We start from the raw sequence: 72,089 nt of genomic DNA on the forward strand, positions 1-72,089 counted from the left end.
AAATACTACAGATCTCAAAGACAAAAGTAGTCCTTAAAATAATCTTCAAAAAATAATCTTAAGGCTAACAGGAGACAGTGATGATAATTGAGACCTACTAGAAAATTTAGTAATTTTCTTTTTCTGCATGCTATGTTAGAGCTTCTGAAAAAAGTGGTTACTGGTTAATGACTAATTTACATTTCCTGGTTTATAACCCTTAAAAACAGTTATTCTGCAGGGTCAGTGAGTTTGGGAGACTCAGGAAATTGTGGTTCAGCCTCCTGCTCCAGCAGTGGCATCTGTGCTAAAGCTCCAGCTCTCCAGGCCTAGGGAATGCCACTGCAGAACAGGATAGCTGTGCTCTGTCTGGGACGTGCAGATGTGTCCCTGTGTGTACCTCCTCACCTGAAAAGCAGCTCCTCTCCCCTCTGAGGCTGGACTGCCTCAAACCACATCTCTGTGTTGTTTCTCCTTGTGTCAGGGCTCGCCACAGAGCAGGTCAGTGGTGGGTGGAGGTTTCCAGAGGGACACAGAATGCAGCCGGTTGATCGTGCAGCCATTTGTTAGGAGATCCTGGTGCCCACAGCTTGCTTCATGGGTAAAGAGGAGATTTGGCAGCCACTTTTGTCTCCCAAGAGTCAGGCTGGCCCAGAAGACACCAGGCAGCCTAGCAGAGCCCAGGCAGCCCAAGCATAGGCTTCATGGGCAAGGAAAGCAATGAAGAGTCTGGGAATTTGCTCAGCACTGAGGTGTTTCAGGTGTCTGCAATAAACACAATTGAATACAGCACATTGTAAACTGCTGATAAAAATCATCAGTGTAAGTTCAGTGCAGGACTAAACTGCTTTCTTCTGCGTACAGATCATAGACCTTTTCCTGCAAATAGAGGCTGCTTTAAGAGTGTAGACGTGATTAGCATTTATTTCCCCATGCTAGAGTTAAATTTAGCACTAGATCTACTTATTTTTTAAAACTAGAAACTTACTAAAATCTTCAGATTTTTCTTCATAGAACAAACCAGGAATGAATAAAGTGCTCTTCGAAAGTGGCAATATTCTATTCACATTTTACAATTATAATAATTGCAATTCTAATACTATAGACTATTAAATTTCAATATATCTCACATCATGCAGAGTTATTAATATGGAACTAAAACAATTCCTCTGAGTGGGACTTTGAATATAATTTCTTACTGAGATCAGGTATTCTTTAAGTAACTGGACAAAAATATTTACATGTATTTTGGGCTAAGCTGCTTATTCATGAATAATAATCAAATTAATAGAACATATCAATTTTTATTTCAGATCTATAAAATACAAATCTAAAAATATCATTTTACAGACAATATTCACCATTTAGTTTATATTTTAGTATGATCTAAAGCCTATCTTGCCCAGAATAATAATAATGTAACAGAATAACAAAATAGTCTACATTTTAGCCTTAGAGATTTCCTTAACTGGAGTCTACCATTTACATCAAAAATACTTGTGCACAATAAACAATTAAACATCTACATTTCAAGAATAGATTGGCTACATCTCATAACTGAGACACCGATTACAGTACATTTTTTAAAAATCCTTCAAGAATGCACTCAGTAGTAGCAGTAGTTAAAATCAACAGTTCTGTGAAATGATCAAAGCAAATGATAACAGAATTTTAAAATTCAGTTAATCATTTATAGGTAATGTAAAGCCCATGTAACACTACAATGAAGGAAGAAATTACATGGGCACAAGTGCAAAAAAGCAATATTATCAGCCATCTTCTCTCTTTGGTAAAAATCAATTAGCAGGAAGTATACCATAATAATTCAAGTCAAAGACTAATTCAGGCTATATGTCTTTTTCCTTTCCTACCATAGGCAGACTTGATTTGCAGGCAATCTACAGTAGAGAGTTACAATTCTACTTAACACTGCCCATTTTTTCCTCTTTTAAGTTTAAATATTGAAATTAAAGTCAAGGGGGTTTTTTTCTTTCATAAATAGCTTTTCAGTAGTATTGCTTCTTCAGGAACTTAAAAATAAATAGCAAAATATACACAACTTCAAAGATTACATTTAATTCCTTCTAGGTATATCCTGAAAATATATCACCAAGGAATAAATAACTTTGGATTTCTCAGATATTTGGTAACGTGTCAATTACTCTTAGATAAGGAGTTTTCTCTGAGGGATAAGGAAGTACCATTGCTTTTTCTACAAAGCTTTTCCTACACAGGTGGAATTTTAATAACTTTACACTAAGAATATGATCTGTAATATTATATGGATGTTACCCACTAAAAAGTACAGTAAAAAAAATCTGTCAAGTAAACCTTCAGAACTTAATGTTCAAGTCTGAGGAACTTCCCAGTAACTAAGAAGTTCTCCTGGCAGTCAAGATTGGTTGTCTGTGTCAGGAGGTTACAGTAACACTAAGGCAATTTCCTGCAATGGCAGAGCCAAAGCTCTTTTCTACTGACAACATATTAAAAATCCAGAAAGGACAAAATGTTGAGGAAGGGACAAAAGAGAAGGATGTAGATGAAGAACACTCATGTCTAAACCATCCTGAGACACAAATGGATTGTCTACAGAGATTTCACTATAACCATAGATTTTATGTAAATTCTTCTGGTTTTGAAGGACTTGACCCTCATGAACAATTAAGGTCATAGGGGGTTTGTCATTTATCATCTTACTCAACCTCCTCCTTATATTTATCTGAAATTATTGCTAAAGAAAGAAAAAAAATCCAAGCCAAAACAGCAAATGAACTAAAAGAATCCAGCAACTTGAAGTGTCATTAGAAATGGAAAAAAAAAAATCTCATCTGCAGGAAGATCTTCTGGAGGGGCAGAGTAAAGTCCTTGCCTTTTACAAGATCCATTTAAACTGCCAGAAGAGTAAAGGCAATTTTGACTGCTCATTTATTCGAATTCAGAAATAACATGTAGGTTCACTAACCTCCTATTCACACCCATAGCTAATTTACATAAAATATTAAGCAGAATGCTTTTCTACTCCTTGTTTGATTCCAAGCACAAGATGTAAAAACCAGTTAAACTGCACCGTCCAGCCCTTATCTCTGCAAACCTCTATCTGATCAAGAAAATGCTTTTTGGCATCTTCTTCACTTTTCCCTACTGTCAGTGCATCCCTGATATATTCAATATCTTCTTTGCTGGTTAATTGGGGCATCCCAGTCATCAGCATCATGGAGAACAGGATGATCAGCAGGTTTGTGTGGTGTCGGAGAGCTAAATAAGCCTTCACACATACATCCTGCAAGAGAGAACAGTTTTTTGTTAATTGAGGAGATGAATTGAGAGGGATGGTGTAGGAATTTCACAGGACTCTCATTAACCAACACCATTCAATCACTCTAGTGTCAGTGACAGGAGACCCAACAGAGCCATTCAACTGAGTTAAAACTTGACACAAACTTCTGCACCTGCTGCTCAGTGTAATTTCATTCACCACAGCTTGGGACAACAAGACTGTACCACAAACAGCTCTTAATACTACATTAATTACAAAAGCATAAAACCTTAGCCTCACCAGAATTTCAAAAGAATTTCTCTACCATATAACCTCTTTCTGTGGCTGTTAAAAGAGACAAGAATAATTCACTGTCTTCCTCTCCTGTTGGGATGTTCCCATTTAAAGACTGTGGCTGGCAAGTGATACTGAACAAAGCAGCACCTCCAGGGGATTGCTCTTCATTTTCTCTAGATGCCTATTAACTCTGCAGTGGTGACGGATTATTTAACAGGGAAGATTTTCAGCCTTGGTGTTCTAAGGAATTTTGCTGGCTGACAGCTCTAGTCTTCGGGCACTCTGCCTTGCTGGAGGATTTCTATCACTATGCTCTGTCATTCTGGATTCCATAGGCGTTTTTTATAGCCTTCTCATTTCCATGTATAAATAATCTGTGCTTAACAACAGAACTCTTAGAAGAACGACATTTCTGCAGCTTGGAAGAACATGCAATGCTTTAAAAACAATTATTTCCTGCTAAGCGACTAATACACAACCTGAAATTATTCTTCTTATATTAAATTTATAACTCATTTACTAGCAGAAATAAGAACAGTGCAACAAAGACATCAATCATCAATCAACTAGAAATTAGGTCTGCAATGCAGTAATGTAAAAATATGAAAAATATTTCCAAGAAGGTTGTTATTATTTAAACCACAGCTGAAGCAATGCTAATTTTTACCCAATTAAATATTCAATTTAACCTTTCAACAGCTGTATATTAAGCTTTTGAATAATATTTGGGAAATCCAAGTATTTTAATGTAAACTTCCAACAAATCCCAACAGCCCTCTAGAACACAGGGCATTTTTTACAAGATACATGGGGTTTTTTTTCTTCTCTGAAACAGGAAGAAATGCACAAATAATCTTAACATCTATCATTGTTTACATCAGCAACACCAGGACAACCAACTAGACAGGTTAGAAAAATACTAAGGAAGGAAGATGATACATTGAAGATCTGTTTGTACAATTTCTTTTTTTAGTATTACCTGGGAACTTAAATCTTTTACTCTATTCCCAAATAAATTCTGTTCTGAAATAAGATTATACTTATGAACACCAGTGTCAGTTTAGTTCCAGCACAGCAAAAGATTAAATGCAATGGTCAAAGCACAGTTTACAACAGAAAACACTATCACCTTATCACAGGATCTCTTCATTATAGCAGGAGAAAAAATTTTTAAAAGAAATTTTATTTATGTTTTCTCAACTTCAAACAGAGAAATCTTGTCACAAGAGTTAGTCTGTGTTTTGTTACCCTTGAAAGAGATGAAAGGTCTTTATAGTTTTATCAAAGAAGGTTTTACATCTCTGTATGGATGATGCATCTCACTGCTTTGGGTGTCTGAGACAGAAAAACAATTATGCAGTCAACAAAAAACCTGGTATCACTGCATCTTGAAGGCATTCCTTCCAAGAATTCAAAATATTTTAAAAAATCTGCATCTGCCTGTTACAGTTATTTATTCAGACAGGAACTGGATGTGGTTTTGCATTAATATCTTCCAAGAAAAGGGATTTTTGCACTTCTGAAAGTGGCGGTGAGAACCAAAAATAGCCCAGACGACAGGTATGTGTCAAGGGCACCGACATGTTTACTGTGGGATTGAGAAGAAAGCTGCTAACTCATCTAAAGCCATAGGCAAAATGAGAGGAGCTGAGGAGAAACCAAAATCCCACTGCCCAATAGGAAAAAAAAGAATAATCATTTTGAAACCCTGAAACTGTCCTAATTATTATTATCCTAAAATCCAGGCATTTTTATAATATAAAGTGTCCAAGTTCTGTTACACAGGCCATCCCTTCCCTGTCAGCAAATAAGTATTTCTCAGTGACAAATTGGGTACCCTCCTACTTTCTGTCACCTTTGTTTGACAATGAAATACATGAGATTTTGTAATTAAATAAATCCACTCTTCTGCAGTGAACTTTGGTCAAAGTTATTTTTCATTTTAACATTCTCCATTATCTGCAGTATGAGCTCTGGCTAACACATCTGCATGGACTATGTCCAGTGAATAACAAAGAAATAAAATTTTATAAAAGGAGATTATTAAGTTAATAAAAACACTAAAGACTGTAAAAAACAAAGGAGTCATCTGAAGTACAAACTGTTTTAATGTAGTGAAGTACAAAATAATGAGAGATGTTCTTAAAAATTAATGAAGGATAAATGCCGAGACTTTTCCATTAATACATGAATGAGTCAGCAGGCAGACTGAATGAATCCCTCAGTATTAGGAAATATGATGAAACAAGTCAACTGAAAAGTGAAACTACAGTTTTGAGGGTTTTTTAAACTCTGGCCATGTAATTAAAACACATACATTTTTTATAGCTAAATATATGATGCAAATCTTGCTCTGTGTTCCTCTTTCACTTGTATAGAAGTATTATATTTTTTACTGTTCTTTGAGACAGAAAAGACTTTTAATGCACTACTGCAATAGTGGTATATAAACAGTAGCTATTGCAGTGGAACTATACATGAACTGTCATTTTTTGGTCAATTTATTGCTGTCTGTGCTTAACTCATGTCACTCAAAATGCCCAGGTCTCATATCACCATCACAACTCACAACAGTAAAAGCACATTAATCACCTTTTATCTGGCTAAGGACAATAGTGGAAATGACATTGATGCTATAACTGTTCCTAAACTGTGCATTAGTGGGATGGCAGCACTACTTAGAAATTAGTACCAGAGTAACAAAAAGTTTATTCAGTCAAACCCAGGACTCCATGATGGAGGCATGATGTATTGAAGAGAGGCTATGACCAAACTTGTTTCCAATTGATTTTGGTATTTGGGCTGCTGAAGTAAAGGTCAGATTCTCTCTAAAGAGCTGGATGATCCATATTTATGAAAACAACTTTACCTCACTGAGGACAACTTTCAATTCTCCACACTTATAGCACACTTTCATGCTTCTAACTCTTTTCTGCTTCCAGAACAGAGGTCTTTGAAATTACATACCCCAGACTGGTGTTTCAGTCCCATACCTGCACGTGATTTACAGCTGCAGCAACAAGATCATTATTTTACACAGCACTGCTCACAGGCTTCCCTGGGAGCACGGGCTCAGCATTCCCTTCCCATGTAGTTCCCTTCCCACAGTAATTTCAAACCATGGCAAACCCCACCCTAACATCTTTTGATCTACAAGTCCCCTTCAAAACACTTCCACTGTGATAAAGGCAGTCCTGGCAAAAATGAAGATTCAAAGATTGCAGCTGGTTCTTTAACTATTTTCAGAAGTTTGGGCAGTGACTTCAAACAAAGATCTTTGGTTCTTCTTCGCATGGGTCCTCTCCACACATGGCCTCTCCCTTTTGATTGTCTCTGGTGGACAATGTGATTTGTCCTAGCATAAGAATACCATAAAGTGGGAATTGCAAGAAGATCCAAATGGATCCCCATCCCTGGCAGGGAAGCCTGCAGGATGTGTCCAGCCCAAAGATGGGGAACACTCATTTTTGGATGAGTGAGTAAAAGCACTGAGATGCAACCACATATGGAGACAAAATTCTGAAGTAACTGCATATGTGTTCAAAGGGACATAGTCACCATTCACCAGGAAGAACCTTAATTGGGTTCTTGGAAAACCAGACTCTATACTGGGACTACATCACCCACAAGGAATCCAGAACATGAAATTCAGGCTTTGGCTTTGACTCACTCTACAGAAGAATTTTTCTTTTAATATTATAAGGAACCTGCTTTCTAAATCAGACACTTTATTCAAAGTCTATTAAGACCTCAGACATACATGTACTTTTGACCAACCATGCTCCCATTCATTTCATTAAACATAGGAACTGCATACTAAACTCCCCCTTTGGACAGGTTCTACACTAGCTCAAATAATCACAACATGTTTGAAAGCACTAAATTTCAAATAGAAGCAGTAGAACAGATTTTTAATGCCATTTCTTTCACAGTTAAATCTATCCATCACCTTCACAAACCACCATCTGAGATAGCTTAGGGTCACTACAGACTTTTACTCAGATGCAGCAGTCCAAGCCCCAGAACTCGAGGGCAGAATCAGGAGGGAATAACACTGGCCATGCCTGCTGATGAATGCCTCACACCTGCTCATACTCCACAGAGGCTCTGCTTAGAGCCTTGAGTTTCTTCTAATTGCACAAACACTGAAGCCCTCTGCAAAGTATTTTCAATCAGGACAAGAAACAAAGAAAGAACTGCATATCTGGTCTGCTGCTAATGAGCTTTTCAATGTGCCTTTGTGAATGTTTGAATTCTAGTTCCCATAATTGTACAGATCATTTTTTCTCTTAGTTGGGCCTAAAAGATCCCGGAATTGTATTATGATTCAGTACATTTTATTAACATAATACCCAGGAGCCTAGATCTTTGAAAATCAAGGCACTAATGTTCATTTTAGAGGGTAAAAAAAATTGCTTAATAGATTTGCAGCTAGATTCCCATTCTTTTACCTGAAATTTGTGGAAATGGAGACTTGTTTTCTTTCCGGAAGTTCCCATGACATACAGAAAATCTGGAGTCAGCACAAAAGGAACTCTCTCCTTATTAATTCCAAGGAAGCTTTTATAATTCCCAAGAATATGGCCAAAATCAATATGGAAAAGGTTACCTTCATAAAGAGAAGAAGAAGACACGTTCAGACAAATACAATAAACTGCTAAGAACACTTAGGTGTATTCACAGGAGTTCCAACCCCTTTTTTTCGCTATATATGATCACTCTTAAGTTCAGCAGAAAAGACTATTTTCTTTCTTTTTTTGGAAATACATAATTCTGTTCTCTTTGCAAAATTACTTTTTGTTTATCTTTGGCAGTTGTTAAGTCTGGCAGAACTGCTGTACTATCTAAACATACACTAACAGCTTTTCAAAAATCAACCAAGGAAAGCTTGCGCCTCATACCCGTAACAATCAGAGCATCACTACACAGAAAAGGCTTGGGGGTTATGTTTCAAATACCCATGAGATTCCGGCACTACCCATCTCCTTGGCAAATGTCATTGACTAGAACATGCTTTCTCCTCACAGACCTTCATTAGTGATCACTAAACCACTCTGTGTGTTCAAAGTCTGCATTGTCACCCTTTGGATAGCTTTGAGAGAGTAGCAGGGCATCAGTTCCCACAAGAGTAATGAAAAACCCTCCTTTTAAGGGTCACTACACCTACAGGACTGGAGTGTGCTGCTACTCTCCACATTACTTTATTACTTTCACTGGCACTCAGGAAATGGATACAAGAGCACGGTTACTTAAAACCACAGATTTGTAGTAGTGGCATATTTATAAAAAAACCTAAAACTTGAATTATATAAGATGATACTTAATAGTGATCTGTAGGTGGAATATCCTTAAACATTCCAGATTTTAAGGCAGCTTTCAAGTTCTCCCAGCCTACCAAATCTGAGTCTCTGCAGACCTCTCAGACTGGGATCCTTCTGGCTCCTGAGGCTCAGGAGAGATCCCGTTAAAAACTCTGAGGCAAATCTGCTCCTGGCCACAAGAGAACAACTCTTTGTCAGTTTCTGTCTATTGACCTGTGCCTCATGTTCTGCCAGTGGGAACAACACCACATTATATCATATACAATGTTGAAATTAAAGCATTTCTTAGTAATTTTTTCCCCCAAGGGCTTCTGCTGAACTTTTTTACTGTAGTCTTCAATTAGATAATTTCTGCCTTCAGGGTGGTACTTCTCTCCAGCCTTCAACTGATAAAACTTTAATATAATCAATAATAAATATTCAGCCTTCTAACTATTTTCCATCTCCTACCAGAGACCAATTATGAAGCGAGAGGATCATGAAACTAAAAGTGAATTCCTTAGACTAAATAAAACTCCTCCATATGTACTGATTGTTCAGGGGTTCTTTCCATAGGTAAGTAAAATTAAGGATTAAACAATGTGCAGCTACAGAAGTAACTCCCAAAGTTTATAGTACAAAAAAACCTGTGAGTTTCTTCAGGATATAACCATCCCACAGATTTTAGTAGGTAAACAAATGCACTCCATGTACACTTATTTCCTAAAATTTTTTACAACAGTACACAAAGCAATTTCATTCCTCAGAAGTGAAAACAGTCCAGCAACATCTGAATTCTGACAGAAGTCAGTGCCACTGAACACTGAGAATCACAGCCACACATCAGATGGATGAACAGCTGCCTGCTTTATAAAGTTTTTTGGTGTTTAGACCTTAGAAGTAGACAGTAAAAAAAATTGGTTTACATTTCTAACGACTTCGTTTGTATCAAACTGCTCCTTGGAAAATAATGGCATTATTAATGATAGATATCTCCAGACTGTGTGAAGGCCAGCAGGGGTGAAAATACATTTCAATGTTACTTGACCTTGTAAGCACCATTGACAGAACTGGTTTGTGTCTCTTCATTCATTGTTAAATGCACTATTTATTAAAATGAAACATAAATCTAGTGAAGTATAGACAGTCTGCACATCTATGAAATTCTCAAAACCACAACCCACCTGTTTCTGTAATCATGATGTTGTCATTGTGCCTGTCTCCTATTCCAAGTACAAAGGTTGCCACACAGTATCCAGCACAAGAATAAACAAATCTTTCCACAGCTGCCTGAAACTAAAAATAAATCTTAGAGATGTTAAATGCTTCAATGCTAGGCACTAAATGCAACCATTCTCAAAGTTATGTACCTTTTTGTTGAAATGTATTTATCAACAGTTAGGCAAGCTGTCTTTAAAATACACCACTGCACAGCAGAGATCAGGATGACAGCCCTGGACTGCACCCTCTGTGCTGGCTCTATCCCTCAGCACAGAAAAGCAGCATAGAGCAGCTCACACATTCTGAGGAAAAAAATGTGGCAAAAGCTGCAGTAGGGTCAGTGGATGTACACAAGCAAAGGAATTGAGACTACACAAGCCTGCACCTGAATCCTCTAAAACCACATTGCCTTTCAATGCTCTTAGATGTCATCTCAAGCTGCTCCTCATGTATCACTTCTAACTTCCATTGATAAAGGAGTGATTTCAGAAGCATCTTGTCTCTCAGGAGCTTGGCTGCCAGCTGGATGCTAAAGGCTCATTCACACTCACCCGCAGATGAGTGCAGGGAAAATGAATGGATTTTTCAAAATCTCACAAGTAACAAACACAAACATATGGGCTCAATGCTCCTAAATTAGTAGGGTGCAATTAAAAATCCTTCCTAAAATTTCAAAGAACTTACCTTCTCTTCAATCATGCACCTTTCCTTGAGCCACTGGTTTAGTATTTCATCCTTAAATGCACCAGTGTTCCCAACTGTACTCTGTTGAATTTTGGCAATTGTTGTAGCATCTTTCACAATTTCGATCATTCCTTAAGAAAATAAGGAAAAGGTTAGAAGAAGCTATTAGATTTTTATCAAAGCATATTAAAAATATTCAAAATTAAATTTTAAACTGTGTTTAAAAAACAACTGCAGATCTACATAGGTTGTGAGCAGAAATTTATTTGACAAGGAGCAATGGTTCCTGTTCATTCCCAGCTGAAACCAGCCAGAGCTCATAAAGAGCCTGGCATCAAAATTCCTCCTCTTTTAAAATGGATGTATCACATAATGAGTGGGGACTCACTGCATAAGGCTTTTCCCAAGGAGAGGAAATATTCCTGTCCTGATCCCAGTTCACATTTTCCCCAGCTTCTCTCCAGCTTCACAAATACAAGGAGCTGAAGAAAAGCTTTCGTTTTGCTGCAGTCCAGGGATGCAAGAATTGCCAGGGCTGTGACAGAGGAATAGAGCTGGCCCTCCTGCAGTAAATCCAATTTAAGCTTAAGTGAGCATATACACAGAAAGCTGAGAAATACCAGTGTACAGTGAGGTACAGCACTGGGATTGCTGGTGGAAAGCTCTGGTTGTCAGGGCCATGGGGTCTGTCCCTAAACTGAGCAGAGCCTTGTCAAGGCACACTGGCATGTCACAGCAATAATGTGCAGAAACAGGGTCTTATCCTGCTCGTGCCAGCATGGCATGTGACAGAGAGGAAGCTAAAGGGAAATGCAGAAACAGAGGCTGCAACACAACCCTGCACTGTAGCCAAGACTAGCAAATGCAGTCCAGACTGGGTATGCCTATGTGGGGGAAAGTCAGAGTTTAATTGAATTTTTTTGGTAATTGGAAATTTTTTTTTCCTCTGGTTCCAGTTCAACAGTGTATTCTAGCTTCAGCTCCAGTTCAGAGATCAGCAAGCAAACAAAAATACCCATTTCTCTCCAAAGCAATTCAAAGCAGCTTCTGAGTTGGTTTCAATTTAACTCTGTCTGAACCAGATAAATTTCTTTGTATTCATAATCCCACCCTTTTGCAATTACTGAATTATGTGCAAATTTTCCTGTAAGAGAGTAACAACACAGAAATCTCTTCCTGCCCTCTCTTCATGGCTGAATACCCCCTGGAGGTATTTTCTTCTGTCTTAATAGTGGCCTGGATATGTTTGCCATAAAATTTTAGTGGAAATATGACCTCCAAAACCCACCACCAAGATCACCAAATTAAAAAGCTTTGCATTTTGATCTCTGCTTGTCAAGTTGTTATTTTTCTCCTGCGTGTGAGCTCCAGCTCCCATTCCAGCTGTTGCAAAAGCTTTCCCTGCCTGTGCTCACAAATCTCCCTCTACCGGCCAACAGCTCCTTGATGGTGGGGGAGCAGAGCTGGCTCAGGAGGTGCCAGGGATAGCAGTCCTCAGCTGGGCTGCATTCAGCTGGGAGGGAGTGCAGCAAGAAATGCACCATGCATGTGTTTCTGGGGCTCTGTGGTGACTCTTCTAAGAGGTAGCTTGAACTTCTTAATTTCGGCAGTAAGTAGTGGTAATTGCCCCACAGAGCCAGGAACATATGGACATGTCAAAGGGAGACAGAGCAGGGTATGACCTTTTACCAGTGATGCAGAGAAGAGAAAGTCCATCCTACAGAGGTCTGCTTGGCAGCAGCAGTGGAAAGGACAGATGCTTCCAAAATTACAAACTGCACTGGAGGCAATGCCTTTAACAGAATGAGAATGCTCTATGCAGGAGGAGGTGCCAGCCCCAGATGTAAGACATCTGTTTCCCTGTGCTCAGTGTAGAGTGGGGTACTGTCCTTGTGTCAATACACAGAAACTGCCCAAGTTCCATGGGAGTATTAAGAGGGAGGGAAGAAGCAGCCAGGAAGAAGACCACATGTGAATACTGTCACAGAACATTTGCTTGCTACTACTCTTTGGTTCTGCTCCAAACAAGCATAAGCTCTACATCAAAGTGTGCCACATTGGGCATTACTAATTTAGGCTGCAGGTATTCTCAGCAAACCAAGCAGGAGTGTTAATATGATTAACCATGCCCCTACTGCGGTGCTAAAAGGATGCTAAATTCTTATATCTCTCCCATGCCTACAGGAAAATCAAATATTTCCTTGAGACGGAAGAATGGGGAATCAATTAAGAATTAATGAAAGAATAACAGAAATCTGTAACTCAAGTATGAAAATTCTAGAATTGCTGGCAAAATTCCTCCTTCTTCCTTCATTTTTTCAATACATTACATAGTCTTGAGATAATTTTAAACAAAATTAAATCAGATCCTAAAAAGCTCTCTAAAAAAATTATGTTTAACACTTCTCAAGAAGAGACCCCCCTCGACTTTCCTTATATTTATAGTTAGTTAGCATTTTGATGTACAATTTTCTATTTCCTTTATTATTAAAATTCTACCAATAAATATAATTCAATTTAAAAACATTTATATTTGGAGAAAATAAAATCTCTTATGACACGCTACCAGGTATTTTATCATTGAGTTTGAGTTTTCTGCATTACTGAGATATCCTGAAATCAAAAGGATGTTAAAAAATTTTATGTGGCAATGGATTTTAGAGAGGAAGTACATTACGTAAATAAATTAAAGAGTTATAAAGAGTCTTGATTTTATTGGGATTTCTTACTTGATTTCTTTCACCACAAGTTTTGAAAAATTGATCATCTCTGCTGCAGGAACTAATGTCCAGTGAGAAATATTACCTGAGTATACTGTTAAGTAAGTATACTGTTTGTTGCTTCTATGTGGTATAGGGCATGAAGCTTTAAGTCAGGAAAAAGTAAAAATGTTTTGCTCTTTATTTTATTCCTATCAACACATTAAAATTCATCTTGAATAAGTCACTCACTTACACTGATGTTTCATATTAGATATTGTTATTAAAGAGGAGCTTGCAGCACAAGCCAAGCCATTGCACAGGAATCACAGCCAGTAAACAGCTCTGCTGCAGCTCAAGGAAGAGCAGAAACCACTGCCAAGCTGCACCTGAAGGCTGCTCACAGAAAGTGTAATAAAGTGCTGCTTACCTCAGGACTACAGCACATATTAGAATAGCTCTACCAGATCTTCTGTAAATATGGTATTCTGAATTTCTAATCACAGTAAATGTGATCACATACCTATTTTGTTCCCTGTAGAAATGCAACCATATGGCAACAAACAGAGGTCCAAGGATTCTGCTTCCCAAATGGATTCCATAATTCGAAGAATCTAGTAAAAACAAATGGATATGCTAAGTTATTTCAAATTATTTGAACATTACAGATTGCTCATACAAACAACACTTCTAAGACTTCTAAGATGGGGCTAAACTTACTTTGCTATTTGATTAAGAGATAAATACAGAAAGTGTGCAGCCATTCAAGATATTCAGTTATAGAACCAGGGTTTATATTTCTTCATCTGTCCTGCAACCAGGAAATCTTTACTCTTCTATAAAGTATTAAAAAATATATTGTATGATTTCTACATAGGTGAGATTGAATGTGTTAGCAAGCATGCCCACTTTTCCCCATTAATACCTCCAAAAGCCCTAACAAACCAGTTGTCTGAAACTAGAGTGACACTAGCTACGGATTTTTCGTTTGTTAACTTCACCCATTACATAAATAAATGATAAAAACACTTCATCAGAGAAACAGGCCATCTTGAGATTCTGTCTCTAGAACACTAAAATGTGAAATATGTATGGCATATGGCAGGAAAAGCCAGGGTAACTGTATGCACTGTGTCAGGTTGGGATGAAGCTCCTTTTCTTCAGAGCAGCTTGTAGTGTGCTGTGGTTTAGGGGGTGACCAAAGCAGTGCTGGGAACACACTGATGTCCCTGTGTCCCAGCCTAACAGAGTCTGCTGAGTGCCAAGGCTGCCAGTTTCTCACCCCGCCTCACTGTGACTAGATTGGGGTGCACAAGAGATTGAGAGGGGACACAACCAGGCAGATGACCTGAACCAACCAAAAAAATACTCCATGCTGAACAATGTCATGCTCAGCAATAAAACAGGGAGCAAGGGGTTATGTAGGTTATGTAGGTAACCATCTTCTGTGCAGGGACTGGCTGGGAACTGATCCACCCATGGGATGTGGAGTGACTGCCTTAGCACCACTTGTTTTGTTTTCTTCCTTGGTTCTTCCACTTCTCTTTTGCTTATGAAACCACCTTTAGCTCAACTCACAAGTTTTCTTGCTCTTCCTCTTTTTCCATCCCACCAGGGTTAATCCATAACACAGTACGACAAAGATGATGCAGTGCTGATGTCAGCCTTGCCATACAGAGTTTTAAATACAAAAGACAACCTCACATTTCATATGGACAGTGAAGACAAGGTATACACACTTTGGAAAAGCAAAATGACTTAAAAATATTTTAAAATATTCATGTTATTCTTTATAAGGTTTAGCTCTCATACCTGTAAAATTAGCATGTCCTGACGGAGGTCATCTCCATGTTTGAAGATGATGCCTATGGTTTCATTTGACAGAGCTGTTGGATCTGCACATTTAAATTCAAGCCAGAGGGGCTTCTTCTTGGACGCCATTACTTTGCATTTCTCTATCTGTGAAAGACACGTTTACTGCTTCCTGAATCCAACATCAACCCAAGAAACCTTTTTAACAGAATAGCTTGCCAGCTTCCACTCAGCTATACCACAAGAAACACACTGAAAGCACATGTAAAGGATGGAGGTCAGTTGCCACACAAAGCCTCTCTGAACCTCCACATCTTTTAACCACTGTCCATGATAAAGGAAAAAGTGTATTTTAACTCTCCAAAACTGGATTTAGCTTGTTTCAGACAAATTTAAAACAGGAACAGAGATTCTGACAAAACTGGAAAATATGGACCTTCACAACAGTATTTTGACAGGTGCTTTGCAAAACCAGAATGAAATCATTGTCCAATGCAATTTACCACATCATCCACCCTTCTGACTTCTAGCAACTACATTCCAGATTGCTTGATTTTATTCCCTTAGAAATTTCTTCAAATTCATGGGGGAAATGGCATTTTTGAAACTAATAATTGTAATCATTCATAAGATAATAGATTTCCTATTTAGTTTTATTGCATTTTCAATACTGATAAATTCAGAACTAAAACTGCAGTATTTCAAGTGGTTTTTCCAGTTATTATGGCTAAGAAAACTGTAGTATGTCTTATTTTCCATTCTGGAATTCCTGATTCATTGTTGAACATAACTATCTACAATAAAGCCATTTAAAATTTAAAAAAAATAGCTAGTGCATATCAGTGTTTAAGAGTAGACAGAATTCATGATATAGGAGTATTTTAGTATATTCATGTTTCATCTACTAAAATTCTGAACCTGTAGTTTTAAACAAAGTACTTTTTACCATCCTTATTTTCAAAAATGAAAGACTTTTTAAATGTTTGAACTTATTAGAAACTATGACTTTGCTTCTAATATTTGGTTTAGACTTAAAAGATTTTAGGTTTTGAAGATTATGGACAAATAGAACTTGCTAGAATGAACATTGGAAGAAAGCTTAGTTTGTTTTTCCAAACGTTTTTATTCATATATTTTGGAAAAGAAAAGCTAACCCATCAATTTTTGGACACAGCTACCTTCCTTTGTAAATCTATTGTTTCGTTCATCTAGGAAGATCCTGGTAGGACTGAATATTTCCTAAGTGAAGGAAAACTAGAAAATCCAGAGAAATCTTTTTTATTTTAAAACCTACTTTCTGTCAAGCGGTTGATGATTTCTGTACCAAAAAAAAAAAAAAAAAAAAAAAAAAAAAAAAAAAAAAAGAGGACTAAAGAGAATATACAAAATGCTAACAAGAAAATAGTGTTTAAGAAATCACAAATTACTTCTGAATAAGAAATGTCTGAATTGGCTTCTGTGCTGACAGTGCTTCAGCCATGCTCACCTGAGAGGTGTTTCATTATCTCAGATTGAAGACAGACCAGCTTATAGCCTGTCTTCCAAGGCACAGGTTTATTTAACAAAAATGTTCAGGAAATGCCTGAACATTTGGCAATTCCTTAAACTGGATGGTTTGCCTGTCCTTAGCTAGGAGAAAATTAAGGGATTCCTTCCTTGTAGGGTCCTTGCTACACATGAAGTGAGTCCAAGGATCTTGACTGTGCTTCTTTACCCAGACCTCACATTGCATTTTAGATGCATGATCCAATTTCCTCTCACTACACATCTGCTGATCTGTGGATCTTTTTTTAACTCTGAGTCAACATACACAATTGCAATCTCACCACAAAACTGAAGGCAGAATATAGAAAACCCCAAGGGTTTCTTAATGTATTTCTAACAAAATCATAATGTACTTTCTAACAAAACCAACACAGAGATACTGAAAAATCAGAAATAGCCAAGGCAGATGTTTTTGTCAGTATGATGAAGGTCTGGACCCAAACCTTAGTGACAGATATGAATCAGGGTAAGACGGAGAAAGTAACTGGAAGAATGGAAACTGAATATCCCAAAGCCCCTGAATCAGATAAAAGTTTTATACAGTTATTTAATTTTTTTTCAAAAAAAGTCAGCTACCTGGTTAAATCTTGTATTCAACTAATGGAAAAAGAAAAAGCATAATTGCTATTTAATGATTAGGATTTCATGGGTTGCAATTTTTTTAGCACATGGTGGCATGTTATTACATTTAGCAAAATAATATTAGCTCTGGGAACAAAAACCTACTGAGTCCATGCCATGTCATTGCATCCACACAGAAATAAGACCTTTTGACAAATTAGCAAACTTTTTACCAAGTGACACATACTTGCAATTTTTTTTTTTTTTATTATTTGTAGAAAAATCAGGATATACTTACCACTAGTGCTCCTGCTCTTAGCCCAGGATCATATGGAACTCTAAAACTTTCTGGAAGTTTACTGCCCTGTAATTTTTCAAGCTTTTGTCTCAGCTGTGCAATAACTGCAATTACAAGAAAGAAAACACAGTGAAATCAAACATTGCAAGGCATAAAGGTTATAGATAATCAAACTTGTTGAGCATTATAATTTGGCTAAAAAGCTCTGTTTAGCTGCCATTTTAAATTGCTTTCCTCCTGGATCTCCTGATTCAGGGAATGGAGGAAAACTCTTTAACTTGCACTATCAATGGCCAGGGTTGTTTCAGATACCTAAACATAAAGTCTTCAAACACCTCAGAAGTCTTGTGCCTTCTCTGCAGTAATAGAAACACTGAACAGTAAGAGTTTACATTAAAATGTCAGCTTTTGTTTAAAAAACAAAACACAGTACAACACACCAAAAAGTATTTTCCCTCCTAACGGACAAGAAATGCAGACAGACTCGTGGCTTTTGGATTCCTGGAATCAATTACTCTGTAACCATAAGGAGACAAACTACAGAGATGCTGAATTTCCTATCCTTCTAAAACTGGTTTCACAGCACAGCCTTCTTAATCTCACATTCCTGTAAGAAGAAAATTTTCTGTATATTTATATGAACAAGATTTTTAATGTTCATACCTAAACGCAGTCTTTTAATTAATAAAACCTCAAGCTCCTGAATCTTTAACTCAGAATAGTACAGATTATACAATGCATGATGTATTTTTTTCACCTCAGCTAGTGAGTGTCAGCAGCATAAGGAATATACTGGTGATTACCCTGCATTAGGGCAAAGACATGAACACTGTCCTGAAAGAAACTGTAGCTACACAGCAGAGGATGTATATATATGTAATTTTGGAGATAAAAATTAAAGAGCAAAAAAAATCATAATGATAAAGCTAAACATGGACCTGGATACTTAAAATAGAATCATAGAATCATGGATTAGTTTGGGGTGGACAGGACCTTTAAAGGCTATCTAGTCCAACCCCCCTGCAACGAGCAGGGACATCTTCAACTCAACTTGCTCAGAGCCCCATCCAACCTGACCTTGAATATTTCCAGGCATGGGGCATTTCTACCACCCTAGGCAACCCGTTCCAGTGTGCCAACACCCTCATCATAAAAAAAAAAAAAAAAAAATAGCCTTCCTTGTGTGTAGTCAGAACCTGTCCTCCTTTAGATTAAAACCATTAACCCTTGTCCTATCATTACAGGCCCTACCAAAAGGTTTGTCCCCCACCCTTTTTATAAACTCCCTGTAAGCACTGGAAGGCTGATTTTAGGTCTCCTGAGCCTTCTCCAGGCTGAACAATCCCATCACTCTCAGCCTTTCCTCACAGGAGAGGTGCTCAGCTCTGTCATTGTTTTTGTGACTCTCCTCTGGACTCATTCCAGCAGATCCATGTCTTTCCTGTCCTGAGTGGCCCAGGGCTGGATGCAGTATTCCACAGGGAGTGTCACAGGGGCCGTGTAGAGGGGCAGAATCACCTCTCCTGACCTGCTGCCTATGCTATTTTTGATGCAGCCCAAGGCACAGACTTGTTGGGCTCTTAGTGTACATTAGACAAAAACCAGGACTGCTACCAAATTAAGAAAGTCAAGCCAAAAGAATTGGCTGACAACTCCAGAACTCAAACGTTACACCTGTCCTAGAGGGTTTTAGAAAAGAACTACTAGCAGTGCCTGCTAATAACACAGTATCTCTTCTGGTAAAAGGTAAATCTAGCAGCAATATACAGAAGCTAACAAGTGGACTTTAAAATTAGATACTTTTCAAAAAAATACCTCAAGAATCCCAAACCCAAACAAACAATAACACAAAACAAACCAATCAAACAAAAAAAAAAAAAAACCCAAACAACTCTACCCTGCCCCCTCAAAAGCACCCAAGCTGTAGTAGCTTGGATAATGAAACGGCTTTCTACAATGTAACCATAGATTTCCCAGACAAATATTTAGGAAAGTTACTGTTTACAGTTTACAGCAAGAGGTTACTGTCAGCTCAGTAAGTCTCCTCATTGTAATGAAATGTAATGTAACTTGAAAACTGTAAGCAAACCAACCGAAGCTACAAAAGATTAGGAATAGCTGATTTTAAGATAAAAGTAAATGCACTTGCTAAAACCACTTTCAAGTTGATCTGGCTTAATAACAAGGTGCTATGCATTTTAAGCAATGAAACAGCTGCATGGACACATTCTTGGGAAAGAAATCATCGAGTTTAGAGGGTGATGAAAGCAGATAATCCCATGCAAGATGTAATACTATCATCTTATGAATTTATTTATTTATTATTACTTGCTATCTTCAAATATAAGCAAAGAGATTAGAGTGAAAAGTGAAACAGTTTGACAGTGTTTGCTACTGGAATAGTATGGACCTAGCAGGAAGGAATTTTTTCTTTACAGAAAATCCACAAACACTGGAGAAACTGATATACAAGAATAAGATGAGACTGGATGACAGAATGAAAAGAAACAGGATAAAACATTCAGACTAAAAATATGAACAACGATGAACTTAGAAATGTCGGGACAAAAAAGAGGCAATAACCTACAGAATCAATTTTTGGATATACATTTTTAAAAATATAAGAAGTAGAGGGTGCCTGTAGAAAAAATTATGTCCTCAATCATCAGAGAATAAATTACATTAGATATAGAATTATTAGGACACTCCACAGTTTCAGGAAGCCTTATTCAGTGAAAATGTCAATTATATAAGTCATCTTTCAGTGTTCTGCTGTACATTACATCCAAAGATGCTTTAACTTCAAAACCTGGTGGGTGTTAATATGATTGCTTTCTCTTGAAGCTTTTCTTCTTTGCCCACATATCCTTCAAAGATAATGTATTATAGAATCCACAGCTCTTACAGACGTACTTCTGTAAGGTTGTATAGTTTCTTTCTAAAATATGCAATTCTGACTAAATACATTTTGGTTATAGAATATTTTAAGAAAAATTTAGGAAGTTGTTAAGAAAAAGTGTTTTATGTGGGGCTTCAGTAAGTACCTTAATTCACACTATGTGGTAACATAACAGATTTTATACTATATATTGATGAATAAATGCATATTTTCTTCAAATCTCTTTTGAAACACCACCACAGTTACTTCTGCTTAACCAGAGTGGAAAAGCTTTCCCATCCAAGGACTTCCTGGCCTGGAGCATACCAGGATGAACATGCAGAAAAAGGTGGTCTCTACAGCTTTTAGAATTTTTATACTGTCAAATGTCCTCTTGCACTTACTCCCTGTGGTATTCACATGCCCTTCTCTGAAGCTGTGAGACAAGCAGAGAAGAAGGAAAACACAATTCTTATCTTGCTTGCTGTGCCTGTGTTGTGCTAAAGTAGAATGCAACATGGAGATTGTTTACCCAAAGTGAGGATGTTTTGTTCCCTTGGCCTATCAGGGCCAAGAAGTGTGTGTGTGTGTGGGACTGTCATGAGAGAAGGAGAGATGAGTGCTGTTCTGTGCAGTTGTGAGCAAGAGTGAGTGCCTGGCAGATTCAGTTTAGATACAATGCACACAGTATAGTATAATAAAGTAATTCATTAGCCTTCTGATGATGGAGTCAGATGCATCATTCTCTCTCCCCTTCGTCAGAGCGTCTTTGATTTACAATAACTCCCAACACCAAGCAAGTAACAGGAATGAGGATAAACAAACTTTTAAGAAAGCTGCGGGTGGGGGAAAAGACAGGCAAAACCCAGAGGTAAAGAGGCATTGCATAACCCTACTGTGGCTTCCAAAGCAGTGCTTGCAAGAACTGGAAATAACAATACAACATCTGTCTCACAGGACTCCTCAAAGCCATGCCTGTATATTGACGCCTGATCCACCAGCTACTTCCATGGCATAGCAGAGGCTGCACTGGACTCCTCCCTGATCTTCCTGCCAAAAGTCTTCTGGTGAGAGTTTAGAGGAAGGCTGTATTTCTTGGCAAGTGTCACTTTTAATTTCCAGTTAATATTTGTGTCTTTTTTCAGCACTGGCATTCAGTTAATGTACAAGAACTTATCTGTTTTCCACTTGGCATGGCTTGAAGCTCAAGAAGATAAGCCAAAGCTTGGAAAAATACTGGGTGACTAGAACACTGATATTCTTCCCCTTTTGGGGTGAAATGAGCAAACAAATACATTAGTGGTTCAATCATTATTAACTTACACTCACATTTTAAAGGAAGTAAAAATTTTGCCCTTTGACAACAATTTATCCCCAAATTTTCTCAATTAACAATAAAATTTGCTGCCTAGTTTTTCACACCCAAAGAGAAAAAAACAACATTAACAACAAAAAAATGCCTGTTATCAAATACCTTGAGAAGTAACATCATACTTTTCTGCAGAAACTGATTTAATCTCCATTGTGACTTTATGCAGCAACTCAATTACTTGAACCTGCTTCATGAAATCGTGCAGCATTGCTTTTCCACAGCCCCTAAGGTAGGCTTCAAGGATGACTGCAAACCTCTGTTGGTAGTGCATGGACTGGGCAATTTCGCTTCTTAAGAACCAAAACAAGAAGTGACCAATTCTTTTGTTCTGCAGGTAAAGAAAAACACTACAAATTAGCATTCATTGCTTGACAAAGGGTTTTAATAATGCCAGCAACTTTAGTATAATTAGCTATATTTTGAAGTACTTACTCTCAAACCACGTTTCAGCAAAAATCTGGCTAATGCACTGTCATGATACGGCTCAAATTTCACAGCCTGAGTGATACAAACATAAAAGACATGTTGTTAACACATTTAAGATCCCACTGCTTACACTTAACCAGTGACATCTAGAGAACACACCACTGCAGGAGTAGAAAATGTGTAACAAAGCAGTCTTTTTGAAGTTTCTCCCTCTGATTCAAGAAGCACATTTTGCTTGCAACAGGTGTTCTTTTCAGGTTTATTATTAATGTGACAACTCTCTAACCAGAGAGTCCAACCTGAGCATATGCACAAAGCAACATCATTCTTGGCAAAAAACAGCAAGATCAGAAACCAGTTTGCAGTATGACTGATACTGAAAATGCTTGAAATGGTTACTGACAGATGAATAATGTACTTGTAATAGCTCTTATATAAAATGTTTCAACAATAAAATACTGATTTTGGTCAACATCCACTACTTTGAGACTAGGGCACCAGGATTCACTGGTGGGTTCCCCAGAAAAAACAGGATACAGGAGCAGCTTTTCAGAGCACTTACCTGGCCTTTATTCCATAAATGAATGACAGAATAAAAGCTCTGATACACATCCTACAATAATGAAGTACAATTAAGAGGAAGACATCACCAGAGCTTTTTTTATTTACTGACTGTGAAAACAGATGTATTTTTTCTCCTTCAAAAGCTGCTCCCCTCCACCCAAGCCCACAGACATTTCCAAGCTACTGCCAAAAAAGAGGGTGGGAGGAGAAAGTCAACAACTATTTTCAAGTGCCAGTATTGGAATTTTTTTTTTCTTTTTTTTTTTTTTCTTTTTTTTTTTGGTTATTCTCCATCCCAATAACCAAGTGAATTGGTCTACCAGAAAACCATCAATCACACTTCCAGATTCTGGGTAGTACCAGGGAACTTCTCCACTTCAGCTTATTTTTCCAACTGCTTATTTCATGCTGCTTGAGGAATTCAAGCTTACAGAAGGTTTGTATTCAGATTAATGGTGGAAAAAAGTATGCACTTATATCCCACAGCAACAAAAGAGAAATAAGAAGCATACAATCTATGAAGCAGAGTCACAAAATCCCTGTCATGGACTGAGGGGGTTGGTGAATGGCTTCAGGTTCTGGAAATAGAGTGCCAGGAAGCAGCCTGTAGGGAGATTAGGGGAAAACAAAGGGATGAGCAGAGAGCTGGGTGCATGTAGTACGCTCAGCTTTCAGAAGCAACAAAGTATGCAAACCTCTAGCAACAGTTATTCAACAGAATATAATGGCTCTTTCAAGATCACTGCAGTCTGCAGCTTGCAAAGAAGCAACCAAGCCATCAGCAAAGGTCTGCAAAATTCATCAAACAAATCATAATTTTATAAACTCTTACAAATACTGTGGCACATAGTTGCATTTTTGTTATTAAAATATCAACATAATTTCTGAAATGCAAATCATCCTGTGGGTTTAATCAAAAGAAAAAAAAAATTAAGTCAACTTTCCAATGAAGCAACTTATAAAAATGTCACAAAGACACGTTCTTTCTAGCTGCTGGCTAAGAGACAGACAAGAAAGCTGAGCACCAGACAGACAAAATAGCCAAGCACCAGACTTGCCCTTCTCCTGTATCATAATTCTGCAAGAACTGTCTTGACTGTCTGCAGTACTGTTTTATATCCCCAAACAACATCATCTTATTTAGGAAAGACAATGAGAATTTACAAACATAACAATATATCCTTTTACTTTGTGTATGAGATGATGAGGAATGAGGGGTTTTTAATAAAAATTAATTTTCACTGCAGTAAGGTGCCCAAAAGCAATAATTATCACATAAATTCAAATGGATTTTCTTACGGTTCCAAGAAAGCCAATTATAAACCTCACTCTGGTATATACTATGCCTAATGTTCACATAACCTTGAAAAACAAGTTAAGACTGAAAAACAGACAAACAACCGACCATTACTTCAAAACAAAACCTCCTTATTGAACTTGCAAATATATTTTAACATAAAACAATATTAAAAAATGCATTACGACCATCCTTATTGAGCTGATGCTTTAGGTAATTATTTTTAACAGTCCAGCCCTTTTTTCTTCACAAAGTCAAATATCAGCTTCTGCACAGCAACAATGCAATCTGGCCATTAAAAAAGGTCTGCTGGCACTGAGCTGTGTGTACTTTTTCCTTGTCAATTCAGCAGAAGGCTTTTACTCACTGCCATATACGTGCAGTACAGCCATTGGTGTTTATCTTACAAAGAATTTTGTTGCATGTCAAGTATCCTATCCATGGTTTATCAACACAGGAGAACAGACATTATAAGAAGCTCAAAAGGTTGATTTATAGTGTGTCTGCTTCTATTAGAAATAACCTGTGGGGAAATAAAATGCTTGATTTCTAACTCTACAGAGGATAAAATGGGAATATCCTGTGCAGAGTGAAATAAGCCATAGAGCTTTCATAAAGGTGTGCATTTGAAAAGTGAAAACCGTTTGCAGAAGAGATGTGTCCACTGGAGCAGAGGAATGGCGGACACCCATTCTCTGAAAAATGCAGATTTTAAATACACTGTCATACCAAAACCTTGCTGCAGAATGCAGACAGCTTATGTTCCATAGTTAGCTAAGAAATAAAGACAGGAAAGCAGCAGAGAGGTAAAAGTTGGAATCAAGCATGTTTTTCATTTTTAAGGATGGTAAGCTCATTATTTCTTACAACACCTCTTACTAAAAATGACACAGTAAAGTTTAGGCACTATGATTTTATGCTACAAAATTTTATTTAACTGTTATAAAGGTTTATTCTTCTTAAATCTCACCAGATTTGTACTTCCTGAAAACAAACAATTTAAAAAAACAAAAATGGAAACAACGCCAGTATTTCCCCTATTTTCTCAGGCATTTCGATAGCAACCAATCATCCTAAACTCCTCATTTAGATGCAAAAAAAAGTGAATAAAATTGCTGAGCCACATGTAGACAGCAAAAGCTCACAAGCCAAGCATATATATAGCAGCAGCAACGTGGGAGGCCCAATGAGGTAACCCTAGCGACTCCTTTGGTTAATGCAGAAGTGCATAAATTCTGCCTAATCTACAGACAAGCCAAGACAAGGCTAGAAAGGCTTTGTTTAAAGCACTACCAGTGTGCAGCAAAATCCGAAATACTAACTTCATTTTCCTGGGATTCTGAGCTCTCTCTGAACCTGTAGAAATAAAAAGCTGCTTCCCCAGCTGCAGTAGTTCAATTTTTTTTTTTTTTTTAAATTTTGAATGTTGTCCTATGATTCTTTGAAAAAAGCATTTCCTGCTCTGAGGGATACCAGCCTTTCCATGCAAAACAGAGCCCCACCTGGCTCCAGGGGCTGTGCTTACCAGGAAGAACACAAGGTTACACCTTCCATTAGACACCAGAGGAGACTTTGCCACTGCCAACTGATGGCATCGTGTTGAGAGAAAAGCAACCAAACCAAGTTTCTTGTGTAACCGATATAAACCTTCCCAATGTTTGATCTGGCAGACGCACACACAAAGTGCTTCAAATCTATACAGCAGTATTCCCTTCCCATTAGAACCACAATTTAGTACCCAAGTTCCAAGAAGGACTTAATCTTAGTATATAGTCCTATTAACTCTTGAGCTACTTTCAAAATTTGGAGCGGGGGGGAGTTTCTAGATAAATTTGCTCCCCTTAACAGCACAAGACTGCAGTTGCTGCAACATACTGTGTAATTACACTGGCGTTCTTGACTTAAAACCCAACCCTAGACTTTGCTTCAGGCCTTGCCCATGTCAACATCTACATTTACTTTCTTTCCATATACACTCTTTCTAAACTATCAGTAAAGTCAGTCAACAACTCTTCAGTGCTGTGTAATTCAAACCCAATATGAACAGGATTACAGACAGCACATTTAGGATTTACTCCCATCATAGCTGTGCTGGCATTAACAATTTCCAGAAAAACTTACTACTGTAAACACAAGATGCAAATTGCAAGACACAAGGCAATGGTACCACAAAAACATCCACAAAGGCAAAGGACAAAAAGTAGGAAAGTGTATTTTACATTAATCTGGTTACTACCACTGCTTTGATTAAACACTGAAGACTTCAAAACTAAGGAATACTAACAAGACCTACTAAAATGGGAAATGCAAATTATGGGGTAATGCAAATGTATTCCTGGAAGGCAGAGTTCAGGAATGCAAATACACCTTACCTGCACAAGCTGCAAAAGATAATGAAGAACATCATCATCTTCTAAACTTTCCAGTTTTTGAACTGCCATTGCTCGGACATTTTCGTCTGAAAAGTTACAGTCCAGAAGTTGCATTGTGAGTCCAACATCTAAAGTGCTCTGATCCCAAGCCTCTTTTTTAGCTAGCAACTGGTATGTTTTGGCCACTATTTCTTGTTGTCCCCATTTCACAGAGCTAAGCAGCTTAGGATATGCCTTGGGGTGCTTTATGCTCTCATATCTAAAGTGCCACAACAGTTCTTTGTCCTCAGGAGAAAGTGGATTAAGTGGGTCAGTTGCTATGATCTCTTCAAGCTGCTTGCGAAGCTGGTTGGGCATTTCAGCTCGGGTCCTGTCCCCCTGGGGGTCTGACGATATCCTGTGCTTGGGCAAGGCAATTGGGTGACAATATTTGTCCAGCCCGATAGAGATAGCCATTGAGTTTTCTTTATCTGGGTTAGTTGCTGATGTGAGCTTGTCTGCATTTATACTTCCTTGTTCCTCCCCCTTACCTGGAATTTTCCACATGTGGAGCACATACTCCCCACTTCGTAGCAAGAAACGGTGATCTATCAACAAAAGATTTACATAATAGAGAAGCTGGGTTTTGCATTTTGCATCAGAGTTGGAGGATTCGTGTGACTGAAGGTTTGTCTTTGCAGATGGTCCCTGTGCTTTGCCACAGTATATTTGAAGATTCAGGAGTGCTCCTTTAGGCAAATCCTTGATTTTGATATCAAACTCCAACCAAATATTCCACAGAACCTCCTCAGTAAAGGGCTTTGATGAAGTTCTTCTCTGTGAAAGGATCTGCTGCCCATGTTGAATGTTAGCCTCCACAAACACAGTAAGATCAGTATTTCTTGGTAAAACTGGGATATCAATGCCAATTATTTTCACTCTAAATTTCCTATTACAATCCCACAAAGAGATAGTGAAGACTCTCTCATGATCTTTTCCATCTATTGTCAATTGTTCATGATACCCTGTAACTCCTGTACAGTCATCCACCAAGGGCCATTCTTCCTTCTGAACCTCATCTTCATTTGGGTCTGGGGGATTGTCAAGGACAAGGTGGATTTCTTCCCCATTCTTAAGGCACTGTCTTATCCAGTGAAAATCTTTGATTGGTGTCTCTCCAGTAATGTACTCATCTCTGCCACAAATCCTGAGAACAAAATCAAGTTCACTATGATCTTCAGGAATGTCCATCAAAGACTTTTTCTTTGCCATTTTTGTGAAAAAGCTGTGGAGAATCATATCTGGAGTGTCATCTATTGACACTTTAATTTTCTGACTAGTCGTTCCTCTATGTATGATTATGAAAATATTATTATTAGTGATCTTTTTAAATAAATATTCTGGGAGTGGCTTAGATGTAGTCCATGGGTGCATTGCATATAATTTAGGATCTCTACAGGCTACCTCTATCATTCGTGGAGTGACTAATCTGCGTCGGGTAAATTCTAGTTCATCATCGTGTACATTGCTTACATCAGTGACATCATAACCAATCAAATCATTAAGCTGCCGCTGAAATTCCTGAACTTCTTCTGATGGTTTTTGTTTCTGGACAACATAGATCTTGCCTACCTTTTTCTGTAACACCTTCCAGTACAGTATGCAGTCCAATGTCTGTAACACTTGATGTTTATCATAAATTTCATACCATTGCCCTTTCTTCTGATACTGCAGAACAAACTGATCTGGGGTGAATGCATGGTAGAAGTCTGTGGTTTGACTCGTCTCTATTGCACGCATCCAAATCTGTGCCTTCATCTGCTCCACCGTACAGTTGCCAGCTATTTCGAGTAACATAATTTCTGGTGCTTTAGTATGTTTATTGCTTGTAGGTAAAATGAACTCAATGGATATCAGTTCCATTGATGAAAAACTACTCGATGTACAGTGAGGTTTCATTCTTCTTCTCCTTCGTTTGTTTTCGTCTCTCATAACAACGGGCTGTTCATGATCCCCCAACTCCATGCCAGAAGAAATCTAGCAAAACATATAATTACTTCATTACTTTCTCATTTACATTTATATTTACTCTTACTTTTTAACTTTTCATATACATTTTTTTATATTTCCACTTCCCCTTAATTTCTGGTCACAAACACTTGGTTTACATAAACCACTTCAGATGTAAACTATTCAATTCAATACAAAATATAAATTAAAAAAACTCCAACCAACTCTCCAGTGATTAAGTAATTAAAATAGAGGTTTTAAACACCCTGCCCAGATTTTACTGAGGATAAGCAGTTTGGATGTGCAATCTCCATATTGATTAGTTCTTGCTTCTATTTGATCAAGCACTGATTCTTCTGCTGCCTCATCTGTTTTGATGCTGCTGATGTTAACATACGTGGGTCTTCACAGAAATCAAAAGACACACTTCTTTATATGAATAAATGCAGTCCCACTGAGCTCCAGGAATGGCAGAAAGTAACAAAACAAGCAATTTATTTGCAGTATGGACAGACATGAGCTTATTTTCAGTTTTCTCTGCCTCTCTTTTTAGTGACGAGGAATCAGGACTTCAACCTAAAATAAAGCCCTGAGGATGCAAAAGTCTGGGACTATTTCTGAAGATATATTTAAAGTGCATCTAAATTCAAAGCGAGTGTCCTTAGATGTGCTTTTTTTAAATAAATCAATTCACCAGACTGATAATATCCATCAATTTCCAAAGTACACACTGCCCATATGAACTATTAGTTTGTTACAGAAGAAAAATCTCCCAAGCTGATGCTGATTTATTATCCTATACATCAAATCACACCTAAATCACCAGTAAAACAATATTAAACATGAGTAGCCTACCTTATCAGCATTCAGTAAACAAAAAATATTGTTCCTCGGTTAATCTCTATTGACCAATATTGAAGTGGAAATTGTTCAGTGCTGACTGAGTGCACTCACACATGCCAAGTTACAGCAACATACTGAACTTCTTTACCAAGCAACACTTTCTAAACATAAAATCCTTAACTGCTGGAGAATAGTAAAGCCAGTGTAATGATGCCTTAGCAGATAATAAAAGAAGCAGATAAAAATATAAAAGATTAAATTCAAACATAGCATGCTAACTAAAATTCTTCTTCTGAGTTCCAGAAAGCAGCGACTGTGGACACACCACCTCTATAATTGACAAAGTACAAAGAAATATTACCTGCTTATAAAACCAAGGCTGAATTGCTGAAGATTATTCATTTGTTTAATTTTGTAGTTCCTATTTTTTAAAGGAAGATCATTCACACAAAAGATTTCTTTGTTTAAGCTGTTCTGCTTTTCTCGCTCAGTCTCATACCCAGATGCAAAGGAAGTGCTGCACTTACCAGGAAGGAAGTTTTAACCAAGTTGATTATACATATGATTGCTCATTTTAAAAGAAGTCAGAATGCTTTTCCTGTTACAACAGTAAAAACACACCAACAGTACATAAATTTAACACACACGCAGAGAAGACATATTTAGAACCTTTTAAAAATAGCAAAGAAAAATCTGGGCAATAAATTTAATTAATTCAAATAAGATATTTAAATCAAATATATTTTTAAGAAATTAACTCCCAAAATAATTAAATACAAATAGTAGATAAAAGACAACTAAATATGAAATGTTGCATTATTTTTATTTGCATGGTGATAGCCATTTGAGGACTCCCAACTTAAATTCACTAGAGATTTTAAAGCCAGTCTCCTTACAGGCATCTCATAGAGATTGTATATGCCAAGGATCTTGCATGGTAACCTCAGCAGCAGAACTACTGGGCACCCTTACCCCAAATATCTTTAACTCATTCATTTATGATTACAAACACACAGGGAAATCCACTAGAAATGTCGACTTTAGATTCAGGAAGAAATCAAACCAGAGACTTTCAACCCGAATTCTTGTGGTTACTTACAACCTGAGGTGCTGTTCTTTTACTAAAAAAATGATCCCCATGGGAGAAAAACATTATGGAAAACACATACAAAACAGAAAGAAAAGACAGAAAACCCTCTAATTTCATCCTTTTTCCTTTCCCAGTGAAATACTGATCTTTCGAAGGGCAACCAGCAGTACAAATCCTACAGTGGTAGATATCATGCAAAAATGATGAGTCTTGAAAAGGAGGAAAAAAAATTAAACAACTGGAAGGTTGTGTACCAACACTGAAGTGCCTTTTTTTTAACATATCCATGTTTCCTATTTATAAGACACATTTTTATAAAAATGTGAAAAATAACCCCTCCTTCTGTATTGGCAAAAAAACCCTGACAGTATCTTACCTACTTCCAACATGCCAAGGTTGATTAACACTCTGCCAAGATTAAAAAGCAGAAAATATATTCCATCACTGACACAGCTCTTGTCTGTTTGAGCATCACTCTGCTTGTCAGCTAAGATCTTTTATTTTTAAAAGCTGTTTTTCTCAGGAAGTCAGTTTGGGGAAAACACACTCTGTCCCAGATCCCTCTGTCTTTTAAAGCCAGTATTTGAATTTTCTTAGTGGTGAAGTTACCCAGAACGTTTTGTTGCTGACATGAGATCTACCCATCTTGGCCAAGACACCTCCAAAACTCATGCTCCACCCACATTCAGCCTGTCAGCATCCATCAGTCACAGCCTTTGTGGCATCTCAGCACTACACATGGTGCTCCTCTCTCATCTCAATTCTAAAATACAATGTAGTTATATATTTCTCTTCATTTAGACATAAGAAACCAGCATTAAGGTTTTTTTCATGCCAACAGGCAATATAATTTTTTTGTAGAGTCCCTCCTCTAAAAGTCATTGTGCTGCCCCATTAACTAAACCTGGAGTCATTTCAGTTTCATTGGGTTCTGCAGATCTAGGAAAGCCTTGTGGTTTAAAATGTTCTCAGCCTGCTCCTTGAGTCATGCACTTGAGGATTAATTCTTCAAACATACATACAAAGAGCTTTTCCACCACTACTCCATAGATCAAGACCATCAAGACAAGCAAAGACAGCACCTCTCCCTCACACAGCAGAGAACTAACCTGTACATTTCTCGGTGAATGCAATTGTTTTACACTCTCATCCACCCATAAAGGCAGGTAGAGCAACACTTCTGTGGGTTCAGATATGCCCCCACAAATTGCATCAGACACAGCACAAAAACGTGTGGCACTTCTGTAGCTGCCTTGCCCATACAAGGCTGTCTTTTCTCCTGCATTCATTTGGGCTGTGACCTGTCATGTCTAGTCCATTCCAACCCAATATCCATCCCCTGTTCTGCTTTGACCCCTTTTCCTCAGCTTCAGAAGGCAGTTCTTGGAGTGATAGCTGTCTCTCATCTGTCTCTGCAATGACCCATTCTTAAGGTGACACCAAATTGTATCCATTTTTTGCTAATCCATTGGCAAAACCATATTTCCTCATGCACATGAATCATAAAACTTTGATGTTCATAATGAAAAATCATTTCGCATCAAGTTCCTAAAACCTTAGTCATGCCTAAGCTTTACTTACAGTATTGACACTTCAAAAACTCTACTGCAACAACACCCAAAAAAAAAGGGAGAAAAATCACTCTGTTTTATTTCTAATTCTAATGAGCCTCATCAATCCTGAATATCCCTGTATTACAAGAACTGTCCTACACTGGTCTAAAAATCCTGATGAGGTCCAATGGACAAGGAAAAGATGGGCCTGTAAAAGGTAACTAAGACAAGCAATCAGTCTTGCCTTTGTCTCCAGTTGTGCTCCTATCTCATCACTCAGGTCAACAACCTGATCATAACAAAACCAGCAAAAAAATTGGTTAATTTTCAGCTGGATCAGTTCCTTTATCTGACTCAACCCTTGCAGGAGTGGTTGGGCAGTGTTGGAAGAGAAGGAAAGGGAATGGAGCCAGTACAGTTAAGCATAACTGAGACTGAAGCATGATTCACAGCAGGATTAGTGGATACACAAATGAGTAAAGTCATTAAATTATTTGAAAAAACTGGCTGAAAGGTGCTTTAAAAAGACAGTCTGGTATTATGATGTATTACTTATTTGGCCACAAAAAATTTAGGATAGCTGTCAATCTCAACTGCTCTGTTAAGACTATGTTAGAATTCTACCAGTTCCTATCACGCTTATTCTATATCAGCTCTTGCTTCTGTTTTAATCCATCATGTGAAACCTTATTTCAAAATTATTCTTTTCACTTTAGTGTGAACTCCTTCCCAGACAACTTAACTTTCAAGAAAATAAGCACTCTCTACCAGAGTTAGAATTACCTTGTGCGTGCATTATGTAAATACAACACAAAAGCTTACATTCACAGTTTTAGTCAAAGTTCATTTGAAAGATAAATTTAAAAAACCAAAATTATGATGACAAGACTCAACGTTTTCCAAGCAGCCTACTACATCTATTTGCCCACACTACTGTGTGGCAGGAGATGACTTTCCATTTGCAGGACAGGAGTGCATCTTCCCTACACCTTCAGTGATCCAGTGCTGAACTTCACAGGTAAGATACAGCACTAACATTTCAAGAGTGAACACAACAAAATACCACCTGACTCAATTTCTTTGTCAGATCCTATAAAAACTATGCGCTCTCTTGGGAAATAAATCAGTGCAGGTTCCCATTAGCAAGTCAACTTTACAGGTAATGCAGCCACATTTCTCATCAAAAGTATATGAGCCAGCAGATACAGCTTGGTCGAGAGGCTGGGGAGTCAATCAGACTGCAATAACAGCTGTAGCATTTTCAGGATGCCCTTCTTTCAGCACCTTTAGTTTCTGTATGAGTTATCTATTTAGGGCTCCTGGGACAAACAACTTCTATCTGGTTCTGTAAATTTAGGTAAGAATTTCGGCAAAGTTCTAGTTAACTGGCGTTACACAAGTGGTGAAGTAGTAATCCACCTTGGAAGCGACACTTCGCAGAGTTTTAAAACCCCGAGATCGCTGCTATTGTTCCTGCCGAGACACACTCTTTAGACACCGCTTGTCAGCTTGGACTCGGTGCTCCAACCCTGCTTGTTAACTGCGTGATCTAATGTACACCAGCAACTCCTGAATGCCCTCAGCTACTATTTCAAGGGATTGTGGTTGGAAAGGTTTCATGGTCTACATGTATCGGACAGACACAAGAAATTTGCTGGATGGGGAGACAGTCACTTATTGTTTAAAAGCCGTATTGTAGCGTAGCTGACTCACTGATCTCAAGACTCGAGAGAACTGTCTACTGTGATCCTTCACTTCGTATTGTTTCATTCAACGTTCCAACAGCTTCCTCAGCGGGTTTGGCATCAAACTCGTTAACTCCTGTTCGGGCCATGACGTGAGGCGGGACCAAGGCCGCGAGAGACCGGGCAGCACGGGGGGCTCGGCAGTGCCGGCTGCGGCGGGGACCGCGGAGCGACCCCGGCCAGCCGCACACCCTGCGGGAAGGGGCTCTGCGCACGGGAGACGGGAGGCGGCGGGAGCAGCGGGCCGGGGCCGGGGCCGGGGCCGGAGCCGCCTCCCTCCCTCCCTCCTACCCTCCCGCCCCCGGCCCACTGCCCCGGCCCAGAGATGGCGGCCGGCGCCGCCCGCGGGAGGGCGAACCTCGCCGCGCCCGCCCCGCCGGGGCTGCCGGGGCCGCCGGGGCCGGGGGCGCCCTGCGGCGGGCGCGGGGCCGGGGCGGGTCCGTCCGCGGCCGGAGCGGGGAGCGGAGCCGCGCCACCACCTGCGAGCCCGGGCCTCGGGCAGCGCCGGCCCGGGGCGGGATCCGCCGCGACCCCCGCTGCCCCCGGCACGGAGCTACTCACCGCAGCGGCGGCCCCGGCTCCGGACAGGTGTTTCCCTCAGCAGGAAGCGGCGCGGGCCGGGGGCCGGCGGGGAGGCTCCATAGCCGGCGGCAGAGGCAGCTCCGGAGCCGCCGCCAATCACACGCCGGGCAAAAAGGGAACCGGCAGCGGGGCCTCCCCGCCCCGCCCGGCCCCGCCGCGGCCTCGGGCAGTCGGCCCCGGCCCCGGCCCGGCCGCATCGGCCGGAGCGCGCACAGACCCTCTGGTGGGGTGAAAGCACTGCAGCCGCGGTGGGGCTTAGCCGCCAGCACAAGGCACGCAGGACGTGTCCTGGTGTCAGCTCCGGCAGCAAAACCTCCCTGGGCGCAGCCTCCTGAGGTGCGCCTTGCCCAGGGCCCCACGGCCGGCTTGCCCATGGCACTGCTGCAGCGACCCCCGCCTGCCCGGCCAGCCCTGACAGCTCCTCCAGCCCCACACCTCAGGGCAGGGACGAATTAGTTTTCTAAACTGCCCTTGAAAACCCCTGGAGATGGCAACCTACTCCAGCGTGGCGGTCTTCTGCTTAGCAAAGATTTTCATGCTGTCTGATTATAATTCTTCTCCTACAGACTGAGCATCTTGCTTGTCTTATTCCTCTTATTCAGTTATGGCGTTTTCTTCTTCCCTCCCCTCCAGCTACTTTCTTGTTTGAATTTGCTATGTTAACTGTTTTTCTACTATTTTTCCATCTCCAGATGGGCAGTCCTGGATCTCCCTTTTTGGGTCATGTTCCTTAGACCTCCTGTTATTCCTGTAGCTCGCCATCGGATTCTTGCCAATTGGGCCACTTATTTTTTTGGAAAGCGCTGCTCAAAACTGGACATAGTAGTATTCCAGCCAAGGCTTTGCCAAGGCTGCCCACAGCAGGAGGATTAATTCATCAGCCTTACGGTGCCAGACTCCAACTGCAGCTCAGGCATAACCATTCATATTCAATTCAAACAAACAAACAACTCCCCCTCACCACTCTTTCCCCATTCAGGCTGCTGTCTGTTTGGCTCTGAATGGAGCTGAGTGTTTCTGTCTCCACAGCTCTTGTTCAGAGTGAACAGCAAAACTCTTTCCATTATTATGTTGAGACATTTTTTTTTTTGACCCAGATCTTGCAATGAGATTCGCAGGTGAGCTCTGTATGGCACGAAGCACACACACTTGCTCTGAAAGCTGTGCTGGCATAAGGTTACATCTTCAGGGAACACTCTACAAGACCATAAGTTGCCACAAAGACTTTAAAAATTATTGCAACTTTTCTAGGTACACATTCTAAACTTCCATAAAAAGACAATACCAGAAGGAAATAGCTAGTATATTACATGTACAGATGCTATTATAAAAAGTTGGATAATTGTTGTTATAGCATGGATGGATTCTTTTGACTAAAAAAATCATTTGCATGGTGTTAAGAATCATACCAGCCTGAAGCAGAAAAGAGAAACCTCTGTTTCAAAATGAATGTACCTTACAATGAGCCGCGTCTGTAAGGAATCATAATAACTGTACTGGCCTCAAGTTCCCTTTTACATGAAAGCAAAGCAAAAACCTTCAACAACTTTCCTGTGGTGTGTGTGCAGCATAAGGGAAACTCAGTAAAGACTCGCTTCATGCTTGGTTTTGCCTGGTACAATGGGTAATATCTGTCGAAGCAGTTCAGCTTTGCACAGCATTACTGAATGCTTTAAAAGACAGTTAAAAGCCTTATCAAAATAGGAAGTCTTTTTTTTTGCTGTTTTTGGCTGGATCCCCAGATGGATCACTGCGGTAACACAAGTGTAGCCAGTTTGGCGACTAATCCTGTTAAAATCTGTGGACTTTATTTGGGGATGCACAAACATATGGAGATTTGAGCAGCTGAATAAAAAGACTGTCATTTGTCAAAAGACAATTATAGAGGGGATAATTTACAGCCAGAGCAACTGACACGTTTCATGTTGATTTCAGCCAGAATTGTATAATATTTTTTAAATAGCTATATGTCAACGTAGTGTTATTTGCAATGAAAGAATAAATTGTTGCACTTATTATATTTGAGAAAGGTTGGTAAACTGAAAATCTTGCTTTCTTCAGGATTTAGTATGTTAAGAAAATATTACATTTTTGCAGTTAATCTTCAGCTCATCTATATACAGCTTATTTTCTTTATTGCTTTTTCTGGCAAATCGAGTAATACAAACTTTCCTGTAGGAGAGGATGCTCTCCTTATAGGTTGTATATTCTTCAGAAATACACATTTTAACATTATTTTATTCCTGTTCATTTCTAAATGTGGCTTAAAACCTTTCCCATAAATTATCATTTGGTTTGTTGGTTGTTTTTTTTTTTTTTAGTCAAGAACAGCCTGCACAATAAATTGAAAAGCATATTTTACCATATCAAAACCAGAACTTTAAAGCAGTCAGGAATACCATAGCTTAATGAAGAAAGGTGAAGAACGCAATTTGATATTTAAATGAAGCTGATTTAATCAAAATTAGTAATGCAAAGACGCAATCATTTTGCTAATATAATCTTGTGGGGTGCAGTCAAAATGCAATTATTTCCTTTATCTACCAGCTGTAATAAAAATATGACAAGAAATTGCTGTCATGATTTTAAATGGGAGTTTTGAAGGTTGGAAAAATGTAAGATGATATCTTTTGTATCCTCTGCACAGTGAAACATCAGTTTTTATGTCATTTAGTGGAGAAAGAGCGATAAAGAATAACAGCCACGTTAAATGCTCAGCAACAACTTTATATACTGACATATGTTGGATGTAAATGTTATCATTGACAAACTGGGTTCATTGCAATTTAGGAAATAGTATCTAATACTTCAAGTTGGTTTTTATTTTCTATATTGCCAGCAGAGAAAAAAAAAATGAATGCAGAAGCTTTGTAGGTCTTGTAACAACAAAGTCAAAGCCTACTTGCCTAAATATAGCAATAGCTAAGTTCAGTTTTGTAACTGCTTCTCTATGTAAAGAAAATGGAAAAACCCCATTGTGTGATACATTGCCCATCCTGATGGGATGATAGGTAACCTTCTCCTTTCTTGGAGAATTTATAAGCAGGAATTTTCTAATTGTGTTGTAAACTCTTTGTGATGCATTCAGGGGAAGATTTAATATAAATTTACAGAATCCCTTTATTTTACAGCACTGCTGTGAAAACTGAGCATGTAAATATGTGATCACTTGTATTAACATCATTGTCATTGATTTGTCCATCTGCAAGATCACATGGTAACTTTGGTATCAAAAATAAGATTTTCTTCTTGCTATAACTTGCCAACAAGCAGAGGAGGAGTGAGCTGAATTTTAGTTTGGCTTTTGCATCTTGTTCTAGGTATGGTAGCTGCTTGTGAAAGGGATATAACTGACAGATAAGTGTTGCCTGCAGATCTGTCCTCCATTCACAGCTTTATGTCATGGGAAAGGCAGCTCTACTGATGCTGGTTCTGGGTTATTGCTTGGGGAAGCAGGAGAATGCTTTGGGGAGATAGGGGGATCCAGAAGAGCACATTAAGGCTAGGCTCTTTCTGCATCCCTCTGTAGGCAGTTAACTCTCTGAGATGTCTCCTATGTGAGCTTGGTTCCAGCTAGAAGCTTGGTCCAGGGGAATCCTTTAAGATCTGCTGGGCATGAAAGAAGCCTTGTGGCCTGATCCAGAAATCATTGCTGTGAACCTCTGTAGGCAGAGCAGAGCCAAGAAATCTCTAAGGAAAAGACAAAGAGTCTTTCTTATCTCTTTCCCATCTCCTCCAAGAAATATCCACTCTTCCCTTTCCTCCTAGTAGATTGGTGCTCCTGGTGATTGAGATTTTGCACAAAATCCCTCACTTCAAATACCTTAAGCTTGCAAACAGGAAACAGCAGTTGTTCAGAAGCCTTCTGAGATACATCTGCTGAAGACTTGGTCTTCCATTTTACTGATTTAGGATGTTATACTTCAGAATAGGTATTTAAAGCACAGGGGTGGGAGTGCAAGCTGTTTCCTCTGTACCACATGCATACACACTTCAGCTGAGATGTAAAACTCACATAATACCTCTAAATGGCTTGAATGCCTTTTTTTTTGTCTGTTCACACATATATGAGTTTGTCAGAGAGAGATGTGGTCGTTGTGGTAGCAAAATGTGTGTAAACAGATCTTTAGGATCACTGGTTATTCTTAAAGGGTGGAGAAACTCACAAGTTTTTATGGCTGCTGACAGAAGGAGGTCTCAGTATTAGGTGGTGATGCAATATTGCATCATCTTGTGGTGTTGGGACATGACAGAGGAAATGAAAGAGGTCAGAAATAGAAAAATAAAGAAAAGTTTCCAATATCAACAAGGCCTCTAGTCTGATAGCATTATATTAAGTGCTCTTTGGTATAAGGTATGGACAAGAATTCCTCAGTCTCTGAAATTTTCTGACACAGAAAATAATGAGTCTAATTTGCTGATACATTATGAGGTTTCTCTAGACAAGCTCTCTGAACTGTGTTTCTGTGCTATCCTCCTGTCCTGATATTTATTGCTCTTAATCTTTGAAAATTTTCTGTATATATTTGTTGGTGCAACCTTCAGTCTGTGAGGAGGTAAATATATTTGCATTACAAAGGAGTTATGTAAGGCCAGACTTTTATCAGAGGATTTCTGTATTTTTGTTCTCGTAAATGTTTAATGTAAAATTGTTTTTCTTTAAATTACCCCATTGCCTCTCTCTGTATATTAAAGCAACATATCCTTTAGACAGAAATGTGTTCCTTACCAGAGTTTCAGGCACCCCACAGGCTACTTGATCAGCTGTCATAATACTCAGGAATACTAAGAAGATATTTAAAGAGATCTATTTGTTCCACAGAGTTTAGTTGATTACAAAATTGGCTACAAAAAAGCTCCTTTCCAGCCTGGTCTTTTTTGGAAACATACCCTTAATCTTCTCCAGCAGCTTTAAACTTTAACAGGTGGCCTTAGCAGAGTGTCCAGATCACCACATCTGAGGGGATTTTGGGGACTGAATAACAGAATTTCATTCCAGTTCATTACATTGATTTCATTTTCATTCCAAAATCCTAAATCCCTTGTACAGGAAGCCTGTGGGCAGGTCTGTTTCAGTGGGAGGCTGGAGATCCTGTCTGGAAGCTGGGAATCCTGTTGGGATGCTGGGTTCACATCTGTGACAGCACTCCATCCACTGGAGCTGGTACCTCATCATAGTGGTAGCTCTGCTAGATAAACACCTGTCCTCAGATTGGAATATAGAACTTCTGGCTTTACAGACAAATCAAAGCTAGCCAGGCAGCACAACCATGATGAGTAAAAGCCACTTTCAGTCCTGCAACTTTGTATATTTGCTTCCTAGAAAGAAAGCTGAGAAAAGCTGTGAACCAAACTTCCGCATGGGAAGTGTCAACGATTACACGTAAAATGAAGACAGCATTGTGCTGTGGATATTAGTGCTTCCTCATGTGTCAGTCTGGTCTGTATAGATGGCTGTCCTTTTTCTATGTCAGCCAGAGGTGGTTAAAGATAAACATGGAAACATAGCCCAGATAAACCAGCTGATATTGCCAGACATCCCACGTATTTCAGTATTCCCTGAGTTACCATTGCAAATATTGCATCATCTATAAAATCCATATTTTCCTGCTAGCAGTGGAAAGCCACACATCTCCAGCAAAGTTTTGCAAAGCCTCTTCAGTATTTCACAGCTTGAAGCCTGAGCCATTCAGCAGGGGAGGACGTGGTAACTAAGGCCAGTTTGGGTGGGATGTATCCCAGTCATTTATGGAAGGCAGTAACTGTTGCAAAGTGCCACTCAGAGCCTGCTCTTCACACTCTCCACAAAATAAGATGTGCTTTATTCTCCCTTGATCTACACTTTGGGTTGTAGTTCTACGCCCCAAAGCTCAAAGGGAATGTAGCAATGTCAGTCCCTGCACCATGACTCAGAGTCACACTACCTCACATATCAGCTGGATACCTGCTACACTACTTAGGTGTGATAGAAACCTTTAATATCTCCTATTTCTAAAGTTAAAATATGTCAGTTAGCCAGATCATGTTTTCCAGGGCATGTGGAACACCAACCCCAAGTATGCTGGTCAAGTTAGGCCAGCTTGCCTGCAGCACCTGTGTGGCTGAAAACAGACAGGGCATTGAGCTGGATCTCTTTATAATTGTTCATCTGGCTGTCTGTCAGCGATTGAACAGACATAGCCCACAATAATAATTTCATGAACAACATTCAGAATTTCTTTTATGCATTTCAGAAGCTACTGGAATTCTTCTTAAATTCACATAATGAGGCAGACATGCAGGAGCCTTGTGTTTCATCCCAGCAGGGAGTAATTGTTCTTCTCTGGGAAGCTGATGTTCTTTCCCAGTATTTTCCCCTCATGTCTCCAACAACAAAATATTTTAGCTGAGATGGCATGATTTTCCTTCTTGAAGGGAGTAACCTAGTCCTGGATAGAACAGAAGTTGCAGTCTTTCAAAAGTACAACAGTACCCTAAAAGGGTGTGGTAGGGGAGGATCCTAGGATGGTATTTCCTTTCTGATCTCAGATGATTTAAAATACTCCAGATTGACTTCGGACTCTTCCTGGGTTCCATTCAAGAGAAGAAAATAAAATAAATGTGTAGAAGGTCCTGCTATATCCAGAGGAAGAGGACAAGACCACACCATAGAGGAATTATTCATATTAGGGATGTGTAACAAACCCAAATGAATGAGTAACTTTGAAGACTGGATTTTGAAAATCCCTCCAGATGAGTGACTACAAAATGCTACATAGAAGAGCTTGTTTTAAGCACAGAAGTTGCAGGTATTGGGATAGCAGGCACTGCAGGACCTGCCCTGAGGAGTGGCTGCAGATGTGGTGGGAAGCTGGTCCTTAGGAATGAGGATCAATGCTACAGAGCTTCCCTGGGGAAGGGTGAGTTGCTGGCACAGTACTACATGGTCCCTTGGGCTCCAACACCTGTGAATGGGCCTTCTTAGACTTCTGTGAAAAAGTGAAGCCCAGAAGAGTTTAGTTAGTCATCTTGACAGGCTGAGCACTGGAGGTGGCAACCACACTTGGGTTCTTACTTTTCATTGGTTTTGCTTCTGTTTCAAGTAATTGGCATCACAATGATTGTAGATGAGAGGGATATTTGAAAAGATGTTGCTGGGAGTTTAGGAGTTAAGTGTTTGCACCCAGGAGGTTACCAATGACGGGGAACAACCTAGAAGACCATGGCTTGAATGTTCAGTACATGAATTAATTGGGCATGTTAAAAGCTCAGGAAAGAACAGTGTTGGCTGAGTTAAGTCAGTTTCACCTGGATGATATTCAGAGCAGTGTCAATCTGCTAAGAGTGAAGGCACATCAAAAGCTGATTGATCTGAAATCCCAGATTTAACCTGTGAGATGCTCTGGTATCAGTGAGGTGAGTACCATGAACTAACCTCACTGAAACTCATGGTAGATAAAATATATGGAGGCCCAAGACAATACAATGCATTCTTAACAAAAGAATTATTTAGGTGATCTGTGGTCCATTGAGGGGTGCCACGAGAATGAATATATTTTAGGGTTCCGTGCAGTTAAGGGTTGAAAAGTGTGGAGCCAAGAACACTGAAGGTCCAGAAAGGATCTGATTTTGTGTGCAGAGGGTGCACATGCAATGGTAGCAGTGTTTATGTTGGCAGTCATTTCAAAGGAACTTGGCATTACCCTGTTTTCCAGCCTTAATTCCGTGAAAGGAGGAGTACAAAAAGGAAGGATTCTTTTCACTAGTGATTAGGGAAGCAACCAGCTGTTTCACTTTGAGTTAGTCTGGTAATCTCATTTAAATTATGTATGTTGAAACACTGTGGAGTTTGAGATAAGCAAATCCATCACAGGTCGTGCAGCCAGGGAGAAGGGAAGGTCTTACATTTGATGTGCTTGGAGAAGTATATGTGCAATTTTTGGCGGTGAAACTTGTTAGGAAACTGAGCACAAGTCCCGATTCAGCCCATGGAGGAGGATTCAGACCAGCCTTTGGAGGCATATCTGTGAGGAGTACACTGTCCGGCACGAACCCAGACCTTTCAGCTGACACCAACCCTCTGTGGCATCCCTGAGAGCTTTTTATCGAACCTCTCTGACCCGCCATCCCACCCAGGGACACGCGCCTTGCCCCAGTTTTGTGCCGAGGCAATGAGCGGGTGACCTTTCCTGGGCATGTGCCCTGTGCCCGACCCTCGCCGGCCCCCCCTGCCCCGCTGCGGTGCCGCAAACCACGGCAGCAGTGGCCGGGCCAAAGGGCACAAAGCCAAGTGGCTCCTACAGACTCTGGCTCTCCGGAGCCACCCGCAGCATTTCCCGCTCACCATGGCTGCGTCACAGGCAGAGGGTGTGACGTCATCGGCCGCGGGTGTGACGTCACCGCCCGTCCGGCCAGCGCCGGCATTGCGTCACGCGCAGGGACAGAGGGACCCTGGTGCTGTGGTGACACCTGCTGGGCTGGCAGGAACATCACCGGGGCTTTGTCCCGGCCGTGAGACAGCGGGGAGGGAAGGGCTCTGGGCTTCTGCCTCCACCTGTCCCTGCCTCACCTGTGGAGAATGATGTTACTCACCAGAGTTACCCAAATGTCAGCCAGCAGGGTTACCCACGTTGGTTGACCTAACCCACTGTTAGTTCTGGTTTCAGTCATTAATATCTAAGTAATTAAAGATCCTTAGGGTATGGAAATACAATGTATTTGTGTGTTTCTGGAAGAGCTGGTCACAATGACTTTGAGTTATCTGCGCTTCAACTATGTGTGTTTCATCCAAAACAAGCGTTAGGAGAGCTTTCACATCCCAACAACTCACCATGTAAGTTGTGTCATGTAAGCATCTAAATCCAGTTCTGGACATCCAAATCTTGGCAGAGGGGAGTAAGACAGGAAAGGGAGGACAGGTTCCATGGGAGAGCTCAAGGTGCTGTGCCAGAGCTGCCTCTCAGCTACCTACCAGGTTTTGAGCTGAGACTTTGCCAGAGATGAGCAGGCAGCTTGGATTTAGGAGCTCACATGGGAGCAGGGGTCTCCAAACACTTTTCAAACTTATCCTTGCTGGGGGTTACAGCTAGGAGTGCCCAGAAAAACTCACCTATGCAGGGGTGCCACATGGACCAGTGAAGCTTTTGGCATCTTCAGGACACTAACACCTACACACAAGGGTGGCCTGAAATTGTCCCTGAGAAACATGCATTGCTTGAGAGAGTGGCTGCTGATGCTGGGCCTGACTTCTGTAATCTTCCAGCAATGTGAATCTTGATGACTCCCTTGTAATTTCAATTTTTTTCATCTTGCTGACTTAATTTTCTGCAAAATATTTCCCTTCCTTGTACCCAGAACTGCCCATGCTTTTGTCAAACCTTTTGGTAAGCCCTGCAATATCCCTTGTCTCAGCTCAAATGGCTACATTTGAGGAATTTAACAACTTTATTTCTCCTGCTGTGTGAAGCAGATAACCATCACAGGCACAAAGCTCTGCATGAGTGATACCAGGAATACTGAGCCAGCCATGTGTGTTGCTGGGCATCACATGGAAGCCTAGCTTTTTTCTTCTCACCACCTGCTTTTGTGCAGCCACCTTTGGTTCACAGCTTCTCAGGTAAAAGTCTTTGAAAACTCTTAAATGAAATCTACTGTCACTTCAGTTATTAGACACAATGGGATATCTATGACAGAATATTATCTGCCAGAATATCACCATGTAGCATGGTAAAAGTCAGCAGCCTCAGAGCACCAGCAGATTGCTGGTGGGATGGCTTCTATTCAAGCTCATAAGATAATAATTATCCTTGGATTTATTGTCACAGGCAAGCACAGTCCAGGACAAATTATTAAATTCAGATGTAAAGATCTTAGTCAAGATATTAGCAAAAGGGATACAGCAAATATTATCAAGTTCAGTAAAAGAAGTCAAATGGTTATGAAACCATTATAAATACTTTTCCAGTAACATAAGAAAATGATCAAGTTATACTGTATTCAAAGAAAAGAATGAAAAGCATCCCAGTAGAACTGCAAGCTGACTTATGGGAAATGATATTTTTAAAAGGAAAAGCCACAGTTTCTGATGAACAGTATGAAGTTAAACTGTATGCAGTCACCCAATACTAGTTACTTTCAATACTAGGCTTTTCTGGAGCAAATTGAGTTTTTTAAGAAATACCTATCTCTAAGTTGAAAGATAAAATTTTAAAATGTTTGACCTCTATTAATAAGTTTAAAATATATTTAGAAGAATACCAACCCCCCAAAAAGACACCTTGGATTAAAAGACTTTCAGAAGTTCTGTGTGGATAGGTAGAAGGATGAGCTGTTAGCTTTTGAAGCTGGTGGTGGCACAGCCCTCCCTGCCTCCCATCCTCAGTCACTGGCCATGAGAGATGGACTGTGTTTGCCAAGTTGCAGATGCTTTTGGCCCTTCACTTGTTAGGAAGAAACCCCAAATAACACTGGGGGCACAATAACTTATTTCTGTCAGGGAGAGCTGGAACTCACTGGGAACCTCAGCACAAGGAACTGCTGGGGAATGTGTTTCTTCAGGACTCAATTGGTGGAGTAATGATGGAGAAAAGCTTGCTGTAAAGTTTGTTTTCTCTTAGAGAAAAGAAAGAGAGGACAATAGAAGGGCTGGTTGTTTGCCTTTAGAAAGAGAAAACATCTGCCATTTGGTTGGAGTGGGTGTAGCTTGCTGACATGTTCAGCCAAAGACTTTCCTCAAGGGCATTCTCCTGCCTTCAGTCTGTTCCTGCTAGACACAGGGACAGCACGGGCACGTGAGCTGTCCCATGTGGGGAACGGGTCTTACAGTGTTCAGCCACTCTGCAGTGATGGGAGACCACAGAGCTGGGCCAAAGTCAGGACAGTTCTGCCTGCTACACTAGTGAAGCCAATGACTTCTCTGTTGCTGCTGCTGGCAGTGACCTCCAAAGTATCTATCAGGAGAAGGAGGAAATCTATGCACAGAGCTGGGATTAAGGCATCAGTGATGTAGAACAGGCATTTAGGAAGAAAATGACTCATAGGAACTAGGCAGGGTTGTAACAGACAGGGAATATCTTGTGCTCGCAGCCTTGCTGTGACAAACGATAAGAATTCAGATGAGAAACTTTTAGACTATGGTGAAGGAATATAGCACTGTGCAATGAAGAAGGTATATTCCCATTCCTTTTCAGTCAGTTATGTTGTGTTATTACTGTTTGTCTGATGTTTGTTTTATGACAGGTAGCTTTTTTATGGTTTGTATTCAATGTGTTGGCTTTCTTGCATGTGCTCTTACAGCCACCTGTCACATAACCAACTCCTTACATTAATTTATTCAGTGTTAATAAAATAAGCTAGACATTATTGGAGTCTTTGCAGGCAGACAGCTAGCCAGCTGCTAGCAGCTATCTACAAATATGTACACTTCAGCTGTTTGGCATTAACTGAAGCACGGTTTCCCTAAGGGTGGCCTTATTTTCAGAGCAACACTCATTGTAGGGAGGTTTACTGTGCACATATGAATGGTCTGAAATACATCTGCCTGTCCTGGCACACAGGATACCTGATTCAAGGATCTTCTTGTGTTTCCCACAGGTAACCAGAGTGAATATCTGTACAGCCCATGGCTGGCCCACATTCTGTCAAAAAATCTTTCGGGAAGTGACAGACATCTATCTCTTCAGAATGGTAGGTCTCTTGTTCTCCCTTTGCTTTATATTGATAGTGATGTCCATTTGTCTTGAGTGAAATGTGATGAATCTCTCATTACTGGCCCTTAATATTTTTTCTGCTTGTAGTGGATAGAGAAGAATTCCTTTGTGTCACCTCAGTACACCTAATGCTTAGAAAATGGAGGAAGAGCACGTGTGTGTCAGCGCCTGTAGAAATCCAAGAATGCAATGCAGGACCATGCACACTATCAGCTTTAGTGTATTTTAAACACAAATTCAGAGCATCTGAAACCAGAATGCCCCTTTTCTCTTTAACTGAAAATTCATGAATTTTCTATAGGCGTTTCAGATCTCACTTAGATAGTGTGTGATTACATCCTTCACTCGCTGCAATAGGACAGGACAAGTTGGATATTTTTCTCAGCCTTATAGAGTTCTATTTTCTCATGGTAAACTACTTTGTTCAGCAGCTACCACCTTATATTAACATATTCCCAGTTGAAACTGGTTATGGTAAGATTCTAACTTTCTTCTTTTTTCCCCTTTTCTAATTACAGTCTTTGAGGCCTGCTTATGGGTTACATAAGTGATGACAGGTGTCTTTTTCCAGTATTTATTCCTTTTAAAATTAATAAGTGCAAAATTTGTAAACAAAAATCACAAGTTCCTTTATAGGATTGAGTTTTCACATGCCAGAGGGGAACTCTGGGCCTCTGTCTCCACCATGCTTCCCACCCTCAAACTAGGCCACCTTGTTGCAGTATCCTTCAGAACTATAATTTTATCTAGCCTTGTAATGTTAATTATTATTTTCATCATTCCAAATACAGCAACTGCCACTTATGTGCCTGGAGAGGACTAGCATCTTGAGGCTATCCTCTGGGCTTAATCCTGGGGAGGCAACCAAGCTTCTCACTAGCACATCCAGGCCAAGGCCTGATCCTATGGTAGGATTTCTTTTAACAGTACTTGTTAGATTATTTTTAACCATAAATTTGTCTAATTATTCTTTGGATCATGTAAGCTTTTGAAACCCATGGCATCTTGTAATTACTTCCAGAGCTCAATTATGCACCGCATAGAAGAGTGCCTCTTGTTTGCCACCTGAGAATTTGATTTTTCACCTTCTAGATCTTGTATTACAAGAAACAGCAGAAAACCATTCCCCGATTTTTCTTCCTGTAAGCGTGTTTTTCACAGGCTAGAAGTCTAAGCACTCAATCCTTGTACAAAATTGTTTCTTTACCATGTTAAATAGTTTCTTTAGCATGCTAAATTGTTTCTTTACCATGTTAAATTTCATACTCTCAACTTTTCTAGGTCGAGGTAGAAAGAAATGGCATGGTTTGGTGGCAGATGAAAGAAAAATAAAAAGGGGACAAAGAAGAAAATGAAAATGGATTGAAAGCAGAAGGAACTGCATGCAAGAGGAACATTATAGGGAGAGGAAATGAAAGATGAGTGGTGGTTGTCTGGGTTAAAAAATGAGGCATTAGCTTGACAGAGAGAAGTAGTAGTTGAAAAGGGTAGTGATGCACATAATGAAATAAGGATGACCCCAACAACCCTTGGGAATAGTGGGATCAATTTCTTCAGGTGATGATTTGTGGGGGTAGCTGTACTAAGGTGCTGGGTGCAGCAGTAGTTACAGTCCGTGTCTCTTCCCAAAAATAATGAAGTGAAACTTTAGAAATTGGTGATGTCAATTCTCACACTGTTGGTGGGGAGAGGGATGGAATCTGAGTGCTGCAGCCCTAGTGGTGCTGGTTCTTCTTTTTCTGCCTCTCTTTACCTGGGTGTTAGAGGAGAAGAGCATATAGAAGGCAGCTAGGAGCGCAACTTATTCATTCAGAGTACCTGGCCTACAGGGCAAAACCAAGAGCGTGATGCCAATTCTACAGCTAGCCACTATCACAGATGGACCTTCAGTCTATTCAGACTATTTATTCAGTGCTTCTCCCAGCTTAAAAAAAATTGGCTGTTTGAGTCCAGCTCAGCTTCTTTGCTGGTAAGAGCTGTTGCAAAGGAAAGGAAGATGGTGGGCCTGCCTCTCCTTCCCTTGGAGCTGCTCTTAAATCTCTTCTGTCTGCAGCTGAGTCTGCACTTCCTCTCAAACCTTCTTCTTCTGACCTGGACCATGCCACCCTGGTTTGACTTGATTTCCTGGCTTGGCCTCAGCCCTGATTCATCATGACAGACCTCCTGGCTGATCAGTGGCCTGAGGCTGACCCTAATCACTGCCTCCAGACCTGCTCCTGATCTGGACTCACCAACACAACTTCCTGACACCCGTGGGTGAGGCAGTACTCCTGCCTGTGTTGTAACCCTCAGCTCCTGTGGTCTGTGCCTTCCCTGGTGGAGCAGCCTGACTGTACTGCTCCCAATATTGTTCCTGTCACCTTACAGAGCTCTGCATTTCAAATGCAAAAACTGTTGGGCTTGGTGAAGTGTATCTCCGTGTCAGCTAAGCCCGGACAGGAAAGAGGGGTTTTGTCCTGAAGATATTTTCAAAACTCCAGAACACTTTATCCTGCCATAGATGTCAGAATTTTCAGAATAGTTATTTTGGTGAAAAATTTAAAGCAAGCAAAAGCTCAGAACTTACAACACTTTTGGGAGACTATGGCTCATGTTTTTCTACCTTCTGCAGAGCTTGATTAGTCAGCTCTACAGAAGTCAGTTGTGCTAATAAATTATACTAAAGGAATCCTTCACAGCATTAGCCATAGTTTGAGACAACTGGGTTGAGTGATATTGAGAGAGTTGAAGTCAAGCATGGATGTGCCAGATAACCAGTAGCTCTATGTCCAAATGGTTTCACAGTGAAAACTCTTTCACCTAGTTTCACTAGCTTTGTTCATCTTTAATATCAGCACATGAAGTACTGCTATAAATAATAGCTTTTTATCAGCAGTAACTAAATGGTGTATCTTTGGATCAGAATCTGGAGATGCTGTTGAAGTGGAAGTAACTAGGGATTTGATTCCAAATATGAAGTGGTGAGTAACTTATAGGAAAGCTAATGTACCGGAAGATAGCCCATAAGGAGGGAGAGAAGTCTGCATAGGAGTTAAACTGACTTAACAACAACTGGTCACATTTCCCCACTTCTGCTCTGGATGTCACATAACTGTAGGTAATTTAAAGAAGAGATTGGTGTAAGGAAATGATAACTTTTGACTGAAAATACATCTACAACTGTGATAGATTTGATTTCACTGTAATCAGGATTCCAAGAGGATTCCTGTCTAAACTAAGCATAACATTTTTCTGAAATCAGTGGACATAAATGGGTGAAATGCCCATATCCATGCTGACAGCTACATTAGACTTCAGTGATATAAAATATGTGTGATTCAGTTTTCCATCAGGTGAAGCATTTTCTTGCAATCCACTTGTCTTCCTCTGTTAATATTTTAATCCCTATCTAATCTTTCCACTTCCGTATGGAAAACTGGAAAACTCTCCATCTACACGTGATTAAACCTCTCCTGGCACAAGAACAGCCTGCTAAGAAATACCTGTCACTGGGGAAAGTCATTCTACAGTCTCTGAATTGGTGAGCTGGACTTTTTTATTGTTGTTCTTTTGTTTTGGTGTTGGTTCAAATTATATGCAAATAGAGATTATGCCTGGCAACCATTTCCAGCAATGGTTTATTATCAATAATTCTTACCTCAGTCCTGGAGTCTCAGCCTTTCAGTTTTCTCTATTATTTTCTAATTTATTTTTCATTTGCTATTGTATGTGGCCTGTACATAATAAGATCTACATCTTATCCACTTTGTAACTAAATTGTTTAATTCTACAAACATTGCGGGATAAAACAGAACACACAGCAAGCAAAGCAAACTTGTATTGTAGGATATTGTACTATATTGGTCAGCGGGAGGAAGTGGTGCTTTTGGAGATACCATCTTGTATTGGGAGGAAGCAAATGGGCAGGAATTTCAGTGATTCAGCTTTCAGACAGGGAGGGACAACCAGGAAGAATCCGGATTTAGGAAGAAGCTAGAAAAGGAATGGAGAATGTAAAGAATATGAAAAGGAAGATGATTCCCGTGCATGTAATGTTGAGGATAAATGTGGCATTTCTTTGTTATGACACATCCAATCCATTGCTACAGACCAGAGACACCAGTCTTTGTTTCAGACAAAACCTGAGGTTAGCCTCTGGCATCTTCATTTACACTTCTAAATAATGATCACTTTTTCCAAAGTGATGGGCCATTTGCAGTTCTCACTGCCTGCAAGGGAAAAATGAATGGCTCAGGCCATGAATTGCAAATGCCAAGCACTAAGCAGCTCCCTCCAGACAATGCATTGGGACTTTAACTTTGAGTTCCCAGTGTTGAAAGCTCACACTCAAAATGCAGATGTAAGAGAATGCTAATAGAAAGTGAAAATTCTGGCTTAATTATATGGTTTTAATTAAACCAATAGTAACCCGTATGTGGATTCTCTTAAATGGGAGCAACAATGGCTCACTGAGCTTAAACTGAATAATAGCCTGTATAAACTAAACCAAACAAACTGGAGTAAGTGACCACACTAGAGCTTACCATGGATTTAATTAAGTCAGTAAAAGATTGAATCACTAGCTTTTCTTATTTGGAGGAGCCTTCCAAAGATAGCTGAGGGAAATGGGGATCAAATATAAATGATTTGTTAACTTCGACTACTTTTTGACTTTGCAAGGAAAATTTGGGTCACTTGTATATTTTGGAAAATATTTAATTCAATTGCTGGTTGATAACGTTTGTATATGTCTCTGTGACAACAAACACATTAAAATATCACTGCATTTCTGAAAGATAATCCTAAAATTTTGCTAAATAAGCTACTTGTTCACCTGGAGCCATTGCAGGTTCACCGAGGATGAATGAACTCGCCTCTTTTGTGGAGAGCCTTTATAATAATGCAGATCATGTGCAGGGTCAGAACCTCAGCTAGTATCTGTCGTTATGCCTGTATTAAAATGAAGGGTATCTATAGCTACAGAGAATCTTTGATTTTAAAACGTGCAATCTAAAAGCCCAGTTTTCAAGATATTATCAATCTATTTTTGTTCTTTCTTTGCAGCAATGTTACTGAAAATGGTCAAAATAATTTATGTCTTCAAATGATCCAGTTTTGATATTCATTGTGTGCTGGCATGAATTCACAAGAATTTTAAAACTATTATAAGAAATACTGTGAACCAAGTGCTATGGAACTATAAATATTAGAATATTTGGGGAAATTTATATAAATCACACTTGAGGTGTTTTGAATTGAATCTACGTTGAATAACATAAAAAATACCTTCAAGGAATAGAAAATGATACCGCTAAAACTAATATGGCAGACTTCTAGCAGGTGTAAGTCGGGACAGGGTTTCCGTGTAGTATTCAGCTTCTGTGATGTGAGGTGAGGCGGCAAACTCCGCGCTCCCTCCGCCAGGTCCGTGCCGGCTCCCAGCGCTGCATGCACGCTGCAGGGGCCACCAAAGCCCCCTGGGGCGGGGACAGAGGGCCCTTGCCAGGAGTAAGGGAGCTGGGCGGAGATAAGCCTTCCAGGCTTTTGAAGCCCATGCCTAACTCGGAGAACAAAAGAGAGATTCAAAAGGAGGTGTTAATGCTAACAGCTAAATCTACATAATAATTGGCTGCTTGCAACTTTCACTGAAACAGAGAGATCAAGACCTTTTCCACCTAAAGTGTCTAAAGCTCTCACTCCTCTGCCCTGTGAAAGTGCCGAAGACGACATGAAAAAATAATAAAAAAAAGGGTTCTGTCTCTTTCCATTAAAACAAACACAGCGTCCAGTAGGTTTTGCAAGATTCATTTGGACAAAGAGAACAAACAAGAACGAGCCTGACAAGATGTAGTCCAATGACACAGTAAAATTGTTGTAACTATTTAATAAAGCCACATCCATATGACATACAAGCATACCTATCAACTCCCTCACTCTAATTCACTCAAAGCATTTTCTCCGTGGACTTTATGCTGGATCACGTATAGTGTCCTCCCTAGGCCAGTGTAAAACATGAATCCAATATACACATTGCATTGTATCCTGTGGCAAGCTCAACCAAAAAATAAAAATAAAAATCAATTGTGACTCCCTCTGTTCTGGAGTGAATTTGTCCAGTCAGCTCATCTGGTAATGCACAAATCTAGTAGGAAGGAAAATGACAGCACAGGCCGAAGGGTATCACAAAAAGAATTATTAATTGAGATGCTCAACCACATGATATTAAGAAATAAGATTTAATTAATTAGGTTTTAAACTAATTGGTAGTAGGTTTTAAAAATTGTCTGGTTTGAGACAAGGGAATGAAATTCACACTTGTTTTAACAGTGACGGTACTTTAAATAGATTGCCTCAGGAAGCAATGTAATCAATACCACAAAATGACATGATCTGTGATGTGTGAGAACCATGTTCTTGAGCAACATATTTCTTATGCTGGAATTACATTCAAGAATCTGAGGAAGGTTAGCAAAAGAATGTGAGAATGACACCAACACTGATAGTTACTTCTCCAGTTATATTGCTATATTGCTCCTTCCTTCCTTCCTTCCTTCCTTCCTTCCTTCCTTCCTTCCTTCCTTCCTTCCTTCCTTCCTTCCTTCCTTCCTTCCTTCCTTCCTTCCTTCCTTCCTTCCTTCCTTCCTTCCTTCCTTCCTTCCTTCCTTCCTTCCTTCCTTCCTTCCTTCCTTCCTTCCTTCCTTCCTTCCTTCCTTCTGCCACTTCCTTCCTTCCTTCCGCCACTTCCTTCCTTCCTTCCTTCCTTCCTTCCTTTCCTAGCCTTTGGCTTACAGCCTTTCTGATCCCATGGTTTTCATGTACAAGAACTATTGATGGATATTTTCTTCCATCATGTCTAATACTTTTGAACAGTGTGCTCTCTAATGACTGCAAATGTACTGGGGTATTTTTTCCATTTTGGGATCCACAACTTTGCTGAAAAATGAGCTCCACAAACTAATTATGAGTCATATGGGGGGAAATACCAGCTCCCCCCCCAAAAAAAAAAAAACCACAAAAAAACCAACAAACCAACATATGTTTTTTTGGTCATTTAAAATTTTCTGCTTTATAGCTTCATGTGCTTCCCTGTCATTCTTGGATTATGAAAAATAAGACATAATTTCTTATCTGCTTTCTTCATACTATCACAATTTTATAAACCTTTATCGTATTCTTCTTCAGCCATCTGTTATTTCAAGCTGAAGAGTCTTAGCCTATTTAATCTCTTTTCATAGAGAAGCTGTTCCATATTTCTGCTCATGCTGGTTGCCCTTCTTTGTATCATTACTGTTTTCTTTTAGAGATGATAAGACTAGAAATGCACAGTATTCAAGATTTGTGGAGGCACAATGGACTCACACTCAGCAGAATGCTGTCTTCTGGGGTTTTTTCTATCCCTTTCACAGTGATTCTTAACACCCTCTCCTTTTTTACTGCAGCTGTGATTTCTACAGACAGTGATTCCTCAATTTTTTTTGTCCCTTATAACTGATTGAGAAATAATTATTGTAAATTATTTGCTTTTGTCTCTCTTTGAAAGTATTTTCAGAAATTTTACCAATACTTGTCTGGGCATTTCTCGGGCCTAGGAACTTGATGACTGTTGGGCAGCATGTGAAATTTAGTTGTGAATGGAATGTGGAGTCATTCTTGCAGCGCCACACAAACTTTCCTGAAAATATGCTAAAGGCATTTGGGAACCAAATTAACTGAAGCAGGTGCTGCCAGTTAATGCAACCTCTCAAGGGCAAAAGTAAAGATACTAGGAAAGAGTATTTGTCTTTGAAGACATTGGACAGTAAGACTGCTCTTGCTAACCTGGGTAGATGAGCTTGAGCATGTTGAAGGAAAAGTCCCGTCAGCAGAAGTGATGTGACTTAATATCCAGGATTTAAGGACTCATCAGCAAGACTCAAAATTGTGTGATCATTTGTACACATAAGATTGTTAGCATTTAAAATAATTAGCAGTTACCAGTGGGATTTTTTGGTACCAGGCCGGCAATGTTAAAGAAAATAAAGTGTCTCTATTGTGCAGAAGTTAGTGTACCACTTTCTCAATTGGTACTTTGTTCTTCCTTCTTGAGAATTCAATGCAGAAAAGAAATTCTAACAAATAACTGGAAACAAAGATTACAGGTTTTTTTTTTACTCTTCTCTGTTCCAATGTGGACATTTTCTGTATTTTTAGAATAATGATTGTTAGAAGATCTACAGAAAATTTAGTCTATACATCTTAGTCAAGCCATTTGATCCACTTCTTTATTTTATTCATCTATTAAGGAAAGGCAATATTTACTCACATAACTCAAGACTACTGTGATTGATAATTAATGCTTACAAGAAGTAGTACAATTGAAATGAAGAGCTGTGCACTTCCAAAGGATTATTAATTTTATTATTATTGTTATTACCGTACTGAGCTATTGGAAATTACTAAAAGATAGGCAATTACCATGGATTTTCTTGAGATTACTTTGTAGGGTATTAAAAGAAGAGGGTTACACAGCAGAAAACTCATAATGAAGTTGCAAAAGTGAGATTACATCCCATGCCTTAAAAGGGTATTGTCCACCCATTAACCTACAAAGTAAAAATAATGAATAAATACTACATGATAAAATGTGCTGATCTTTCTTTTCACTTGCAGATGTAGTGACTCATTTACTGTTTGCTTGAGAAGCTTCCCCCCACCCCGCCTCAATGATTTTTGAGTCATATGCCAGAAATGTTTGTAAATTTGGGGAAATGTTATGGTCAATGGGCAACTGGGTTTCTGCAGATTAACGAGGGCCCATTTGTCAGCTGAGCTGCTGAATTATAGCTGCCTCCACCGAGAATGTGAGCCCAGGGCAGCTTCTGTGGTCCAGCAGGTGATGAGCCTCTCCTAAGCTGTGGTGACCTGATAGCCAGAGTGTGACCAACAGCAGCACAGCTGGGTCAGGAGATGCCTATCCCAGCTCCGAGCTCTTGTCCTCTGCTTTATAGGACACCTCCTTCAGTTAAATCAATCTGGGTACATGACTGCATGCTAAAGTTCGCTGTGAAATGGATTCCATTAAAAACGGCTCTAACGCCATCATTTGGGGAAAGGTTTCTTTTTAAAAAATGGGTCATTTACAAAGCTGGTTTAGAATATGGCTGTACCTCGAGACTGTCCCCATGAAGATTTAAAATAGCTTTTTTAATATCCACTTTAAATGGCTATTTGGATTAATATTCTTGAGTTTCCCACGAACACAAGTTGAATTATCCTGTGAAGAAAATTAATTCATTTCCACTGGCAGTAAGGAATAATTTCTTATGCAGAATTTCTGCCTCTTACTTGACTGGATTTCTAGACATTCCAATTTAGGTTCTTGATGAGTTGAGAATAAAAGATTTCCCTATTCTAGTCTGAAAGATTAATTACAGAACAAAGACTGTCTATGAAGAAAAATGTTATTCCTCTTCCTTTACCCATGCTGAGAGAAAGTAATTAGTTAGGGGTCTAATCAAACTCCAAATAGGATTTGTACAGTAGGTTAAACCACCTCTGCCCTTCCTGGCACCTTGCTGTTCTGGATGCTGGAAAGAGCTCTGGTATAATTGGAGCAATCCAGGAACATAACAAGACACTCTGCCTGTGACAGCAATCTGAAGTATTGGAAAGCATGATCCAGAGGGACATAGAACTTCACAACAGGTGACAAAACTGTGCTGCAAAATCTGCAAGTGTAGCAGTCCCATGCAGGTAATGCCTTGCTTGGACTCGGCCAGGTGGTGACTCTCACAATGGGCTCAGCCAACCCAAGTTTTGACTGCTTCATTTGGGATATGCTCTGTTGGGATATGAAGCCAATCCCATGCGGTAAGTATCTCAGTGTTGACAAAAAGCAGCTTGGGAGAAAAGGATCTGGGGTCTTGGTGGATACCAGGCTAAACAAGAGCCAGCAACATGCCCTTGCCACAAGGAAGATGAATATTATCTTGGGCTGCACTAGGCAAAGTGTTGCCTGCACCTTGAGAGAGAGATCCTCCCACTTTATTCAGTGCTGGTGAGGCCACACCTGGAGCACTGTCCAGTTCTGGGTTCCTCGGTACAAGAGACACATGGATACACTGGAGAGAGTCCAACAAAGGGCTGCAAAGATTAAGAGGCTGGAGCACCTCTGCTGTAAGGAAAGACTGAGTGAGCTGGGACTGTTCAGCCCGGAGAAGAGAAGGCTCAGGGGGATCTCATCAGGATATACAGATACTTGAAGGTAGGGTGCAGAGAGGATGGAGCTGGGCTCTTTTCAGCAGTGCCCAGTGACAGGACCAGAGGCAATGGGCACAAACTGAAACACAGGAGGTTCCCTCCAAACACCAGGAAACACCTTTTCACTCTGAAGGTAACTGAGCACTGGCACAGGCTGCCCAGAGAGGTTGGAAGCATCTATAAAGATCAAGTCCAACTGTGCTCCTCACCAGAATAACCAAAACTAAACCACATAATGAAGAGTGTCATTGAGATGCTCGTTGAACTCTGACAGGGTTGGTGCCGTGACCATTTCAGTGGGGAGTCTGTTCAGTGACTGACCACCCTCTCAGAGAACTTTTTCCTAGTATCAAATCTGAGCTTCTCCTCACACAGCTTCATTCTGATTTGTCATGTCCTGTCAGTGGTCAGCTGAGAGAGGAGCCTCCATCCTTGGAGATATTCAAAATCCACCCAGTTACAGTCCTGGGTAACCAGGTTTAGGTGGCTATGATTGAGCACAGAGGTTGCACCAGATACCTCCAGAGGTTCCTTCTAACTCCAACTGTTCTGTGATTCCATGACTTATGATGTTGTTGACTGATCAACCTACAGGTTCATGCTAAAAAAACTCCTCTGCAACAGGATGGATGTATAAATTATCATGTAAAGCACTTCACTGTATCATGTGTGCTGGCCCATTTTTGTTACTTGACTCAGTTCTCTCATGGCTACTCCTTCGGGGAGTTTGCCCATCGAAGTGTCCAACCAAATCCTTACTACACTCGTAGTGTGAAAAGACATTTCACACTACAAACCACCTTTGTGCACCGCCCTGTGAGGATCCTCATCTCTCAGCGAGGCGCGACGCGGACACGCGATCACCCCGCCATGCGGGGGCCTCACCCTGAGGGCAGGGGCCACCCTCTGCAGACGCGGGGACCGCGGCTCGGTGTCGCACCTGGGGTCGGGCTGCTGGACCCCGCCGGACACCGCTCCGGGGCATGGGGGGCTCCGGGGGCATGGGGGGCTCCGGGGGCAGGGGGTTCCGGCCCCCCGCCCTCACGGCCACGGCCCCCGCGGGGCGGGGGCGGGCTCGCCCGACGCGTTTCGAACGGGCCAACGGGCGGCGCAGGGGGGGCGGGCGCGCGCAGGCCCCGCCCGGGACTTTAAAGCGCCATTTTGTGCTGGGCGCAGGACATCGATCGCTGTTCACACCCGGCGGGCGCCCGGTGGCGGCCGGAGCCTGCCTTCGGCGCTGCCTCCGCTCTGCCTTCTCGGCGTCTGTCCCGCCACCCTGTCCCGCTGCCTCCATGACCCGCAGTAGGAAGCAGGCGGCGCTGGAGAGAGGAGCCGGGAAGATGAACACAGAGCCGGGGAGCGCCGCGGCGGCGGCCGCGGGAGCCCGGGCGGCGACGGCAGCAGGGGCAGGGGCAGCCGGCGGCGAACCGGCGGCCGCCGCCTGGGGGCTGGAGGGGGAGGCGGAGAAAGTTGTGTACTCGCGCTCGCAGGTCTCCTTCGCCGGCACCAAGGCGCTGGGCGACGCCCTCAGGCTCTTCATGCCCAAGTCCACGGAGTTCATGAGCTCCGACTCGGAGCTGTGGAACTTCCTCTGCAGCCTCAAGCACGAGTTCTCCCCGGTCATCCTCCGCAGTAAGGACGTCTACGGATACTCCTCCTGCCGCGCCGTCGTCCCCGACCCGCCGCCGCCCTCGGAGCGGCCCCGCCGCCGCGCCGGCAAGCGGCGCCTCCCGGCCGCCGACGCCAAGCGCCGGGCCGGGGCGGCGGGCGGCAGCGCCAAGCGGCGGCGGCGGCGGCGGCGCCGCAGGAGGGAGCGGGGCAGGCAGTGGCCCGCGGCCGGTGACCCCCGCGCTCAGGAGGAGGAGGCGGCGGCGGAGGCGCCTGAGCCGCCGGGCCAGCAGGCGGACAGCGAGCAGGGCAGCCCGGCGGCGGCCGCCTGGGAGCCGTTCGGCGGCAAGTCGCTGGAGGAGATCTGGAAGGCGGCCACCCCTCGCCTCACCACGTTCCCCACCATCCGTGTGCGGGGCAGCATGTGGAGCCGGCGGAGCCTGGCGGCGGCGCGGCGGCGGGCGCAGCGGATCCTCGGCGTGGACCTGTCCCCCGTGGTGCGGGTGCGCCGCCTCCCCGTGGCACCGTCCTGAGCCTGCGGGGGCTCTGCTCCCCGCGCTTCACCTTGGCCGCGGTGCGGACAAAGAGACCGGTATCAGTCACCTGTTTACATTGCTTTTGTCTGGATCGTGTTCTGCTGCTGCACTTTATGGGCCGCTCGGGCGGCGCCGGGCCCCCCGCCGCACGGGGGGCGGCCTGCCGGGCTCCGGCCTCGTCCCGGGGTGGGACCGCCTGACAGGTATCACGCGTGGGGACCAAGTTCCACTTCCACTTTTTTTTTCTCTCCCATTGGGCTACCTCACTGGTCCAGAAGTCCACCCAAGAAGTTATTTTCCAAAGGAACTTACTTTCATGCTTGTATAATAAAGCACCATCTGATTCTTGCTATTTTTTTTTCCTTTCCCCCTTTCCGATGGATTATGTATGCTTTGTGGTGTTGCACTAGTATGTGCTCAGGGTATTTTGAATCCCAAGCATTCCCAAGTTTCAGTTTACTCTGATAAAGGATGCGTAAAGAATGGAGGTTCAGGACTTGTGGCTGTTCTTGATGGTGCAAAAACTTTTTAAATTTTAATTTCATGAGTTTAGTGATATATAAAGATGTATCGCGCAGTATAATTGTTAAACTTTTGTATCTAAAGTCATTTTTAAAGTTTTCTAGTTGAACTAAGTATTTGTTTCTATGGAGCACCTAAAGATAGAATCATCCTGATATTTTATAACCCTGTTTGCTTTAGGGAAGCTCATTTGGTCAACCTAAGTGAACTTAATAAAAGTCAAAGAACAAATGGTGTTTCAGTTCAATGAAACTGCACAGGGATGGGTTCCTGGTGAAGTACACCACCGCTGAGGTGCTCTGTGTCAGTGAGCTCTGGCTTTGAGAAGAATGTAACTGCACATCAAAGCATTATATAGGTGTCTGGGGGTGAACTATGATCCAGCATTGGTACTGACAGCCATAAGTGCGTAGCTTGCATGACACAAATATGTCACTGAAGTGCCTCTCTCTGCAGAAAGAGTAAGACTTGATATCTGGTCACTTGATAACAAACTAACACTTGTTGTCCTGTGGTTGTGAGATGGTTAATGATGGATAATTGTGTTTAATATAATTACTTGCACATAATTATTTCTATAAACCTTTCATGGGTTCCACAGTAGACTGATGAAAAATTCATTATGTAGCATTATTTTGACTGAAAAATAACATGTAGTCATTATATATGATAGGCAGTCTCTCTTTAAACTGATTTATTAAAGGCTTTTTTAGCTCTTATGCTTTACAGTTGGTGTGTGAGGAGCAAAGGTGTGTGTGAGAGAGAAAGTGATTGATTATTCTCTTTTGGCATAATTTTTTTTATGCTTGCAAGAGGGTTAAGAAATGCTGGGTAATACACAGCTTATGTTCCAACTATCCTGGCAGATGAGACTAACCAGTTTTCATGGTGGAATGAACAACGTTACAACTTGCTTATAGAATCATTTGGTGATTTAAAATTTCTGATGTTTCTTGACTCCTTGTTGCCTACCTTCAACAAAGGCAGTAAGACATCTTGATGATGTAGGGGCTGCTTGTAAGAACTTGCTAGTATTAACATAAAGCAGCCAGCTTCTTTTAAAAACCTGTATATTTTGTTGGTTTTTTTCTTACTTAGTGAAACTTCAAACTCCCTATTCTTCCAAACTAATGCTTAATCTATTCTACATCCATTTGGCTTTTGAAATTGTTTACATAACGTTAGACTGTCTGCTGATGGCTGCAGTAGTGCCACGTTGCGTTTCAGAAGTGAATTAAATGAAAGTTCAAGGGTGCATGTTGTTGTGCTGTTTCTCTGGATATAATACCTGCTTAACTCTAAAAGCAAAATTGAGTTCATTTAAAACCCAGTAAGGCAAGCTGCAGAGTTACCAGGTGCTAAGGCTCAGGTATTTCAATTTTGAAATTCTACTGCAGAAGCACAAGAGTATCGTTAATAGTTCCTTAAGTGTATAGGTGATTTGAGTGCTCCTATTGTCAGGTTGAGGGGTTTTTTAGTATTATTTTCAACTCTGTAGAAAGATGATAAAATTAAGGATTGACTTGTGCAGATTCTTAACTCCTAAACAGGCGCAGGACAGGCTAGGTCAGATTTCAAAGGTGAGAGTTAAGGCTTCTAGAAGTATCATATGGTAGACACTGTATTGAATTTGTGCTGCCTTGTTTGGAGGCATATCCTGAAATGTTCTGTATAAGAACAAGATATAGTGAAGTAACTTATGACTGTTGAGTGACTCTTGTTCTGGGGCCTCTATGAGTAAGATTTGCTGATTTTTCTCTTGGTTGTGCTTGGACATCTTGGTTTAGAAGTGGGAACTTTATTGAGGGTATAGTGTGTTTTGCTGATACCCCGTTAGCATGTTGGGTTGAAGTTTCACTGAGGTCTGAACTCCTCTGACAGCTGCATTTATGGATTATTAACTGAGCTATTTCAGTCTGTGAAGTCAGTTGAGAATGGGAAATCTTTAGTTGGGTTTTCTGGTGATGTAATGAGCTGAAATGGCTCAGCAAAGGTTCTGAGTACAGGATGGGGTGTGAAAGCCAGCAGGTCACAGGGAAGCTAGACCAGCTTATTTCACGGTCGTATTCATGGCAGTTTGTGGCAATCCAGGACAGGATTGTCTGTGGTCCAGTTTCCCCCCATCTTTTTCCTTCTCAAAGGTGCTATTTGCACCTACCTCTCTGTGGTCATCGGAGGAAACTAAGCAAGCAGTCTTCAGTTTTAGGTTTGGCTTCTGTTCAAACTTCTAGCTGTAGACCAGATCTGAGGAAGGTTGGGAAAGGGTGTGCAGTATTGCCATAATATTGAATTAGATAATTTTAAGCATGATAGCAGTAGGTTTTTTTTATGAAAAGGGATGATACTATTTTTGTATTCTACATATATGTGTGGAGTTGGAGTTAGCATAATGGATTAGACAAACCTCTGGTCTGACTCCATGTGGCTGTTCCTGCAGCCACTCTGAGCAGTGTGAGATGCTTGATTTAACTCAGTGGTTTCTACATCCTGTCACATGGGGCTAATTCTGAGACTGACAAAATTCAGGCCCAGAATAAATCCAGTGTACAATGCCCATTCTACTTTAGTCAGCATGGATAGTCTCATATTAAACAGGAATTTTGTGGTAGCCTCTGTTGCTGGTTCCCTACCTTATGAGCTCCCTTTATACTATATAATATGAGCTATTTTCTTTACTAGATCTGAATTTTCAACCAGTCACTCAAAGGTTACTGAACTTCAAAATGCCACAGGGCCAAAAAGAGTTGGTCAATGGCTCCAGATGTCAATTGAGGTGACCATTGGTCTAGCTTGTTGCCTGGTGTGGTCTTTACATTCAAGAGGCAGTGCCTTCCTCTGAGTCATTGCACAAATACGTTGTTCAGGACTAAGCTAATAAACGGAGAATGCAGTGCAAGAGTTCTCCCAAGCTCTATTGTTACATAAAAATTTTTGCATCAAAAGGATCAAAGTGTACAACCGGTCCCTGAAACCTTCTGTTGCTGGTCTTTAAACAACAAAAAGTCTTAATATGGCCAAACCCTGTGCAGAGCATCATTGCATTTGCAGAAGGCAATTCTAGTACTTGGATTTTGCGTTGAAGGGGTAGGGAACATTGTGTGCACCTGTATTTCCTTGCCTATCAGAGGCAAAAGGCAGAGTGAATCTGGTTTGAAGATTTCAGCATTGATCCTGAGTAATTGTTCACTTACTGCTTCTTCAGCAAGGCGGAGTCCTGGGCTCTTTATGCTGTTTAAAATAGTTGACTTATGGTAATATGTGTTGGCTCAATGCTGTACTTCAAGCCCAAAGTTTGCATGCCTATGAACCCAGTAATACAGAAAGTGTCTCTATTTCCTTTTGACCCCATGGACCAACACAAAAATTTTGATTTGTATGTATGAGTGAAAACCAGTGATTTGGGGTTGAACAAAAGTTTTTATTTGATTTGAAATGCTCAGGTTTTGCTTGTGTCTATAAACACAGGAAGTCTGGAAGCAAAGGACTGGATTGACAAGAGTGAATGGAAGTACCTCATGGAAATGAGGCAATTCATATCAAGAAAGAAGGTAGATCCTAGAAATCCTAGACTTCAAAGACACAAATTTCAGTGCCCCCTTTGTTACACTTGTGAGGGTGATCTTTGAAGTTCTGTGTTATGGAGAACCATGTTATAAGAGTTTGAACCATTTAACTCTGTACAATAAATACTCCCTAAGTGAGAAAAGATTACTGAATATCACAGTTTTTAGGGAACACCTTGCTTCTTCATCCACTATTTATTTTAGGTGAGCATAACTGCCTTAACCAAAAAGACTGAGGCAAACCTATCCCAGAGTATTCTGTGGTAGGGAATCTACTCCAGTGGTGATTCCAAATGTTGGAGTGCTCCTGATGGTTTATTCCTGATCCATAATGCGGCATCCAGTATATGTGGTGGTAGGACTATGTAGGAGCATTTTGGATGACGTCTTATCCCTAATCAAGGCAAAGAAATTTTTTAATACTGTAAAAATAAAGCACACACATATGTATATATATAATTAGTGTTAATACTTCAATATCTTCATAAAATTACAAAAAGTTTCTTGCCAGTATTTTTTAAAATGTTTTCCAGGGTTGATTCCAGGAATAAAGTCTTATTTATCCATTTATTTACTGTAAAACTCCTCATGAAACTGGTTAGTAGTACTCAACATTATAGGAGATGGAAGAAGTGGGCCTTCATTCATGCATTTTTACTCAAACAGGTGTGCAGCCAAACAGAAAAGTCTGTGTTCCCTGTACTTTCTGCTGGGCTTTAAGAAAGCTTCCATTATGGTTTTCTTTCAGCCTCCTTATTTGAGACTACAGAAGATTAGCATTGATAGTGTTGAAGTTATGAGATGATAGTGTCAAAGGAAAACCCAGTCTCTTGAACGGCTCTCACTGTTCTGGGTTTCTTTTGTTTGAATCTGTGATCCAAGATGCCTTTTCAAAGTATTTTAGAAAAAGAAGTTTCTTTCCATCTCCCCTTGAATTCCTAAAAATTCTAAAATGAAGATATTATGTATTATTTTTTTTTTTCCTTTCCAGCTGAGTGGTTGAAATAACAACCATCCACTTTATACATCCCAGGACTGTTAAAGTCATTTATAACTGAACTTATCCCATGTCTCTGTAAGGTAAATGGTGAAAAAATAACATATCTTTCTGAATTAACTGTGCATGTCAGATTATATAGGAAGCTGTCACAATCCAATTTCCGCCTCTAAGGCTATGTGTCTACTCAGCTAAAGGGAATTTGTGACACAGTTTGGGACCAGTGATGCAAATTTTCTTGAAATAGAGCAGAAAGTGTGGGTTAGGGCATGGTATCCTATCCTGTCCTGTCCTATCCCTTCATTCTTCACAAGCTCCAGTGTAAAGATGTCATGTGGGACTGTGTTGGAAGCATTACAGAATTCTAGGCAGATGGCATTGGGGTTGGTCTTCCCTTGACCATTGCAGTCACTCCATCACAGCAGTCACCAGACTGGTCAGGCATGATTTGCCCTTAGTGATCACCTCTCTGTCTCATGTGCGCCTTCATTCTTCACAAGCTCTGGTGTAAGGATGTCATGTGGGACTGTGTTGGAAGGATTACATAATTCAAAGCATTAAAGTTTCAAATAGCAATGATTTCCTAAGTATACATATATAATTATGTATAGCAAGGGCTAAATTTTACAGATAGTATATATAATTATGGAAGCTAGTAATCAGTAATAGTGTATGTATGTATTCATGCATACATGCACTCAGCCCCCAAAGCAGTTCTCCTAAAGAGGCTACTGTTGTAAGTTTTATCTGTCCGATGCCATTGGAACATATATTCTAAAAATGTCCCACATATATTCTAAAAATGCCCCATATTTTCATAGGTCAACAAAACTTTCCCAAGGCCACAGAAATCCCTCCTGGAATTTACCTTGTGTACTTCCTACTGGTTATCCCATCCAGAAACTCCTTTCAAATAAGGTTTCTATAGACTTCTGCCTCATGGTAAATCCACTAATACTAAAAAGTTGTGGTATAATCACGTAGCACTTGTGGTCTTAGGAGGTTGTGAGGGGAATTCAGCTCTTCCAGAGGAATGGGTATCCAGTTTTTCTTTTACTTTCACGGTGACAGTTGAGAGAGGAAGCAACAAGAGGCAGAAAATCTTAAACCCAATATTTTTTCTTAGGAGAAATACTGAAGTGCAATTGAGTGGCCTTCAGCAGGAAGGGTCACACAGTGCAGTCACAAAATGCCTTCCAGTTAAGTACTTTTCCCAGGAAAAAACACAAAGCACCTTATCCTGTGAACAGACAGAAGCAGTGCAGTGCTGATTCTGAGTGGGCTTTAATGTGGTTGTAAATGTCAGGTGTGGTTTTTCATAGAAATTCTCAGAACTTTGTAGCTTAGGCTATACTAAAGGAATAGTCAGATTTTCTTTTCATTCCTAGATCTTTCAAGAAACTCAACGTTTAAATCTTTTAAGAGCTGCCCAACCTATTTTTTTTCCCCAAAGATATACCAGTTGCTCAGGAAGCTGTGCCTGTGGAACACAAAATAACTCAGGTTGGAAGGGATTTACAGAGGTTAACCGTGTCGAACAACATCCTCCACAAGCAAGCACAGATGAAAGATGTTTTGGAACATCGTCCTCTAAAGGCATCCTAAACTATTCATAAAAAGAAAAGGAATAGGGAGAGAATTAATTAGAAACAATACGGGGGCAAATTTTCCTGTATTGAAATGTATCCCAGGGTCCTGAGGGAACTGGCTGATGGCATTGCCAAGGCACTCTGTCATATTTGAAAAGTCATGGCAGTCAGGCCACTCTTGGAGACTGGAAAAAAGGAAACATCAGTCCTATTTTTAAAAAGGGGAGAAAGGAAGTCCCAGGGAACTGCAGACTGGTGAGCCTTTTCTCTGTGCCTGAAAAGAGCACGGAGCAAGTCCTCATGGAAGCGATGCCCGACAGAGAGGTGATCTGAGAAATCACTAAGGGCAAATCATGCCTGACCTGTCTGGTGACTGCTGTGATGGAGTGACTGCAGTGGTCAAGGGAAGACCAACCAATGCCATCTGCCTAGAATTCTGTAATGCTTCCAACACAGTCCCACATGACATCCTTATCTCTTAGTTGGGGAGGTGTGAATTCAAAGGGGTGGACTGGTTGGTGAATAAGGAATTAGCCAGATGAATGCACCAGAGAGCTGTGGTCAATGACAGGTTGGATGAGGCTTTGAGCAACCTGGTGTAGTGAAAGGTGTCCCTGTCCATGGCAGGGGGATTGGAACTAGATGACCTTTAAGGTCCATTCCAACCCAAGCAATTCTATAACTTTATGAAATCCACAATGGAAAAAGATGGTGCTAATCTTTGATATTGTAAAATCTGTACATTGTGACCATAATGTCATTTGGAGCTTTTTATCTTCTCATCTTGTATGATAAAATTAATGATGCTGAACAGAAAAATCCCAGTACTTATTTCTGTGGACAAGTGGAAAGAGGTAGAGGAGAAAGTGGAGGAAATTTTTGTCAATTTTTTTTTTTAATTGTTCCATCTGCTTTACTACTACCTTTGTTTTATGATCCAGCCTTTCAATGCAGCTCCATGTAATTTGACAGCATTCCTGATTGCAGTGAGTTGTGCTACAGAGAATATACCCTAGGTGCTCTTAAAACATATTAAGTATTTGAATACTGACTAGATACATCAAATGTGCTCATTTATTAGCGATAAATAATGATCTTCTGTGTAACAAATGTGTGTAAATTACTTCCATCTGCACATAAATTTCACCTCATTGTCCAGTATCTAATGGAAACCTTTCTATCATACCAGGTGTCTTAATAATTCCCTGGTGTTTTTGTACCCTCCTTCTGATTTGGCTTGACACTTATATCATTGTCTTTTAACTCATGTCCAGCTTCCTCTTCCATATTTTCACTGTATGTAAAAGTCCCTTTCCTATTTAAAAAAAAAATCATAATTTCCAGGATCATTGACTACTTGAAACAATTTGAATGAAACAAAACCTCCTGGAATTTGGAGAGCTGCCTGAAATGATCTTGAAAAATAAGTTTGTCTTAATGAAAAATGTCCCATTAAAAGAAAAGCACAAAGCATCCTGTTGTTTTTGCATGACTTATTTTGTTGACATTTTTATAAAACCATCTTTTATTTTTGCAAACAGTCTTTCATTAAACTAAATGTTTGAAAGCTTCCATTCCAGAAAAGATAATAGAGGTGAAAGCCACTTAGACTTTTTTGCTCATTATTTGAGTAACTTGTTTTTTTAAATGCAGAACAATATATCAATGAGCCCTGGAAAGAATTTATTTTTAATTATTATCTCCATGGTTTTCTTGCTAGTGCAGGGCTGTGTAAGTGCCTACCTAAAGGGATCGTGAAACATGAACAGGTCAGCTGGGCAGGAGGGTCCTTGTGTTGGGCACAACTCGGGCACACATGATAGGATATAAGGATTGCTCTGGCCTCCCTGCTGATGTTTAGCCTTCCCCCTCTCCCATGACACTCCTTCCCTGAGAGAAGGTGGCCTGAAACGTGGGTCTGCAGGGCTGTTGTCCTCCTACATGGTGTAGGGCTGTTTCATGGGCATGGAATGTAAAATACCACCACATCAGAGTTGCAGCTCCTGCCTTGCCAAAATGCTACAGAATATCTGGAGTGCCAGACAAGAAAATAATATTTCATGTCAGCAGTATTGCTAATTAATGTGTAAATAATTTTGCTCACTTTTCACCATCACAAGATAGGCTTAAAAAAACCCAAAATGTTTAAAAATATATATGTACCTGCAACTTATACAAGTCACAAAATATCATGCTTTTCAATATTTTCTTTGCCTTCAGGAGGAACAAAATCTCATTTTAATTTAGAATGACAAATAAGTTTTCTCAGTCTAGGAACAGGGACAGAAAGAAAAACAACAAATACCATGATCCTGGCAATAAAATCCCAGAGCTGGCAGTCGTGGGTCAGACAAGACAAGGCTTGGGAGGGAGCCAGACTCTGCCTGTGAACAGGAGCAGCAGGCTGGAGACAGTTGTCTGGAATCTGTCTGGGCAGCAGGCACCCCAGGAGATGAGAGAGTCATGCAGAGAAGCAGCTTTTTGCTGCTATGGGAGCTGAACATCGGAGCTTGTTTCCATTTAAAGGGGGTTCCTGTTAGAACTGCAACCAGCAAACCCTGCCCATGAAGATGAAAGCTAGGCATCTTCCCAGAATAGAATTACATGAGAAGAAGGGAGTTGCTGCATGTATAAAAACATCTATATTAGAGGATTCATTGACATGGTTATAGGGTTTGAGAATGGGTGTGTGGTTTTTTTTTGTTGTTTTTTTTTTTTTTTTTTTTTTTTTTTTTTTGATGAGGAGCAAGGCTATAGAAAGGGAGAAGGCACAGGAAAAATGTAGGGAGACACAATTTGCTTTTCTCTATGCACAGTTTTGAACAATTGAAATTAGGTCAGATCAGGATTCCCCAGACCTTAGAACCTGTGGGGAAGTGCAGATGACCTTTGGTAACAAAGCAGTCTTCTACTACTCCCATGAAAGTTGGGAATGCTTATGAAAATTCATTTTAAATTGTATGGGTTTGCAAAGCCCAGAGCATATCCTGTTTCTGGCTCTAGGCTTCTTGTGCACAGAATTCCATCTCACACACCAGTGATTATTTTGGAGCTAGTTGAAACATGAATTTGGGGACATGTTACAGAGTTTCAACCATATTTGCCTTCCATTTTCTTTTCATCTTGGTAGCTGCAGTTTAGACACAAATCATCTGGGCAATGCTTATGAAGACCCAAGTTTTAGGACATCTCATGGCAGACCACTTTAATTCAATCCAGTTGATGTCAGTCTGTCTAGACTATGTAAAGGAAAATTTGGAAGCATGTGATAGCATAATGCAAGTATTTAAGGTTTCACCACTCCAGGCAGGTCTGGAGTTCAGTATTCACAAACCATCATGGGTGGCAGAGGGTGCTGGCTGGGCTTGAGCACAAACTCAAACCCAGAACTGATGACCAGTGCAGGCATAGCCAGAGAAAAGGCTGGCTGATCTTGGAGATGAGGACAGCATCTGAGGGGTGATAGTTTTGACAGTGTATTGCACCCCCTTACTCACTGGTGCCTGCTCCTTGTGCCAGTGCAAATAGCAGAGTTGGGCCCAAAGACAATGACTGCTGTTCGTGTAGTGACCTACTTCAGCATGTGGTTACTAATACTGCAACTTCCCAAATGTGTCTCCTGCTGTACAAGGGACCTGCTGCATTTTTGTATTTCCTTGCAACTGCCAGGCCTCAGTTCTTTGTGACTATTTTGTTCCTTCTCAGACACCTACATCATCATCTTTCTTGGGAAACCTGACTTCTGCTTTCCTCAGCCTTTGCTGTTCTTCTCTATTTTTTCCCCTTTCCTGCTGTTCTCTTCTGAGGACATCAGCGTACCAGAAGACCAGTGGGTTTGCAACAGAGAAATTGATGCAACCCATTAGCTGTGCTTCAAGAGGGCTGTCACTGTACCCAGAAGTAACATAACCCACGGCAGTACCAGGAGGCTGCCAGCTGCTAAATGGTGCCTCAATTAACTGGGAAGGTTATGGCCTTGCTCTTGAAGATCCAGACAAATTCCTGGGGTTAGCATGGCTCAAGTGTCTCCAATGCAGACAGCTCAAATCAATCTTTGGTGGGAGTAAAGCACCCTACATGAACAGGAGGGAGGGGCACACTTCTTCTGCCACTCCTTTGGGGCTCCTGGCCTTTGCTGAGGAGCCATGCAAGGAAATATCAAGGGACATGTCTTTGGTCCTCTTCCCCAGCCCAGCTGGAATCAGGGGAACAACATTAGTGGACCAACCTCCAGCCACAGGTGTGTGCTGGTGACCAGCTCTGGTGCTCTACATCTGTGAGCAACCACAGCACCACTCCTTTCCTTCCTTCCTTTTCCTTCCTTCCTTCCTTCCTTCCTTTTCCTTCCTTCCTTCCTTTTCCTTCCTTCCTTCCTTTTCCTTCCTTCCTTCCTTCCTTCCTTTTCCTTCCTTCCTTCCTTTTCCTTCCTTCCTTCCTTCCTTCTCCTTCCTTCCTTCCTTCCTTTTCCTTCCTTCCTTCCTTCTCCTTCCTTCCTTCCTTTTCCTTCCTTCCTTCCTTCCTTTTCCTTCCTTCCTTCCTTCCTTCCTTCCTTCCTTCCTTCCTTCCTTCCTTCCTTCCTTCCTTCCTTCCTTCCTTCCTTCCTTCCTTCCTTCCTTCCTTCCTTCCTTCCTTCCTTCCTTCCTTCCTTCCTTCCTTCCTTCCTTCCTTCCTTCCTTCCTTCCTTCCTTCCTTCCTTCCTTCCTTCCTTTTCCTTCCTTCCTTCCTTTTCCTTCCTTCCTTCCTTCCTTTTCCTTCCTTCCTTCCTTCCTTCCTTCCTTCCTTCCTTCCTTCCTTCCTTCCTTCCTTCCTTCCTTCCTTCCTTCCTTCCTTCCTCCCTTCCTTCCTTCCTTCCTTCCTTCCTTCCTTCCTTCCTCCCTCCCTCCCTCCTTCCTTCCCTCCTTCCCTCCTTCCTTCCCTCCTTCCCTCCTTCCCTCCTTCCCTCCTTCCCTCCCTCCTTCCTTCCTTCCTTCCACAATGGGGGAGAAGGTGATAAATGCAAATTGTCTCACACAGTAACTAAAGGCATGGGCTTTCCTTTTGTCTTTACAAATCCCACAGAGCTGATGCTTGGGCTGTGGCTGTGTTCCAGACAGAATATATGTCCCCATAAAACTGGGCTCAACAGCTCTCACTACTATTGAAACCACCAGCATGTTAAAACACCTTGTTACTAGTGGCAACCATTTTCTGCTAGTCTAATTTTTTTCTTCTGCTTTCAAAGAATGGGAAGGGATAAAATAGGATTTCTTGTTTGCTTGGGAAGCCCCAGTGTCCTTTACATTCATGCACAGGTCAGTCTCCCCTTTTCTAGTTTTGCAGACCTCAGCACAGCCAGTGAATTATCCCCTCAGCAGCCTCTGGTGCAGAGGCTTTTCAAGACATCTGCCATAACCCAGATTTCCCCATGCTGGTACCTGTAAGCACAGTGGAGCTCACAGGCTGTCCAAATGTGCAATGTGAGCCCCATCTCTCCTACCTTCTGTTAAGTGGCCTCTCAGCCATCCTCATTTTCCCCCAGCAGAATTATTTTGTCTAGCTCAGAGATAAAAATAGCTTGCTGTTTTCTAGGGACAGATCCTACAGAGATGTTCTCAAGAGAAAAGCACTGAGCAGCAGAACAATAACTAAAAAAGTACAATTCCATGATAAACCAAATACCTTTGAATATACCTAGATGGTCTGTGGATACATCTATCAGAAACAAAGAGCAACAAGTTTTGCTTTTCCAGTACATCTCTCTTTTTTTTTGTCAGAATAGGCAAGTATTTCCTCAGCACTCACACCCCTCTGGGCTTGCATCCATAAAGTGTTGGGTATAGGGCATCTTGTGAGAAAGTTTTGACCCATTTGTAGTTCACAGACCAGAAAGACCAAAACCCACCATCTAATGTGATGTGAGAACAGCTGGAAGGCTGTGTTATGAGGAGATTATAGGCTCATGTGTGGTTTCCCACAGACTTTTTAGTTCTTGCCTCCCATAATACCTCCTACAAGAAAACTGAAGCCCAGTTGCTTAGGTAGTTTCTAATAACCCAAAGTTTAAAAGATAGCTGTTGGAATACACTGAATTTCTGAGCACTGCTGGAGAACCTTAACTAAAGCAGGATTTAAAAATGTAGCAGTGACATAATTCCCACTTCAACCTACAAAGTTAGCTAGTGGGAGCTGTGGATATATTCAGTTTAGTTGTCAAAATTTTGCAGTCATACATAAAAGCTTTGATCGCTGGATATGAACTTTTGCTCATCTCATTCTTGTGCAGAAGGTGTAAAACATTGCTACAAAAATCCTGTGAGGTCTCAGAGGCAGCCTGGTGAGGTGCTCAGAGGTTTGCCCAGCTCTTTCTCCATTGCCATGTGCCTCTGCTGTCTGCCAATATCTAGTGTACTGGGTGCAGAATGCTTGAAGGGTTTTCCCCTCTGAACTCGACCAAATGTGCTCCCACCCTAGTCTTGACAAGCAAATATGATTCACCTCATGGCATGGATGCACAGCTTTACAGGATAAATTGCTTCTTAACAGAGCAGGCTTAAATGTTTTGAATCTTTGCTGACCTCACTTCTAGTGTCAGCTGAAGTCATGGCATCAAGTTTCAAGACTGGAAGCAAAATTATTCAGTAGACATGGCTCTAAATCCCAAACGCTTAACAACAAGGGACATTTTTAGTGACTTAGTATCTCTCACTTGGGATCCTTTCTTCTTAGCTGGAGGCTCCAGTTCAGTCATTGCTCTGTTTTCCTTGTGCAGAGCAAGCCCTCAGAATCTGCATTAAGGTTGGACTGTTGGGTTGTCACTCAGCACCCCTGCCTGCTCCACAGATGGTGATGTGATGGTGGCAACTCCAAAACCCCTCCTGGTTTAAACTGCCAATTCCACTCCCTTTTGGGTTCACCTTAAATCTATTCCCTTACATATTACCCAAAGCCAACATGTTTATACTGTGGTGACAAAGCATTCCCAGAAAAACAGCTTTCCTCCTATCCCAGACTTTTTTCCAGGCTGTTA

General features: G+C 40.8%; 2 protein-coding genes across 5 annotated transcripts; one reads left to right on the plus strand and one right to left on the minus strand.

Annotated features, from left to right (window-relative positions):
- Positions 1 to 1,263: 1,263 nt before the first annotated feature.
- PIK3CG (phosphatidylinositol-4,5-bisphosphate 3-kinase catalytic subunit gamma) lies at positions 1,264 to 34,481 on the minus strand. 4 transcript variants are annotated; one of them, XM_059847358.1, is made up of 12 exons: positions 33,750 to 33,980; positions 27,092 to 28,577; positions 26,562 to 26,647; positions 22,335 to 22,400; positions 22,005 to 22,230; positions 17,653 to 17,756; positions 15,249 to 15,395; positions 13,960 to 14,050; positions 10,738 to 10,868; positions 10,017 to 10,128; positions 7,984 to 8,141; positions 1,264 to 3,259 (listed from the first exon to the last, which is right to left on the minus strand). In XM_059847358.1, the coding sequence occupies exons 1-12, from the start codon at positions 33,804 to 33,806 to the stop codon at positions 2,978 to 2,980; spliced, it is 2,946 nt and encodes a 981-aa protein (XP_059703341.1). In that variant the 5' UTR covers positions 33,807 to 33,980; the 3' UTR covers positions 1,264 to 2,977. The 4 variants fall into 4 exon arrangements, with proteins under 4 accessions (XP_059703341.1, XP_059703339.1, XP_059703338.1 ...); XM_059847356.1 differs by lacking the exon at positions 33,750 to 33,980 and adding an exon at positions 34,343 to 34,481 and having other exon boundaries at positions 26,562 to 28,577; XM_059847355.1 differs by having other exon boundaries at positions 26,562 to 28,577; positions 33,750 to 33,978.
- A 22,927-nt stretch (positions 34,482 to 57,408) lies between these two features.
- On the plus strand, positions 57,409 to 66,556 carry CCDC71L (coiled-coil domain containing 71 like). Its single transcript, XM_059847359.1, has one exon. It carries the CDS (start codon positions 57,561 to 57,563, stop codon positions 58,407 to 58,409), a length of 849 nt encoding a protein of 282 aa, XP_059703342.1. The 5' UTR covers positions 57,409 to 57,560; the 3' UTR covers positions 58,410 to 66,556.
- Positions 66,557 to 72,089: the final 5,533 nt, after the last annotated feature.

Source organism: Haemorhous mexicanus, chromosome 5, assembly GCF_027477595.1.
Source record: "Haemorhous mexicanus isolate bHaeMex1 chromosome 5, bHaeMex1.pri, whole genome shotgun sequence".
Classification (NCBI taxonomy): domain Eukaryota; kingdom Metazoa; phylum Chordata; class Aves; order Passeriformes; family Fringillidae; genus Haemorhous; species Haemorhous mexicanus.

Excerpts from the sequence above, each read along its gene's own strand:
- PIK3CG (XM_059847355.1), bottom strand. The coding sequence starts at position 33,806 with ATGAAACAATACGAAGTGAAGGATCACAGTAGACAGTTCTCTCGAGTC. Across the intron at positions 22,231-22,334 it reads TGCTGAAACGTGGTTTGAGA|AACAAAAGAATTGGTCACTT; the intron begins GTAAGTACTTCA and ends CTTTACCTGCAG. Across the intron at positions 10,869-13,959 it reads TTCTACAGGGAACAAAATAG|GAATGATCGAAATTGTGAAA; the intron begins GTATGTGATCAC and ends TATTTTCTTAAG.
- CCDC71L (XM_059847359.1), top strand. The coding sequence starts at position 57,561 with ATGACCCGCAGTAGGAAGCAGGCGGCGCTGGAGAGAGGAGCCGGGAAG.